This window comes from Moschus berezovskii, chromosome 1, assembly GCF_049115385.1.
Source record: "Moschus berezovskii isolate FMDL1 chromosome 1, NW_MosBer_1.0, whole genome shotgun sequence".
Classification (NCBI taxonomy): Eukaryota; Metazoa; Chordata; class Mammalia; order Artiodactyla; family Moschidae; genus Moschus; species Moschus berezovskii.
The window spans coordinates 145,668,101-145,740,189 of NC_142460.1; the positions used below are offsets into that span (position 1 = coordinate 145,668,101).

A 72,089-nucleotide genomic window follows, 5' to 3' on the forward strand; every position below is an offset into this window, starting at 1 on the left:
CTTCTTGATCTGAACCTGAAAGATAGAGAAATTTTGAGAAAAACTCCTGGTTTATAACTAGGTGGATTATGGTGCTACCAGTTAAGACTGGGAACATACAAGAAGGTGCCTAAGGTAAAATCAGTTTTGTTTTAAATCTGTTGAATTTGGGATGCCACTGTCATACCCAAATAAAAACATCCAATAGCTAACCAAGTTTGTGAATCTGTAGCTGAGGTCAGAGATCTCTGTAGGAACTAGAGTTTGGGGAATTTTGTATATGTGGGTAATCATTGAAAACATTTTTAAAGATGAGAATATCCATCTCATTTTAACAAATAATTTGCTACTATGGAACATGGGCATTTAAGTGTTGTGTGAGAAATGTAAAAGAGACAAACAACTGCAAAAGTGTAAGAACAAGAATGATTTGATGTCAGGGAACACAGAGCCAAAGAGGATCAGTAAATAAAGACAATCATTTTCAGTGAATTTGAAAATACAGAGGTCATTGGTAAACTATGAATCGTTTCCATAGAGAGTTGGCAAAACAAGGCAGATTGCAAGTAATTGAGAAATAAATGGAATAAGTAGTGACAACAGATTATTTTTGGATGGGAGGGATAAGCCTAAATTTTGGCTAAGGGAAAGAAAAGAAAGAAGGGAGGAAGAAATTGAAGACATAGGAGGCAGACATTTCAAAGGGATAGGAGTGGAAATTTTAGATGAATTGCCAGGACTGAAGAAAAGGAGATAGGAGGAAGACAGATGGTTCCTGATACATGTTATCAATCCAGAAAGGTACAGAGGTTGGCACAGTGTTGGTTAGTTAAGATGGATTTGGCTAGACAGTCTGCAATACCTAAATTTCACATATTCCCAGCTGGAATTGTTTGCTTTGCATTTAGTAAGCACAATCTTGAAATTAAGAATGAATTTAACTTTCTCTTCTATCCTGCACTTGTGTGGGGGTGTGTGTGTGTATGTTTGAGTATATGTTTCTTCTCTTCTGTATTGGTTGAATCTTCATAATACATATGGATCATTTTCACAACCAGAAAAATATTAAGAATGCTGCTATTAATATTGTGAACATAACAAGAGTCAATGGGTGAGAGAAGTTGAACAGAAATATCTGACTAAATTCAAAGAGAGGGCAATGGACAGAGTTCTTTCTTGTTGCATTAACTCAGAAGGCACTAGACCCACAGGTAACATACTTAATCAGAAAAAATATATACAAACATTGAAAGCAAACTAATTATATATATTCACTAGAAATTACTAGATTTTTTTTTTTTATTTCTTACTATTTGCTTTTAGAACCTATAAATAAATCCATTTCTGGTAGTCTGTGTCCCTAAGATTTAAAAATCACCACAGTATAATTATGGTAGGAAGCAATATACAATGAGGATTAAACAAGAATAGAAATAGATTGGCAAAACTTTTAATAATTGTAATATGTTTGTATGTGTGCGTTTAGTCATTCAGTCGTGTCTGACTCTTTGCAACCCTTTGGACTGTAACCCACCAGGCCCCTGTGTCCCTGGGATTTTTCAGGCAAGAAATACTGGAATGGGTTGTCATTTCCTTCTACAAATGAGTATTTATAGTTGAGTTGCTGACAAATCAGATTTGAAAGCTAGCGGACATAGTTGGCAAAATCATTTTTCATATTGAGTCATTGGTAAACATATTCAATGGCTCTGTTACTGTGAATTATTTACTGAATTACATTTCCAGTATTTTCCTTGTCTATTCATGAACATTTATATTTTCCTCTGTATACTGAAAGATCATTTTAGCCAGTTCTTTAAAAGTTTGAAATTGTTGTGCATTGTTAATATATCAATTTTAATGAGTTGATTTTTTAAAAATATTGATTCTTCTCATCCAAAATCATTGCTTATAGTTCCTATATTTTACATTGATTAAAATTTCAGTCTTTTTCATAAAAGTTCTATCAATTTTTTTATTAAATATATTCCTAAATTCCAAAATTGTCCCCACTGTGCATACTATTTTTTGTAACTCTTGCCTTTTCAAGGACTGATGGAGATGAAATTGCTTGAGATAGGTAGAAAACAAATGTAATAAATGCATTTATAGATATAAAATTTTTAAATAAGTATATTACATAGTACTTGAAAAAGACAGAGGGTACAGCAGTTACAAAGAACCTAGGATAAGAGTGTGACTCTGATATTCAAGAATCAGATTGATGTCATTGACTGCTGTAAAGTAAGAGTGAGAGCACAATGGGAGGTGATGTTCAAGTTGCCAGATCATGTAGTTCACTGGCTTTGACTGTGCGAAGACTGATAGAATAAAACCAAGCAAGTCAATAGTTCTTTAATGAGGTACCTGGAGAAAAACTCTTGATGATTCAGTGTACTACTAATCCCCTCTGCACAGAGCAGGAAAGATCTGCTCAGTTTCTTCTTGGCTTTTCTATGTGAACTCTGGCTTCCAGGAATTAATCCAGTCTGAGAGTGAATGGTTCTGCATCAGTTGTCCACACCATGGCCACCATGATACACACTGACCTCACCTACACACAGACACCTGCAGGCATCAGCATCTATTTGACTCAGGAGAAACAGACACATGGGAGTTGATGGTGGAGGAAAGCGAGCTTTCTTCCTGTCATCACCTTCACAGAATTCTTGCTCCACAAGCTAAAACTAAAATTTTCTTGACCAAATTCCACAGTATCTCTTCATTCTCACTTTCCTATATTGCAAAGAAAATAATATAAGAAATTAAAATGAAGCTATTTCTACATCCCAATAGATAGCATTTATTACAAGAATTAATATGATAGTTTACAATGAACTTTGTGTAACTGATGATATTTTTCAGAGAACAATACTTTATTATAGACAACTGACAAACCAACAATCTGAAAAAGCTGAATAACACAAAGCTGTCATTGGATTCTTCACAGAGCTATCTAAGACTACTAAGACTATGGAAACATACTTTTCTGAAATGAGTATGAATATAATCAAAACAACTAATATCTTTTCATCACTTATTATTTACTGTATATTATGTTAAATCCTTCAAACAACTTTGGATGGTAAGCTTTATTAATATTTCATTACTCCAGAGGAAGACATATATAGGAGCATCAAGTAGCAGAGCTGGTCTTGTCTGACTGCAAGTCCAGGGAACCTAACATCTACTCGCTGCTTATAAAACCACCCAAAAAAGTTCAAGTACCCAAATCTAAATGATATAGAACACTTGCAAAGATATAAAGCTTTATTACAAAACTCAATTCCAGTTGACCTGTTAGGACAGCAAAAGGAGAGTGTTTCAAGACTTATTTGGACTTCTCTGGTGGTCCAGTGGCTAAGACTCCATACTACCAATGCAGGGGGCCTAATATTGATCCCTGATCAGGGAACTAGATCCCATATGCCACAACTGAAAGATTCTGCATGCCTCAGTGAAAATAGAAGATTCTGTGTGCTTCAACTAAGACCCAGTGCAGCTAAAAAAACAAACAAACAAAAAAAAACAGCCTTGTTTCCAAGGACAGGAGCTTCTGTGAAGTAAGTACTCTAACACTTGAAGATATGAGGGACACACTTTTATCTTTCATTCAACCATCAATACAAAATGAAAGAAATTTTTCTGTCTGGAATATTTGTCACAAAACAAAGATCAAGACTATCAGATGGAACAATTAATGCATTGTGTTTTTAAAGTTCATTAAAAACTAATAACTTTCATATACCAGAAAATTGTGGCATTCTTTTTCAAATTTTAAGTGATTTCATTTGGCATTTATTTTGCTTTAAGGTTCCCTTCTTCTAAATGTTTTCTATATCTGGTATCTATATCAAATAGAGATCATTTTTACCTGTTAACTAAAATAATCCTGTCATGATATATTGGTTCATAATAAAAACAAACTATAAAAACACATTTTTTACTGAAAACAGCTGAAAATTTTAACATCATACCACCACAGAAATCACTATTATTATGGCCACATTATTTGAAAGCATGTAAATAGTGTTATGAAAATGTGGAATAATTTTTGATTTCAAGAATTTCTGAGAATTCCTGGAAATTCCAATCTGTCATCCCTGAATAATGAATGTTAATATCAGTTGGGGATTTGGAAACATTATTCTGGATCATCAGCTTTCACAGTTTTTAAAGCAGCAGATCCCTTTTATCAAACAAAATCTACCTTGAAAACTGAAGCAAAGATAAAAATGAGTCTCTGGCTATAGGAGATAGCAGAAAAAAGAGATGTGATTCTGATATGAACTTTGTGGCCAAATTGCTGAGTGACTTGAGATCATTGCTTTTATTCCTCTAAGCCTTGGTTTCCTCATCAGTAAACTACAGTTGATACAGCTCTTCTAGACCCCAGGCTTGTTGTGGGAGACAGTTGAGATGTGGCAGAAGAGCTTTGCAAACCAGGGATGCCATTAGGTGCAAAGCAGACAAAGGTCTTCTATACTTCTGATACAACCCTTACAACATGGGACTGATAGGAAAAGCACTGACTAGTGCCCCAGACTCCACACCATCCTGGCTGATTTCCAAGGTTTCTCCCTCTCTCTGCTTGTGCCTTTCTCTTTTAAGGGCTGGGGCTTCAGGATGTAAATGAGACCTTGAGTTTAGATTGGAGTCATTCTATATACACATGGCCAAGAGGAACATGAAAAGATGTTAATTATTGGGAAATGTAAATCAAAACTACAATGAAATATCACCTCAAACCAGTCCAAATTGGTATCATCAAAAAAATCCACAAACAATAAATGCTAGAGAGGGTATGGAGAGAAGGGAACGCTTACACTGCCAGTGGAATGTAAATTGGTACAGTCACTAAGGAGAACAGTTTGGAGCTTCCTTAAAAACTAAACATAGAGCTACCATATGACCCTGCAATCCCACTCCTGAGCATATATCTGGAGAAAAAACGTAATCTGAAAAAATACATGCACCCTAATGTTCCTTGCAGCATTGTTTATGATAGGCAAGACCAGGAAGTAACATAATTTTCCATTAACAGAAGAATGGATAAAGAAGATGTGGTACATATATACAATGGACTATTACTCAACCATTAGCAAGAATGAAATTAGGCCATTTGCAGCCACATAGATGGACCTGGAGGTTGTCATACTGAGTGAAGTAAGTCTGACAGAGAAGGAGAAATGTCACATGAAATACTTATATGTGGAATCTAAAAAAAAATGATACAAATGAACTTACAAAACAGACTTAGAAAATGAACTTATGGTTGCTGAGGGTAGGGATGGAGTGAAGAGATAGTTAGGGAATCTGGAATGGACATGTACACATTGCTATATTTAAAATGATAACCAACAAGTTCCTACTATATAGCAAAGGGAACTCTCTTCAGTGTTACATGGCAGCCTGTATGGGAGGAGAGTTTGGGGTAGAATGGATACATGTATATGTATGGCTGTCTCCCTTCCCTGTTCACCTGAAACTATCATAACATTGTTAATCGGCTATCTCTCTCTCTCTCTCTCAGTCGCTCAGTCGTGTCCGACTCTTTGCGACCCCATGAATCACAGTACACCAGGCCTCCCTGTCCATCACCAACTCCCGGAGTTCACTCAAACTCATGTCCATAGAGTCGGTGATGCCATCCAGCCATCTCATTCTCTGTCGTCCCCTTCTCCCGCCCCCAACCTTTCCCAGCATCAGAGTCTTTTCCAGTGAGTCAACTCTTCGCATGAGGTGGCCAAAGTATTGCGGTTTCAGCTTTAGCATCAGTCCTTCCAATGAACACTCAGGATTGATCTCCTTTAGAATGGATTGGTTGGATCTCCTTGCAGTCCAAGGGACTCTCAAGAGTCTTCTCTAGCACCACAGTTCAAAAGCATCAATTCTTTGGCGATCAGCTTTCTTCACAGTCCAACTCTCACATCCACTATACCCCAGGACAAAATGAAAAGCTTAAAAAAAGTAAAATGGAGTAATTCTATAATTAGTTCAAGTCAGGCAGTAAACCAGAAAATTATACCCCTCACCACCTAAAAGTTATAGATTATAAAATAGAGTGTTATTTATGAGGGATTCCACAGTTCACTGAAATGGGGGCCAGAAGGTTGTATTTCAGTCTGGAACTGCCATGAGATCCAGAGGAATGTGCCAGTTCCCCTCTTGACTTTGAAGGTCAGGAGGGCCTGGATGACTCCATTTTTCCACTCAGAGGATTCATGGCACCTCATTCCCTGGCTGAACTCACACAGAAAAAGGAATCAGTGGTGTTCATCTGTGTCTGCAGTGCTCTTGCTAAATGGAGCTCTGACATTGCTCAGGTCAGGGAGCTCTTTTTGCAAATAATAACTGTTTACTAAAAAGTAATCACCATGTTTATTTTCCATAACCTTGATACCAGTTTTTTTAAAAAATATTACTACATGTAAAAGCAAAAAATGCTTGTTAAAATAAACTTTAACAAAAGTATATAAAGATGAAGTTTATTCCACCCTCCAATCCTATCCCCCAGTATTTAATTATATACTTCCAAACTTTTCTCTATGTTTAATCAAATATACGTGTGTGTGTGTGTATAATTTTGGAGATTTTTTTTGTGTTTGTTTTCTTAGGGAGAAGGGGTGCTTGTTTATTTGCTTCCTATTTTTTCATGAGACCATTCTGTACTTTGCTGTTTTTTAAATATATATTTATAGTAGGCAGTTTCTCAGTCAGTACATTTTTATAATGACTGTCATATTTTGTGGATATACCAAAATTTGTTTCTACATTTCTGTATTGATGAATACTTGGATCTTTATACTGCTTTGCTATTAAAAATGATATGCAAGGACAAAACAACTCAATTTCAGTGAGCACCATACAGCTTTCAACAGAAAGATTTGCTCAGGAAAGGCTGTCTGCTCTAAACTCTGCCAGGATACTGCTGGCCAAGAATTAAACTTTTAGCTCCAGGGTACTCTCTCTCTTAAAGATGTATCTTCTAAGTTTAGGGCATTAACTAAGCCTCAGCTTTCCTGTTTGTCTCCTGAATGCCAAAGGATATTACTTTGAAAAGAGTGATAAAGAACAAGAGAATGATTGTAGTGCACTCAACTTTTCAAATGTGAAAACATATGATTGGTATAATTTACTGTCATGACGTCAACATTAACACTGTCATCATCTCATCAGTATTTATAGGCAAACTCTTTCCATGGTCAAAATATAAACTCTTGCACTAAGAGATGAGTCTCTCTATTCTCATCTCAAGTTAAACTGCTTGGGACTGGATGCAGGTCTGGAATCTTCTGTACAATGTATTTGACAGGTGCTCTTTGAAGCTTCTGGAGTGTAGTAAGAATTAGAAGGTGACTGAAAATACGTCATCCTCCCCTGAAAAGTCTAGTCCTTATTTTCAGCTCTAACACAATGAGATGCAAAATTACTTCTACATAGTTCAAATACTTTAAGATAACTGGGTGTCTTTTCCTTATTCCCAAATCTTTCTTCTGGACTAAACATCCTCTGCTTTTCAAACAAAGTCATATATCCAGACAAACTCTAAGATGACTCTTTAAGATGCTTTAAGTTCCACAAACCTATTTGAGATGAGGTCCCAGGAACTTAGTGATACTTCAACACGTTCTGAGCACTGTAGATTATAGTAAAACTAGGTGTCCTTCCTTGCTTGGACACTGGATATCTCCTAATGGAAACTGAGTTTATATCAAGACATATGAGACGGCTAAATCATACAGAGCATGGAGTCTTCTCAACTATTTAGATTTTTATTTATTTTGCATAAATGCTAAAAGCTTACCAATTAGGGTTTTATTTTTAATAGATATCAATTGATATAATAAAAAGGGCAGTGGACTTAAAGTAAAAATATCTGGATTAAATCCCTGCAAAAATATTCATAAAGCCATTAAACAACATAGAGCAAACTTATAAATTTATTATTTAAGTTTCTCAGTTTAAGTTTCCTCATGTTTAATTTGGGCTTGATAAAGATTAAAGATGAAGTGTTTCAAAAGTAATTTATAAAGAACTATGTGATCATTAAGTACTGCTTTTAAAAAAACTTAAATGAGAACATTCATTAATTCTTTTTAATTCCATCATGTGAGTTTTGCCCAGCTATTTTTTTACTAAGAAATATTTGATAAGAGATAAGAGTTAGCAATTATATTAAACATGCCTGTGTGCGTGCTGAGTTGCTTCTGCTGTGTCCATCTCTTTATGACCCAATGGGCTGTAGCCTGCCAGGTTCTTCTGACCATAGGATTCTCCAGTCATGAATACTGGAATCAGTTACCATGCCCTCCTCCAGGGGGTCTTCCCAACCCAGGGATTGAACCTGCATCTCTTACATCTCCTGTATTGGCAGGCAGGATTTTTACCACTAGCAACACCTGGGAAGCCATTTAAATATATGTAAACCAAAATTCCCCTTCATGGATCAGAGCCTTGTGGCGAAGGGGCTTGCATAACCCAATGAAGCTATGAGCCATGACATGCAGAGCCATCCAAGATGTACAGGTCATAGTGAAGAGTTCTGACAAAATATAGTCCACTGGAGGAGGGAATCGCAAACTACTCCAGTATTCTTGCCATTAGAACCCCATGAACAGTCAAAAAGATATGTCACCAGAATATGAGTCCTCCAGGTTGGAAGGTGTTCAATATGCTACTGGGGAAGAGCGGAGGACAGTTACTAATAGCTCCAGAATGAAGCGGCTGGGCCAAAGTGGAAATGCTCAGTTGTGGATGTGTCTGGTGGTGAAAGTAAAGTCTGATGCTGTAAAGAACAATATTGCATAGGAACCTGAAATGTTAGGTTCATGAATTAAGATAAATTGAAAGTGGTCAAGCAGGAGATGGCAAGAGTGAACATCAACATCTTAGGGATTAGTGAGTTAAAATGGACAGGGATGGGCGAATTTAAGTCAGATGACCATTATATCTACTACTGTGGGCAGGAATCCCTTAGAAGAAATGGAGTAGCCTCCATAGTCAAGAAGAGTCCAAAATGCAGTATTTGGGTATAATGTCAAAAATGACAGAATGATCTTGGTTTGTTTCCAAGGCAAGCCACTCAACATCACAGTAATCCAAGTCTATGCGCCAACCACAAATGCCAAAGAAGCTGAAGTCAAATGGTTCTGTGAAGACCTACAAGACCTTCTAGAACAAGTACCAAAAGAAGATGTCCTTTTCATCATACGGGATTGGAATGAAGAAGTAGGAAGTCAAGAGATAACTGGAGTAACAGGCAAGTTTGGCCATGGAGTACAAAATGAAGCAGGACAAAGCCTAACAGAATTTTGTCAAAAGAACACACTGGTCATAACAAACAACCTTTTCTAAGAACACAAGAGACAGTTCTACACATGGAGATCACCAGATGGTCGATACCAAAATCAAATTGATTATATTCTTTGCAACCAAAGATGGAGAAGCTCTACATAGTTAGCAAAAACAAGACCAGAAGCAGACTGTGGCTCAGATCATGAGCTCCTTCTTGCAAAATTCAAGCTTAAATTGAAGAAAGCAGGGAAAACCAGTAGGCCATTCAGCTATGACATAAATCAAATCCCTTATGATTATACAGGGAAAGTGATGAATAGATTCAAGGGATTAGATCTGGTAGAAAGAGTACCTAAAGAAATATGGAGGGAGGTTTGTAACACTGTGTGGAGATAGTGACCAAAACCATTCCAAAGAAAAAGAAATGCAAGAAGGCAACCTCAGTGGTTGTCTGAGGAAGTTTTACAAATAGCTGAGGAAAGAACAGAAGCAAAAGTCAAGGGGAAAAGGGAAAGATATACTGAATACAAGAATGCAAGGAATGCTAAAGGAAATTCCCCAGCTTGAAGAGAAGTAAAAACCAACAAAACACCTTATCAATAAGAAAAAAATGAAGAGCACATTATTGCGTATTTGTGAATAAATGTGACATCTTTATTTTTCACGTTAATAATTATAAATGACAACTGATTGCCTTAGAAAAACATAACATTAAATTCCATAGTTTATAATTTGTGTGCATGTTCATTGGAAGGACTTATGCTAAAGCTGAAACTCCAATATTTTGGCCACCTCATGCAACGAGTTGACTCACTGGAAAAGAGTCTGATGCTAGGGGGATTGGGGGTAGGAGGAGACGGGGATGACAGAGAATGAGATGGCTGGATGGCATCACCGACTCGATGGACATGAGTTTGGGTGAACTCCGGGAGTTGGTGATGGACAGGGAGGCCTGGCATGCTGTGGTTCATGGGGTCGCAGAGAGTCGGACACGACTGAGCGACTGAACTGAACTGAACTGAAAACACTATAGCCATGACATACAGGATTGAGGCACTGAAAAGTGCTTTGTAAACTTCTTAATTTTATGTAAATTTTAAGTCTAAGCAGACTGTGGTAATCTAATAAAAATAAAACAGTAAAAAGAATAATACAAAGAGATGTAGCTAAGGAGCACTGAAAGTAGGATTTAGGACTACATTAAAGCCTTTGACTGTGTGAATCACAATAAACTGTGGAAAATTCTTAAAGAGAAGGAAATACCAGACCACCTTACCTCCCTCCTGAGAAATCTATATGCAGGTCAGGAAGCAACAGTTTGAACCAGACATGGAACAAAGGACTGGTTCCAAATTGGGAAAGGAGTATGACAAGGCTGTATATTGTCACCTTGCTTATTTAATTCATATGCACTGTACATCATGCGAAATGTCAGGCTGGATGAAACACAAGCTGAATCAAGATTGCTCGGAGAAATATCTATAACCTCAGATATGCAGATGACACCACCCTTATGGTAGAAAGTAAAGAGGAGTTCAGTTCAGTTCAGTTCAGTCGCTCAGTCGTGTCCGACTCTCTGCGACCCCATGAATCACAGCACGCCAGGCCTTCCTGTCCATCATCAACTCCCGGAGTTCACTCAAACTTGAGGAGTTAAGAGGAGTTAAACAGCCTCTTGATGAGGGTGAAAGAGGAGAATGAAAAAGCTGGCTTAAAACTCAACATTCAAAAAACTAAGATCATAGCATCCAGTTCCATCACTTCATGGCAAACAGATGGGGAAACAACGGAAACAGTGAGAGACTTTATTTTCTTGGGCTCCAAAATCACTGCAGATGGTGACTGCAGCCATGAAATTAAAAGATTCTTGCTCCTTGGAAGAAAAACTATGATCAGCCTAGACAGCATATTGAAAAGCAGAGACACTACTTTACTGATAAAGGTGCATCTAGTCAAAACTATGGATTTTCCAGTAGTCATGTATGGATGTAAGAGTTGGACCATAAAGAAAGCTGAGCACAGAAGAATTTATGCTTTTGAACTGTGGTGTTGAAGATTCTTGAGAGTCCCTTGGACTGCAAGGAGATCAAACCAGTCAATCCTGAAGGAAATCAGTTTTGAATATTCATTGGAAGGACTGATGCTGAAGCTGAAACTCCAATACTTTGGTCACCTGGGGAGAAGGACTGACTCATTGGAAAAGACCCTGACACTGGGAAAGATTGATGGCAGGAGGAGAAGGGGACAACAAAGGATAAGATGGTTGGATGGCATCACCAACTTGATGGACATGAGTTTGAGCAACCTCTGGGAGTTACTGATGGACAGCAAAGCCTGGTGTGCTGCAGTTCATGAGGTTACAAGGAGTAGAAAGTGACTGAGCAACTGAACTGAACTGAACATAGGATTACTACAAAAAAATAGAGAATTTTTCATCCCCTGAAGGATTTGAGTTGGATCATCACCAGATCCGGAATTTCAGAAAGACATAGGTTTCATCATTACTCTTCCTCTCAAAACTTGGGATTTGGGGCATATGACTTACTTTTCATTGTTTCTTTATCCTTTCCCAAAGCAGTATGTTCCATGACACACCTTTCACTCTTCAATTACTGGGGTTCCTTCATGTGACCATCATGGATGTTTGCATTAATAAACTCCATTTCTGAATTCCTTGTGGCTCAGACGGTAAAGCGTCTGGCTACAATGCGTGAGGCCAGGGTTCAATCCCTGGGTCAGGAAGATACTCTGGAGAAGGACATGGCAACCCACTCCAGTACTCTTGTCTGGAAAATCCCATGGACAGAGGAGCAGAGTAGGCTCCTACAGTCCATGGGGTCGCAAAGAGTTGGATACGACTGAGCGACTTCAATCTCAGTCTCTCATGAATTCAAAACAAAACTAATAAGTAGTAGTATATTTAGCTGTAGTTTTTGGCACCACTCCGTTTTATGCTTTCAATCTAACATTATTTCAGTATGTCGCTAATGTTCCATGTAATTACTACTGAGAGATACAATACGAATTTTAAAAATCTACTTTGCACGCATGACTGCAAGTAGCATACATAAAAGAAAAATGGAAAATTCCAGTACTCCACTCCCATATGCTTTCCCCTAACTAAACTTCTCCCATAATGGGGGCACTGCCAAGCTCTCTTTAGAATTTAATCTAACTTGCTTTTGTCCAGTTCTGTTTCCTCACAGTGTCAGGGACCCCCAAATCCTGTCAGTGGATTGTTTTCCTCCCAGTGGACCACAGACTTGAACCTCTGTAGTTTGAAAACAATACTTGTGCCTAACAACAGTAATTAACAAATGCCATTTTTCCCTCAGAAAACATAGGCAACTCAGCTCCTCCATCTCTCTCTCCTGGCACCCCTTTCTCGCTCCCTCCAACATCAAACTGGCCTACTGCAACCATGTGGAAAGGAAAACAAATGCCTGGGCCCCGCGCCCCAGTGTTTCCAGCCAGGACTGCATCGCCAAAGCCAAGTCTCCAAGCCAAAGGGCTGGGGGGTGGGACAGATGCAAATTAACAGGGCTCTTACGAAAGACTGCTTTTTTCTTTTCCTTCCTGGATTCTGAAATCTCTGTCAGGAAGCCCTGCCCCACAGGTTCTAAAAAGTGCCTCTCGGATTACAGGCCGCCGTCGACTTGCTCTTATCCCTTTCCTCACCTCACAGGAGAGCTGTGACAACTAATTCTTCCTCACTTCCTGCGCCTGGTGTTTTCACTCGCTAGAACCTCCAAGCAGCGGCCGCGCCTCCAGGGACCGCTGGCCCCGGCGGCGGAGCTGCCAGCGCCGGGGCGGGGCGGGGAGGGCACTCCGGGAGGGTCCCTGCGCGGGACCCCGCCCCCGGCCCGCGCCCCTCCCCCGCGGGACTCTGGGTTTTCGTTTCAAAATCCTCTTCCTTTTCTCTTTTTCCGACCCGCCCCTCTGTCTTCCTTCCCAGATAAAATCAGACCCTGGGCCCGGCGTCCCGGATGCCGATCTGACGACCGGCCGGGCGGTGAGTGGGGCCGGGCGGGCGGAGAGCGGGGACGCGGGTGCCGAGAGCAGAGGTTCGAGGCCAGCGGACTCGAGGGCGCGCGGCGTCCTTCCCAGAGTTTTGGGGCGTTGGGAGGGAGCCGTCTCCGGCGCTGGGCGGGGTGGTCAGTGTCCACCCCCGGGTCTGAAGTCGGCGGCCGTGGCCTTGGGACAGAGGCTTTGTTGGGGAGACCGTCCCTCTTGCGCAGGAGCGGCCCCCGGAGACCGGCTGTGTTGCCCCGCCTCTCTGCGCCCCTTTCCCGCGTCTCCTTCGCGGGACTGGGCTCCACTGGGGTCTCGGGCTGGCCCTCCCTCCGCACAGCGCTGGGGACCCGGGTCAGGTCGACTCGCAGGTAAAACGGTTTGCAGTCATTTCTGGACGTGCTTTTCTGGCGGAGGGGCGGGAGAACCCATCACTTCTAGATACAGGTAAACTGGTAGAGAAGGCAATGGCAACCCACTCCAGTATTCTTGCCTAGAGAATCCTGTGGACGGAGGAACCTGGTGAGCTGCTGTCCGTAGGGTCGCACAGAGTCGGACACGACTGAAGCGACCTAGCAGGCATGCATGCATTGGAGAAGGAAATGGCAACCCATTCCAGTATTCTTGCCTGGAGAATCCCAGGGACTGAGGGCCTTGTGGGCTGCCGTCTGTGGGGTCGCACAGAGTCGGACACGACTGAACAGACTTAGCAGCAGCAGCCGCAGCAGCAGCAGGAAACTGGCAGGCTACAGTCCACGGGGTCGCAAAGAGTCAGGCAGCTGAGCATCTTCACTTCAAACTGGGGGGGAGGGGGCTTTCAAGGTTTCAGGGAGCAGTTGCTTTGTTTCTGTAGAATAAAACGTTTATATTTCAAGACTTAGAGTTTCATTTGTTTTTCTGGTCTTCTCTTAGGATCTGCAACTTAGTTTTTACTTTTTTGTTGCATGTTTAGTAGGTATCCACTCAAACTAGTACAAAGATAAAGATACTATGCAGTAAGGTTTTCCCACCTTCTTAAAAGGGTAAAGCTTTAGTATTTTTTACTGGGTGTGACTACATTAGGAGTAGAAGGATAACCTCCATCTATCTCAATAAACATGTGACTGGAAAACTTGGAACACTAGCATCATTTCCAGGAAATTTGGAAAAGCAAAGAATGGTCATCGTCATATCCTGTAACGTTGTTGTGTAGGCCAGTGAAGTAGGCAGGAGGACACATTAACATTCTGATTAGAAAAGAAGACACAAAATTAGCCCTTTTTACACATAATGCAATTGTGCACCTTGAAAACAACCTAAAATCTCATAAAAAAAAAGAATTTAATGAAGTGTCTAATTGCATCTAGCTGCAATTTTAAATTATCAGTAGATATTATATATCTAAACTAGAATATAGATTAAGACAAGCCATTTTGTTTGGCATGAAATAACTTGGAAAATGTATTTTTAAAGAGACATAAAGCTCTAGAGACATGGATGAAAATATGCTGTATGTGAGAGTGTATAGGTGAAAATATAGTAAAACACATTGTTCTAAAGATATAATTTCTCTGAAAGAACATATAAATTAAACAGCATTGTAACCAGTTTTTTTTGGCCGGGGTGGGTCAGGGGCGGGGGTGGGTGGCTGGGATTGATTTCAAAGCAGCTGTTCAACCCAAGTGGAAAAACAACTACATTCCAGGAAGATTTCAATTCAAAGGAAAGTGTGCATATGTATATGGGGATTTTTACTATCAAATAAAAGGTATTATAAAGCTATAATGATTTAAAGGCCATAGAATAGGGAATAGATCTACCAAACAAGGAAACTGAAGAGACATTTAAGAGTAAAAGGAAAGCTTACGTTTGATAAGCATACTTTTAAAGTCAGGGAATGGAGAAAAAATAACGTTTAATTGATCATGTAGGACAATTAGGTATTTATTTGGGTAACCTAATAATAAAGCTTGAAATTTCCCTCACTTATAACATACCAATGAAATGTAGATGATTTAAACAATTTAAGTCTTAAATATATGAAACCTAGAAAAGCTGAATGAGTATTTGTGAGTGTGGCATATGGGAAAGCATTTTTGAGACTGATAGAAAAACCTAAAGCCCATGTAGGGACATGATTCTTAACATTTGCAAGAAAAAAAAATACAAATGGCAATTGTTAATAGAAAAAGCTAATTTTCTAGAACTCTCATTAAGGACTGAGGATTATACAATCCAGTTTGAGAATGGAAAGTGTTACTTGCTCAGTGGTGTCCGACTCTTTGCGACCACATGGACTGTAGCCTACCAGGCTCCTCTGTCCGTGGAATTCTCCAGGCAAGAATACTGGAGTAGGTTGCCATGCCCTTCTCCAGAAGATCTTCCGGACCCACGGAAGGGACACAGGTTTCCCACATTGCAGGCAGATTCTTTACCATCTGAGAATAAAGAGTGTCAATTCAAAGTAAGAGAAACAAAAATGACAAGTGGTAGAAAGACCCTGGCCAGGTTAACTACCAGGAAAATGCAAAGTAAGATAGTGTTTGCCTGTGTCGCAGATTTTGAAAGTGTGATACTTCTCCGATAATGTGATGAGAGAAATATACTCTTAGTGGAAATGTATTGATAAAACTTTTTTATGCTGATAAAATTTTCAAATATTCACTCACTTACTGAAATTCATCATGCTCCTAAGTGTGCAAATAAATATATGTGTCAATGGTAGTCCCAGTAGGATTGCTTTTAATACAAAATTTGGGCATAGTTTTGTAACCATTGATTGGAATTTGGTTATATAATTTGTCCTACATCTACAGTGGATAATAATAGTTTAAAACATGTTAGTTCTAAGTGTTCTAAAGTGAAAATATGTCCAAAGTATATTATAAATTTAAATGTAAACAAACAGAAACAAAGAAACAAGTTGAAACACAGTATGTATAAATGTTTGTGTATGTCTGAATGTTCGTTATATATACGTGTGCTTTACCATGGTCTGGAATTGAACCTGCCATAGCTCTGAGGATGAGTATATTACTATGTATATTCATGTTCTGTTACATAGTTCTGTAACATATGCATGTTTATAAATGAAAAGTAATGTTATTATAATAGAAAAAATAAAATAATAGTAAGGATCTTGAGGGTATAAATGATAGTTTATGTATATAATTCCTTTATGGATGTGTTAGTTGTTATTCAGTGTAGAAGAAATATATTTTCTATCACAAAGATTTTCATTTTGTTTGTTCCATTTGCTTGCTCTTTGAATGTTCTCTTTCAGGTTCTTTCTTTGAAAATCCCTTCCTTTATCTGGTCCCTTAGTATTGATTGCTATGGTTTCCTATAGGCACACAATTGAAAAGTTGTAAAGTTTTGCCTGAGAGATTTCACAGCCTGTTAACATTTTTATAAACAGAAAACATAGTAATTTTCATACCCTTTTATATTGAAGTAGCATTGTCTTAAAATCACTTTTATAGTACTTGTTCTTTAGGAAGAGACACTGTCCTTTAAAAAGGAAAGTATTTAAAATTAGACTACATTTTTGTAGTAGTCTAATTCTTTTTGACTTTTTAGTCAAAAAGAATGTATGGCAAAATGTAATAAAAATTAATAATAAATTTGAGAAAATATTCTTAAAGTTTTAATATTATTCAGATAAATAACATGAAAAAACTAGCAAACAGTAAAATGGGCACATGACAAACAGGCAGTTCACAGAAATGTAACTGAAAGTGACTTTTAAGCATATAATAAAAACTGGTCAAGATATGGAAAATAAACGTGAAATATTTCACCTTTCAGTTTGTAGTGACAAAACTTTTGATAAAACATAGTGTTAGGAATGTAACACAAGTTTGTCTGGTTTGTGAGCTGATTCAGATTCATGGAGAAGAGTTTGACAGTAATATCAAAAACACTCAAAACTTTAGACAGGCAATTCTGCTTCCAAGGATTTAATACACAAATACACAGAGAAGTATATATAAATTTATTTTAGCATTGTTTGTAATGGCATACAATTGGGAACAGTTTATAAATTTTCATCAAATAGCCTATTGAACTGTGGTGTAGTCATTTAAAAAAAATAAGGTTATATGAACTGAAGTGTAATCAACATCAAAATATTTTAATAAATGAAAAACCAAAATAAAAAACAGTATATAGGAAACTGCCATTTGTATTAGAAGGTATCAGATGGTAGAAAGTCTGCCTGCAATGCAGGAGACTCAGGTTTGATCCCTGGGTCAGGAAGATCCATCCCTGGACAAGGAATGGCAACCTACTCCAATATTCTTGCCTGAAGAATTCCATGGACAGAGGAGCCTGGTAGGCTATAGTCCATGGAGTCACAAAGAGTCGGACACAATTGAGCAACTAAAGCACACACACAGACATATTTCTGTTTGCTTAAAAAACCTCTTGGAAGACACAGAATGAAATGAGAAATGGGGTATAGGTAGGAGGGATCCTTTTTGTGATATAAGTATATGTACTTTTGCTGATAATATTTTAAAATGGCTATTTTTGTACATGTAAGATTTCTTAGTATGATTTTATCGTAGGTCCTATGACATCCTGTCTTGTTACTGTTTTTGACACTAGAAGACTAACCATGACACAATAATATACTTTCTGGTAATCTTTCAGATATCATGATTGGCACGGTCATGTTTCCTAAAACATCATCATTATGTTAACTCTTCTGCTATTTCTTATACTCCAAGTAACAGAAACATGCCTCCTCTGAAAATTAAAATAAAGAAGCTTGGTATTCTCTTTTAAAAAGTGAAACTAATATGTTTGGTAAAAGTTATGTATCAACTGTGACTATCAGTTTGCTCCCATTTAATCAAATTCTTTTGTTTTAAAATAAAGCCACATAACCAACTTCTTCCTAAAATGAAGGAAATATCCTGTCATAGACTTGTTTGGAAGGAACCATGATGAAACTAAAATAAGAAAAATGTATAAAATATAAAAGCTTAATATACATTGATTAGATTTTTCCAACATTTTCATTTATTCATAATGAAAATAGCTGTTTACTATTGTATGACTGATTTCATGCAAATATATAGTTAAATATTTATTCCATGTTCTAGATTCCATGTATCTCTGGGACATTTAAATTGTGTATTTTATTCCAAAATAACAGACCTAAGTTTATCTTGTTAGTGCAGGCCTCTGTAATTGCTTTTTGAGTAAGATAGTTTCTTCATTCCAGTGCATGTAACAGCAACCTATTAAGTTGTCCAAATGTGGAATAGGAATGTCTGAATTCTTCACAATCACCAGACTTTATTCCTACTGAACCCACTCAACTATCCAGTCCCCTTGTAATCAAGAAACACATAAAACTAATCATCTCAGTACACTACAAGAGCCAAGACTCTGGTTTCAAATCTATAGAGTATTGTGCTTGAGAGTGTGTGTAAACTTTTCATCTTTGGTGAACCTGAGTTCTTTTTAGTTAAAATCACTTTAAGAGAGTAGATTGTCAGTTCTGTTTCTCTTTATTTGTTTTCATTTCAGATTATAAATTCTGTTATATATTTCTTATAGAAAAAAATTTTAAAGGAAATATGATTTGTATTTTAACATGTCTCTAGATCTTAAATACTTTTTAAGACAAAACAATCCATGTTATAATTATGCAGATTATTATAAGCATTTTAATTATTTTGCAAATTATTTCTGACCATATTTTTTAAAGAAATGTGACTTTATAATGTTTCACTGTAATGTATCTTCTTAACTATTGTGCTGGATATTTATGTAGTTTACAGTTACTACTGTTTGATTCTGCACTACTTTTGTGAGAATGAAAATCTATCACTTAAAATCCTACAACAATATTTTGGATTTCTCCTTACCTTTAGAGGAGATTTACTTGGGTTTGCAAATGAGGTTTGCAGAGAAAAAAATAGGTATTAGTAAACTGAAAGTTTAATTGAATTTATTAAGATAATGATTCTTTTAGAAGAGGGGTGTTTTTGAGTGAGGGATAGACACATATAGATCTGAATTTGAGGGGATGTGTGTCAGTGGGAGAGGGGGCAGTGAAGGATATGTCAAAACCACTTGGAAAATGGTTTCAAAACTCATAAACTTTGTGAAAAAGTCTTCTAAAATTAGTGATTCTCAGAGTGAACCAGCAGCATCAGCTGATCCTAAGTCATATTTGGAATAGTTCCAAATTTCTTTTATATAATTACCCACCTCCTCCTTGAAAATCATCATAGTTGATTGCTGAGCTGCAGGACTTTTGTGCATGAAGAAACTTTGGAAATCAATTTGTTCAAACTTTTATACAGGTATACTTACATTCTTGTCTGGTTATGTACTGTATGTCACAAGTTCTATGAAATATTTGCATAGTTTTTCTTCAATTTCGACATGATGAATATTTTGTAATTTTACACTCATGAGAACAAACTGTTATATTATTTGGGTAATATACGTAGCAAATTTGACTTTCTTAAATATTCTTGATAAGAGTGGAGTGTTTAAGACAAAGATATATCTACATTCATTTTGAAAGTAGTAACATCAAATGATGAGTTAATATTTGGAAAATCCTTGTAGAAACATTGCATATCCTCTTAATCCTTTTGAAAGTTTCTGCTAAGTACCCTTGAATAGTATTGTAACAAAAATTTTTAGAAAGACACTTGTTTTAATGTCATAATCTAAAAATATTTATTTATTTAAAAATATCTTTAACAACTTGATCCAATTTAAAAATCTACACAAAATATCCCCATTAGGTTTGTCTACAGAAGGTGTTAATTTTCATTTCAAATTTAATGTCTCAGTTGTTTTTGAGTTATTTTAATCTTGGAAGTTTATGTACTTATAAAGTTGTTGAAGTTTTCTCAGTGGAAAAGAAGTAAAACATCTGAACATTTCATCATGTCCCTGTTTCAGGGCATCATTTTCTTAGTTGTTTATAATAGGTACATAAATATATGTTCTGCACTTGAACAATTAAATATGCACAGTAGAAATGATATTTAATTCCTTTACTTAAAAATTGTATTTTCACCCCCAACATGAGGGAATAGAGAAAATGAGAAAATATTGGGGAATTCTGCAACTCTCACTGAGCTGTAGGGATTCCTCTTTCCTTCTGCTTTGCCAGGAAGGCAGGACTTCCCTGGACTCTGTCCACCTGGCAGCTGCTACTGTGTGTCAGGCTGCGTTGAAATAGTATCACATCAGGAATACCAGAGAAAAATTAGGAAACTGATTCTGGTTGGAGAGCGTTTCCCATTATGCTCTTCTTCTCCCAGGCTCTTGCTACTGTTTAATTTTCAGGACCCTTGAATGCCCAATCATTCTGTCTAAATTAAGTGCATTCGGTGGTGTATGTTACTGAATCTGACCCAGAACTGGAACATGTGACCTCTGAAGAATTTTTTTTCCTCTGGGTTCATGGATCATTTCTCTCCTAATTATATACATATTTCAAAAACCTTACAAAAGGGAAGTTGAAAGGGAGCTCAGTAGAGGAGCCTGTTTTCATTTTAGAGGATAGAGGAGGGTACAGTAATAGTAGTGGGGAGAGCTGGAGAGATCAGTGAGTTGCAGAAAGTAATTTTCAGTCCATTTAGAATACTAACCTGACCTCTGATGATGGTTTTGAACAACCCTTTGCCCAGTTTATAGAACTGTGACCTTAGTTGGATTATTTAAACTCATGGGCTTCTGTTTCCTTACCTATGTAATGAAAATTACAATCCATCTCAAGCAGTGTATGTAAAGTTCCTAAAATCTCATAGATAATTTGTAGTTGTTATCTAAAACTGAAACCCAATGACACTATTTTATGTATATTGTATTGTATCAGTTCCTTTGGGGAATTAATGAGCTCTCAATAGCATACTACTGCTGAAAAAATGCTTTAAATATTCTCTAAAAAATATTCAGAATTTTCACTTAAAAATCCGATTTTCTATTTGGCCTCCTTTGAGATATTTTTGCTTCCCTGCTGGCTCAGTTGGTAAAGACTCCACCTGCAATGCAGGAGACCTGGGTTTGATCCCTGGGTTGGGAAGATCCCCTGGAGATGGAAATGGCTACCCACCCCAGGAATCTTGCCTGGAGAATCCCCATGGACATAGAGTCCAGCAGGCTACAGTCCATGGCAAAGAGTCAGACATGACTGAGCAACTTAAGCACACATACAAGATATTTTTAAATTGAAGTGTAAAAACAGTTATCTGCTTGAGAATTTAGAAATATGACTTGTTTACCTAGGCTTCCCTGGGTACATATTTACATATATAAATATGTGTATAACAGGTAAACAATTTATATGTCATGTGTTTGGTATATAAAACACATATTTAGTATATATAAATAATTTAACATAGTTATCACTACATACGAGGTTGTAGAAATAGTATGTGGTCAAGAGAATTACATTTGTAATTTATATGATGATCACAAAAATATAATACTGTAGAAAATACAGAAGTGACAAAAATATAAAAATTTAGGGGAACTATCTCCATGTGAGTCAACTAACAATCTAAAAGCTTTTAAAGAAAGGAAATTTTAGAATATGCAACCTCCTTTTTCTTCCCCAGAGAAACTGATGTGTAAAGTGCATATATCCTGTAGTCCTTCATGATCCAGAATCTGCCTCTGCTCAGTCGTGTCCAACTCCTTGCAACACCATGGACTGTAGCCCACCAGGCTCATCTGTCCTTGGGATTTCCCAGGCAGAATACTGGAGCAGGTAGTCATTCCTTTCTCCAGGGAATCTTCCCAACCCAGGAATGGAACCTGCATCTCCAGCTTGGCAAGTGGATTCTTTACCCCTGCACCACCTGGGAAGCTCATCTTCTTCCTGAGCTCTATTTACATCGCAAGAAATCTTGCTGCAGAATTTTTCTGTAAAATGAATTCTTCACCTACTTCATTCCATTTACTAAAATACATAAATTGACTCAGTTTAAAATTTACAGCAAACATTTTTATTATCCATGGTAACATTACATATGAATTAGTCTCTATAATCCACAAAACTTTTGCTGAGCCAATAGAAATAGATTAACATAAATGTATCACCATTACTGTAAAAACATTTCAAAAGCCAGACCCACCCAATTAAAATGAATTTTATATTCAGAAAAGTAGCACATCTGAATTAGTTGTTTCTGCTTTATGATTTTATTGTCTGTCACCAGAATGCTGTGCCTTACAGAAACGAAAAGCTCATCAAATAGTACATACAGTTGACCCTTAAACAACACAGCAAGGATCCACTTACATGCAGAATTTTTTCACTAAATAAGAACTATAGTACTGCATGATTGGAAGTTAATTGAATCCGAGGACAAAAGTGAACCAGGGACAAAAGGACCAACTGTAAACTTATAGGTGGATTTTGGACTGCTGAGGGTCAGCACCTTGAGTCCTCATTGTTCAGAGTCAGCTGTATTGTTCTCCTTTCAGCTCTGTCCCACCTCAAAAATAAATATTGAAGAGTTTTGGTGTGGGCAGCTGCACTGGGTAAAAGAAAGGCTAGGGCAAAATAGTAACATGGTCCAGCCTCAGGGGAGCTGGCTTGCCAGTCTGATTCTGCCTGAACTTCTTACTAACTGTATAGTGTTGGAGAAAAGTGAAAGTGTTAGTCACTCAACTGTGTCCCACTCTTTATGACCCCATGGACTGTAGCCTACCAGGCTCCTCTATTCATGGAACTCTCCAGGCAAGAATATGGTCGTGGGTTGCCATTTTCTTCTCCAGGGGATCGTCCCAACCCAGAGATGGAACCCAGGTCGCCAAAGTTACGGGCAGACTCTTTACAGACTTGAGCCACCAGGGAAGACACAAAGAAGGAAAGTGAAAGGCTTGGTGAACACCCCTTTTAAAAGAAAAAGACGAAGTTTATTTGTTTATTTTTGGCTGTGCTGGGTCTTCGTTGCTTCATGGCTCTTCTTTAGTTTTGGGGAGTGGGACTATTTTCACTGTGGTCCATGGGCTTCTCATTGTAGTGACTTCTGTTGCAGAGCACGGGCCCATGGGCTCTAGGGCTCTCTGGCTTCAGTAGTTGCAGCACGTGGGCTCTGTAGTTTTGCCTCCTGGGCTCTAGAGCACAGGCTCAGAAGTTGTATCACATGTACTTAGTTGCTCTGTGGCATGTCGGATCTTCCTGGACCTGGGGTTGAACTCGTGTCTCCTGGATCAGTAGGTGATTCTTTACCACCGAGCGCCCAGGGAAGCCTGGAGAAGAGCCTTTTTAATAACTTCTCTGTGCCACAAGTTTTCACCACTATTTTAGTATCTCTTCTATAAAGCTTTCTATGAAAATAATATTTGTAAACTTCCTATGAAGATGTTTTTAAAGTATTTGTTTGAATACAAGTTAAAGATAGAAAGGGATCAACAGTAATGGGTGATCTGACTTGATACATTGGCTACAAAACTAATAATCAGTTTTTGGGCCTCCAGTCCTTTTCATCCATCAATGTAAAGTTAAGAAATGTAAAAAAAAGAGAAAGCAAAAGAACATATAGTACATCTAGTGAGTTTACTGCAAGAATCTAGTTAAACCCTGCTGCTGCTAAGTCACTTCAGTCGTGTCCGACTCTGTGTGACCCCATAGACGGAAGCCCACCAGGCTCCCCCATCCCTGGGATTCTCCAGGCAAGAAAATGTATATGATTTCCGGTGGATCAGAGGCCGTATTTCTGGATGCCTCTGTCAAGTATGATTTGAACCAATTTGTTTTCAGCAATGATTTCAAGGAGGCTACCCCTAAACGTTTGTTTAAATTTTCTTTCTTTCAAAAAAGTAGTTACCCAGCTATTACAGTATTCAATCCAGAATCCACAGGCAAGCTAAATCAGATACAATGCATCTGTTGCTTTTAAACCTCCAATATGGGGCTGTTTCTCTAGGCAGCCATCAAATTTACACTTGTCTTTATTTTGCTTTGTTTGAATAAATTAATAGAAGTTTAATATGATGTGGGGTCTTCCCCAGTGGCTCAGGAGCAGTAAGTATTTAAAGGGTCACTTATAAAAGGAAGCATCAACAATTCTTTTGAATATAAGTAAAAGTTCCTGAGTACCTACTATTTTGTAATACTTTTGTATTAGTGATTCTTTAAAATCTATTAAACCATCGTATCAGTTAAAGTGTCTCTTTCAAAGGAGCACATTACTATTTTTAATATTTAAGGAATTAAGAATTCTATTCATTGGGATGGTAATACAAAAGAAAATTTTCCGTAGTGTATGGGCAAAGTTTAAAGGAAGATAGTATTTAATGTTGAGATGGTCACTTAGATATGATTTAGGTTTAAACTGAAGAATACTTGTTAGAAATTAGCAAAATATTCCCTAAACTGTAAAAAAAAATTCACCTATAGAACATGAATCTTTCTTGCATTGTTTTATTGTTAGGGAATGGCCAGAGATAATGTACAAATATTTATGTAAATAGAAATTTTATAGCACTGATCATAATACCAAAAAAGCATAAACAGTAAAAATGGAATAATTTGAACAAATTAAGGTACAGTCATTGGTACCTAACATTTAAACAAATATCCACAGTATTTCTGAAATAAGTGACAAAGACGTGATATCTTTAATATAGTTTTAATTTTCTGCTCTTTTAAAAGTCTATTACTAAATAAATCCATTTATCTTAATAATATAATTAATGTCACTGACCTAAACTAGAAGCAAATCCTGCAGACACTTAAGCTGTGCTTTACTTGTTTGTCATTATTTTAGTGACAAATACAAAAAAGCTCTCCAGCAATGTCTCCACTTTCTTTCTCTTAGTTCTTTCCAATTTGAAACTCCTTACAAGCAATGCTCATGAAATCATATCCGGTAGAACGGCTACTGGCCCAGTTAACCTCTTGGACTGTTCAATCAATACAGGTTGATAATAGACCTGACAAGAAATTCAGGCAAGGTGTTATTGGGGTTTACGCTGCAGCACATGGAAGCGAGAACAGGACGCAGGTGACCTTGCTAGTTCCCCAAGGAGGGGGCAGGCTGGTTTCTTAAATGGGTTGAAGGCGGGGGCAGATCAGTGAGTGAAGAGGAGGTGTAGCTTAGGTGGTGTGCCCACCCCTTCCTTGGTGCTGAGTGCAGGAACCATGCACAGTACTCTTCTTTGGTCTAGGCACTTCAGAAATGGTGCTTGGTTTGTGGTCTTTTTGTATCTTATTGTTCATAACTGCCCCACTCTTCAGGAGTGTAGTTATTTTCAGTCCCTTATAGTTTGTTTGTATTCCATTGCTCAAGGACATGAGGGTTCCAGTTTCCAGCCTATCTCAAAACCCTAATCTCTGATGGTAGGAGATGGGAATTTTTGGTGTCAGTCTAAAACCCAGCATAAAGTCTTACACATGGATGCTGGGTAATACGTGATAAATGACTGAATGGCAGACAGCATTTTTTAAACTACATTTTAATACAGATATATATTCTTGGTCTCTTTATCAGTTAGTTAATTTTACCTAGTGAAGTGCATACTTGTCCACAGTTTGCTCTTTGCCAGGCACTGTGTTAAGTGCTATCCGAATGTAACCTTGGTTAGTCTTCACAACAGTTTGTAAGGTGGATCCAACTGTCATCATGTCCATGACACACAGGAGGACTGAGGAACAGAAAGTCACTCAAGGTTACGGAGATATCTGTCTGTCTAGGATTGATCTGTCCGAACCACTATCCATACTGTGTGAAATGTGCTGGCATACACAGTTTACCAGCTACCCAGGCTTCTACCCTCCTCCAGGTATCCTATCTTGTGTGCCAAGGATATCACCCCCTAAAGGTTGTATATTAAACCCAAACAGGGAACTGTTATGGCTTCCTAGGTATCTTAGCAGTAAAGAACCCACCTGCCTATGCAGGAGATACAGGTTCGATACCTGGGTAGGGAAGATCCCTTGGAGAAGGAAATGGCAACCCACTCCAGTATTCTTGCCTGGGAAATCCCATGGACAGAGGAGCCTAGCAGGTTACAGTCCATGAGATCACAGAGTCAGACATGACTTAGCGACTAAACAACAAGGGGACTGTGATAGATGGACTAGGACTTTGCAAGAACTAGCTGTATTTCCTGCCACAACTCAGAAATTGAATAGACAGGAATTTCAGACTACTCAGAAATTGTATAGACAGGGACCTCTTGCTTTCTTTTCTCTCTTCTCACAGTGGAAAGCACTGGAGGCAGGCATAACCCAAGGTTTTAGATTTCATATGCAGGTTTCGAAGTCTTGTGCCTAAACTGCAAGATTCTCATGTGCCCAGAGTCTCTCTTGCCAAGAGACTATAACAGATTCTAGTAAATTGTTGTTTAGTTGCTCAGTCATGTCCTACTCTGCGACTCCATAAATAGTAACCCGCCAGGCTCCTCTCTCCCTGAGATTCTCCAGTCAAGAATACTGGAATGGGTTGCCATTTCCTCTTCCAGGGGATCTTCCCACCCCAGGGATCAAACTGGTGTATCTTGCATTGGCAGGTGGATTCTTTATCCCTGTGCCACCTGGGAAGCCATTCTGATAAATATTCAACTGTGAAGAGCTGCTGGTCATTTTTCAGTTTTGTGATTGAAGTTTCAAATATCCCTGGTATGGCTCTAGGGCTTGTCTTTTATAGAACTTTGCTAGTATGCCACTGTTTACAAAGGTGAAATTGCAGAGTGAGCATATAAAACAGCTGCAGTGTTTGTTACAGCAAGCAGCGTTCAGGAAAATGCTCCTTGCTGTAAGATGCTGTTTAAGATATCAGGGCTTCCTTGCACAGCCGCAGACCAGCTTCCCAAACCTCATCCTACCATGTCCGTGTTTCTTTTCCCTCTTAATTACATTTCACTTGGCTTCAATTTCCCTGTAAGTAACCTCAGCCTTGAAAATGCCAGGGCCTCTACAATTAAGAGATCTGTGGACCGTGTAATGCTAGCCTATTATAGAGACACAGCTCAGTTTTCTGATTTCCATTTGATAGAAAGCCAAAAGTCAGCCTTTCCTCAACTTAATGGCACTTTTTGGCCTTGCTGAGTGAGAAATCTGAAACAATTCAGTAAATTTTAAGAGAAGATTAAGTTAGCAACATTCCTGATTTGTACCAGTTGGACATTATCCTGCCTTATATAACATTCTTGATAAAAACCATATTGTAAAGTTTACACGAAAGGGGAGAGAATTTAGAGTGGTGAAAAAAGAAACCAGTGGCTCAAAGGAGGGAGAAGGTAAATTCCATGAGTACCTACAGCTTGTGAGGCAATGTGTAGGTATACTTTACTTTAAATTCATTGATATCCATTATAAAAACATTTTTATAGACTTAAAATTTTTTCAAAATTGGTTTATTTTTTCAAGCTGCAACAACTTGAACATGCCTGGTCAAAGGTTTCACCTGCCTTGTGTTAAAAGTACAGATTTCCAGGCCTGGACTACAAGGGTTCTACCTTGCTTTTGGCGTCCAGAATTGCATATTTTTTTCCTCCAAGTTTTTTTTTACAAAGATGTTTTTATTTTATTCATTTTGGCTACACCACTCAACTTATGGGATCTTCCTTCCCTGGCCATATGCTTGGCCGTGAAAGCATGGAGTCCTAACCACTGGACCATCAGGGAATTTCCATCCTTTAAGTTCTTTTTGTAATAAAATTATTCAAATTTCTGTCTTCACTTAGCTTCAGCAGTTGTTAACATTTGCCATTTTGTACTATGCTATGTACTGTTTGCCACTATAGACGGATAGATGATAGATGGATGGATGGATGGATGGATGAATAGGCAGCTGGATAGGTAACTAGATAATTTAGCCCCCTTTCACTAAGGCAATCAATAATCTGTTCTAATTACTTTCTGTCACATATCTTTGACAGCAAGGCTTAATATAGAAAGGAACAACATATGTTTAGTTAGAAACTTACACTCAAGTTATACCTGTCACATGGTTCGTCACAATAAAAAAGAAGTACTTTTTATTGTGAACAATGTCATACATACAAATATGCAAATTTAAACATACATATACTCTTTAAAAACGAGTTATAACCCATCACCCCTGTTCATACCACCCTGTTAGAACTAGAACATTAGCAGGCAGTTCAGGCCCCTTGAGGATCAGAGCTGAACACTTGCCCCACATCACTTGTCCTCCATATGTAACCATTTTCCTGAATTTTGTGTTAATAATTCCCTAACTTTTCTTAAGTTTTCTCCCATACATGTATCAGAAAAAAGTTTTTCTTTCATTTTTCTGCTTTTGAATATTCTTAAATGGATTCATATGTGTTCTCCAATGACTTATTTTGTTTTTTTGTGTTGTAATTTTGAGATACATCTATTGATGGGTATGGCGGGGCTTCCCAGTTGGCTCAGTTGTAAAGAATCCACCTGTCAATTCAGGAGATGCAGGTTAGTTTCCTGGGTCACGAAAATCTCCTGGAGGAGGAAATGGCAATCCACTCCAGTATTTTTGCCTGGAAAATCTCACGGACAGAGGAGCCTGGTGGGCCACAGGTTAAAAGGGTTGAAACCAGTTGGACATGACTTAGTGGCTGAGTATGCACGCACACATGATGAGTATACCTGTACTTTGTTTTCTCTACAGTATAGTTATACTTTATGAATATACCAGATTTTATTTATCCAGTGTCCAATTGATGGAAATTGGAAATGTTTCCAGTTTCTTTTGATATGCAGTGTGTCAAGAACATTCTCATGTATACCTGTGTGTACGTGTGCAGTCACTTGAGGGTACAATCCTAGGAATGTCCAGAATTTAAGGTTCTAGAAAGGTATGGGCATTTTCCTAAACACCAGATATTACCATCATTAAAGGAATAGGACCAATTCCTGGAACTCTTGATTGGCCTGCCGTTGGGTCTGTATTTGCAGTGTGTACCAGGAAACAGTTTTTACTTTTGTTGTTGTTCAGTCACTAACTCATGTCCAGCTCTTTGTGACCCCATGGACTGCAGCATGCCAGACTTCCCTGTCCTTCGCTATATCCTGGAGTTTGCTCAGATTCACGTCCATTGAGTCGGTGATGCCATCCAACCATCTCATTCTCTGTTGCCCCCTTCTCCTCCTGCCCTCAATCTTTCCCAGCATCAGGGTCTTTTCCAATGAGTTGGCTCTTCTCATCAAGTGTCCAAAGTATTGAAACTTCAGCTTCAGCCCTTCCAATGAATATTCAGGGTTGATTTCCTTTAGGATTGACGGTTTTTATCTTTCCTTGCACTCCAGGGGACTCTCAAGACTCTTCTCTAGTACCACATTTCAAAAGCATCAATTCTTCGGCACTCAGCCTTCTTTATGGTTCAACTCTCACATGGTTCAACGCTCTTATGTGACTACTAGAAATATAATAGCTTCGACTAGATGGACCTTTGTCGGCAAAGTGATGTCTCTACTTTTCAGTACTGTGTCTAGGTTTGTCGTAGCTTTTCTTTCAAGGAGCAAGCATCTTTAATTTCATGGCTTCCCTAGTGGCTCAGACAGTAAAGGATCCACCTACGATGCAGGAGACATGGGTTCAGTCCCTGGGTTGGGAAGAATCTCTGGAGAAGGGAATGGCTGGCCACTCTAGTATTCTTGCCTAGAGAATTCCATGGACAGAAGAGCCTGGCCGACTACAGTCCATGAGGTCGTCAAGAGACAGACACTACTGAGTGACTAACACTTTCACTTTTACTTTTAAGACACAATAAACTCCAGCTCCAGAGAAGGAGTGGTACTGGGTCAAGACTGGTGGCCCTGGCTTGGCAAGAGCCTAGAATCTACATACTGGCTTATGCAGTGGTGACATTCACTGGGTCAACTCAGTATCCATATTGACCACTCACTCATATAGTGCTTCTTTGACATATCTCCTCTGTATCAGTAACTTTCTACTCTACTTGAACAACACAAATGACCACATTCTGTACTCTGATAAGCAAGATGATTCGTTGGAAAGAACTTGGAAAGTACTTAGAAGTATTTAAGTTTAGCAACATTTTCCATTTATGTATTAGATGGTTTTTGTTTGTTTCTTCCACTGTTACACTTTTATTCATTTTTTGTTTTCAATTTTTCTTTTATATTGGAGTATAGTTGATTAACAATGTTGTGTTAGTTTCAGATGTAGAGCAGAGTGATTTAGTTACACGTGTACCTGTATCTCGGAGAAGGCAATGGCAAGCCACTCCAGTACTCTTGCCTAGAAAATCCCATGGATGGAGGAGCCTGGTAAGCTTCAGTCTGTGGGGTCACTAAGGGTTGGACACGACTGAGTGACCTTTCACTTTTCACTTTCACACATTGGAGAAGGAAATGGCAACCCACTCCAGTGTTCTTGCCTGGAGAATCCCAAGGACGAGGGAGCCTGGTGGGCTTCCGTCTATGGAGTCACACAGAGTCGGACACGACTGAAATGACTTAGCAGCAGCAGCAGCAGTACCTGTATCTATTCTTTTTAAAATTCTTTTCTCATTTATGATACTACAGAAAAAACAGTTCTCTGTGCCTACCCAACAGTAGGTCTTTGATGATTAGCTGTTTTAAATATAGCAGTGTGTACATGTCAATTCCAAATGCCCAGTCCATTCCTCTTCCAGCCTTTCCCCTCTGGTTACCATAAGTTTGTTGGCTAAGTCTGTGACTCTGTTTCTGTTTTTTACATGGTTGTTATATTTTTAGAGTCCACATAAAAGTGATATCATATGATATTTGTCTTTCTCTGCCTGACTTCATTTAGTATAATCTCCAGATCCATCCGTGTTGCTGCAAAGGGCATTATTTCATTCTTTTTAATGACTGAATAATAGTCCATTGTGTGTATATATACACCACATCTTCTTTATCCATTCCACTGCTAATGGACATTTAGGCTTCTTCCATGTCTTGGCTATTGTAAACAGTGCTACAGTTAACATTGGGGTGCATGTATCCTTTTGAAGCATGTTTTTCTCCAGCTATATACTTAGGAGTGGGATTGCTGGATCATTTAGCAGCCCTATTTTTAGGTTTTTAAAGAGCCTCCAGACTGTTCTTTATAGTGGCTGCACCAATTTACATTTCCACCAATAGCATTGGAAGGCTCCCTTTTCTACACATCCTCTTCAGCATTTATTGTTTGTAGATTTTTTGATGATGGCCATTCTGACTGGTGTGAGGTGAGTCCTCATTGTAGTTTTGATTTGCATTTCTGTAAAAATTAGGGATGTTGAGCATCTTTTCATGTGCCTGTTGGCCATCTGTATGTATTCTCTGGAGAAATGTCTGTTTACATCTTCTGCCCAAGTTTTGATTGGGTTGTTTGTTTTTTTAATACTGAGCTGCACAAGCTGTTTATAAATTTTGAAGATTAACCTCTTATTGGTTGCACTGTTTGCAAATTTTCTCCCATTCTGTGGGTTGCCCTTTCATTTTGTTTATAGTTTCTTTGCTGTGCAAATTTGAGATGATATATGAAAAGTCCTCTGCCTTTTCCTGACATTTGATAGGCAGTCAGTATATTGTAGCTTTTGATGATGTTCTCTCTTTATTTGTCATCACACAGAACTAAGAAACCTGAAATATTGAAATTCCTTTTTCTAATAATAATCTTTTCCCCTTGACTGAATTAATGGCATCTCTCTCCTAACCCACCTCTTGTTTCAAATATTATCTCAACATTTTTACTTCTCTGAATTATTCTCATAATGTTCACCTACACATATTTTTTATTTAAATGTTTAACATGTTTTCTTTTAGCCTTATCTTAAACATAACATGTCTTGATTTAAACTTTTGATTCCTACCTTCCCCAGTACCCAATATTTTCCCACCATCTTCCTCTCTAGTTCAGTTACTGGCATCACCATCAACTTAGATACCCTGGGTTAAAAAGTGAGACTCATCCTTGACTCCTGTCTGTACTGAGCCCGTCAGCAACTCCTGTAGGTTCTGCTCCCAAATCTTTTTATGCCACATCTGACCCTCTCCATGTCACCTCCAGTCTAAACCAGCATCAGTTCTCACGTGGATTACTGCTGCCATCCCTCCCCCACTGCTTCCACTCCCGCACCCTCAAGATAAAGTTTAAATCGATCTGATCACTCCACTGATTAAAGTCTCCTAAAGACTACCCCACTGCAGTTACAACAGATTCCAAACATTTTGCCATGAGTTTTAAGTACGATCAGACCTCTGTCTCCACCTCTGACCTTGGTTCTCTTCTTTCCCTGTGTCACACCTAAATTCTTTCTCTCTCTTGAGTATCAAAAAGCTTACTGTTGTCTCAGGGCCTTCTCATTCAACTTTCCTGTCTTTCTGGAATTCTTCCCTGTGGTTCAGCTAGCTGAAAGGTCACCTCCTGAGAGAGGCTTTCTCTGACCCTCCGGGAGCTCCCACTCCATGTTTTTGCTACTTTAACTTTGTTTTCTTCATAACTGTACTATCTACATTTAATCTTAAATATTTGTTGACGTGTTCCACCCCACTAGAATATAATTTTTAGCAGAGTGCCCATCTGGTTTACTGCTGCATTTTCAACATCACGTAGAACATAGGTGCTAGGGAAATATTTGTTGAATTAATGAAGGAACGAATGAAAGGTAACTAGAGACTAAAAGAATCTCAGAAATTCTTACACGTATCACTAATAATAGTAACTGTAAATATATAAGGTAAAAATTGTTCATTTTTTTTGTTTTCAGGTTTAATTGGAGTTCTTCAAAATGTCAGGTAAGTTTTTGTGAATACATTTTAATATGCTGTATTTTCAATTGTGAATTGTGTGATTCCTTTCCTTAAAAAATTGGAGTCTCTTTCCTTTTGAAGTTATTTATTTGTGTTTAATATTTGAAGTATATATATACATTTATTTATTCATTTATATATATGAACATTCTTATTTATCTTTGGCAGAAAAGGATTAAAAGGGATTTAGAGTGGCATATAGGTAATGAAAAAAATCTCTGATTGTACATGGGGGCAAATTAGGTAAAGGAAAAATGCAGGTGGGAAGGTAAGTCTGCAAAGAGAGGTAATAGTTGAAAATATAGTTTGATATCTAATATACATACTGAGTTTCTTTTTTTAAGAAATGAGTATATTTAATATTGGTCATATTCATTGATGCATACCAACAGAAAAAATGAATATATTCTGTAATCGTATTATCATTCCCATTGTAAATCATGTACCACCTTTCTCACCCCTGAGATATAGTCCCCACAGCCCCTCAGAAATCTGCAGATGAAACGGAGACTCAAATAAAGTCACCTGATCCAAGGCCTGGTGCCCCTCCTGAGTACAGTTCCAGTTTTGTACCAGGTAGGTTAAATATTCGGAAAGAATCTTTCCCCTCTCCAAAAAACCATCCTCATAGTTAAGATTGCTTTTAAAATTAACTAGTTAATTGAATGATTCAATAATAAATATTTAATGCCTACAGGGGGCCAAGTAGTTTATTAGATGTTAATTAGAGTCATATTCCTGTCTTTGTAGGATTTATAGGCAACTAAGGAAGAAAATTATACAAACATTGATGGCACTCTTTTTGCTTAAGAATGAAAAGAATGTTGTAAATGCACAAAGGCAGTAACTACCTCTATGGGGGATTGGAGGGAAGCACTGAGGAAATCAAGTTTTACTGGCACAATGAGGAATTAATCAAAGGAAAGAACACTGTGTCCAAAAGCTCGTGGTCATGATGGTCTGGTCTGAGGCATTCATGGGATGAACGCCAGAAGTGCAGAACAGTGGAGGCAAATGGCTTCAAGTTCTGATTAAGGAGCTTGTTGTTCTGCAAATATTTTGTTAAGTCTGAAAACTCATACTGTATTCAGGGACTCAGGAAAATGGATGCTCATAAGTATGTGAGCAGTATGTAACTTTAAAAAAATTAAATAGTCTTTTGACTGAGGAAATAGTTTTAATCAGGATTATATTCAAATACATTTTAATGATTTAGAAAATGATAAAGTGTAGTGCTATTTCCTTAAATATGTATTTAAACATATGTTTTGAGATAGAAACAAGTGAGTTAGGCTGTGGAAGAGCAGAAGAAATCCCGGGATCTTGGCTCCAGACATACGATCCATGGAGCTCAGGTTGCCTTTGTCTTTGCAGTGCTTTCTGAAGTTAGGGCTTCCTTTTCCTCTTTCCCTCATGTGTATGTGTGTTATGTGAATCTGAGCATACAGCCCCTGTATAATTCCTAATTACTGCCTGCTACTGCTAAGTCACATCAGTCGTGTCCGACTCTGTGTGACCCCATAGACAGCAGTCCAACAGGCTCCTCTGTCCCTGGGATTCTCCAGGCAAGAATACTGGAGTGGGTTGCCATTTCCTTCTCCAGTGCATGAAAGTGAAAAGTGAAAGTGAAGTCGCTCAATCTTGTCCAACTTTTAGCGACCCCATGGACTATAGCCTACCAGGCTCCCCCGTCCCTGGGATTCTCCAGGCAAGAATGCCTGCTAAATCCAAATTTTTGACAACCCTGGGTCATAATTTCACTGTATCTGACCATTACTCTATATTTTACTTCAGTGGCTATCAAATTACCTACATAATCTATCTTATATTCACCAGTTGCTCTATATCCAAATACCTAGGTTATACTAGAACAGAAACTATACCATTTCTAAGAAGTACGTGTTGGCTATAAATCACGTTCTGTTCATCTGGGAAAGTGTCTGTCTGTCCCTTCTGTATCAAAAAATTAGCAAGAGAGCAGGATACAGCCTTCAAGTTAAACGAGTAGGTAAGTTGAAAAATACTATGATGAAGAACATACGACTAATGAATTTTCAGTAGAATCGGCAACAAAAATTTACTGTGATCACCATCTAGTGGCTGAACGATATACTTACTTATGGTGATGCAAATTGTGTCCCCTTAATTCGCATTAAGGAACTGAAAATACTATACTTGAAATACTTAGCTTTAATGAATTTCTTAAGGTTCAATTATATATTCCATTTGCATTATATTACTGGATATTTATTCCCACTGAAAATAATTTTAACCCAAATATATTTAAAAGAATAGTTAATAAAGAAACCTTTGTTATGTAGTCTATTGAAAGAGAAAGTGACATATATATTTTTAAAGTAAAAAAGGATAATGATAGTCAAAATGACTAAGAAAATACAAATTCCATAAAGCAGTATTTCTCACACTAGTAGTGGTAGGACAATGCTCTGTAACAAAGTTATACAAAGTTAAACATGTTTTATTGTGTTGTGTTTTCTTGCAGAACAATCAGCACTTTTAAGAGCAGTTTTAAAGCTTAACATATACCATTATATAATTATAACATTATAAAACATATACCATTTCCCACACATATTATGCTCTTCTCTTAACATCTCAGAATAATGCATTCTTATAACATAAATCATTTGATTATATACATTTTTATATAACTTTTTAGAAATATAGTCTCTATACTGAATAGCACCATAAGATTTTGTTCCGTGAGATACTTTTATCCTAAGATTACATGATTAATACCACAATAATTAATGATCAACTCATTAAAATGATATAGCAATTAGTATTTTTGAGATAGTTTGTATGATATTGTTGTTTTTTAATAATAGTTCTAAAGAGGAGAGAGATATCCAATATCTAGTCCAGTCTGGGTACTCTTGAACACAATTCTTAGAGAAATTAAAAGTATTTTGTTGGCAAAAAAATTTGTTCAGTTTTAAGTACAAATAAAAGGTATATTTTTCATTTTCACCAAGAACTTTATTGAACAATATATTCCCTAATTAAATTAACTTTTTGGCCAACCCAATATGTTCTTTACAACAAACTGAATTTTCTCCATTTTTTCTAAAGACATTAGCTCTTTTTTCTCACTTAGCTCTAATTTGACATTGTTTCTAGTTGCCATTATTTTCCTTTAGTCTCTCCTGAGTCTGTCTCTGTCAAGAGATCTGTGTAAACTACACTTAGAAACTGGTATTCCCAGAGGTCCTTGGTCTGATTCCCTGTCCAGCCCCTGGCTGCACCGGCCTGCCCCCTCTCTCATTTCTTCCATTTACCTGTCTTTTTACATTCTCTTTAGTAATCTTGGGAATATCCCGTGGTTTCATTTGCTTTTAACCACTTATGAATCCCTTTGTTGTTGTTTAGTTGCTAAGTTGTGTCTGACTCTTGTGACTCTGTAGCCCACCAGGCTCCTCTGTCCATGGGATTTTCTATCCAAGAATACTGGAGTGAGTTCCCATATCCTTTTTTCAGGGAATCTTCCCAGTCTAGGGATTGAACCCTTGTCTCCTGCATTGCTGACCGATTCTTTACCACTGGACCACCAGGGAAGCCCTAGGAATCCTTCAGCTCCCACCCAAAATCAGTCTCCCCTGCTCTAAACTTACATTTCCACCTGCCTGTAGACCACTTGCCCTTAGTGACCTGGGATCTCAAACTCAGTGATCCTCAATACATCTTTGGCATCTTGTTCCTAAACACATACCCTCTATTCTTTCTCTACACCGGACTCCTGCAGTCAGAAACTTGAGACCCTTTCCTCATATCATCTGTTACCAAGACAATATGTCTCTTTAATGTCGATCATTATTTTTCCAGTTTCTACTCCTTTCATCATAATTAAATTTCCTTACTTCCCATCTAGACTCCTTCAGGCACCTCCTGCCTCATCCAACCTTTCTATTCATAAAGGCTCTAAATGTAAAACTGGTCACTCCAGTTTGCGTGTTACCAGCATTAAGTCCTTTGCACAGAGTAGAGGTCTTTCATCATCATCCCTTCCTCCCCACCTTCCTTTCTGCTTTGTTTGCTAAATCTTCACACATGGCCTTTACCCGCATGGTACTGAGCGTTCCCTGTGCAGCTGCTCATTTTCTGCCTGTTCTGTCTGAAACCTTTCCCACTCATGAAGGTGCTAACTGGGTCTCCTATGTCAGCACTTACATCATAGGGTATCTACTCTGCCTCAGTTCCTTGCCCCTCCTGTTTAATCCCTTCACTCCACCTATGTGAGTGTTATAAACCTAGGTCCTCGGACTGTTTAATCAATAGAAATGGATAAGACGCCAGATGAGAAATTCAAACAGGGCTTACTGAGGCTCATGCTACAGCAGGAGGGAGTGAGAACAAGTAACATGCCAAGTAGGTGAGCTAGTTCCTTAAATGGAGTGAGGGAAGGGGAGAATCAGTGGGTTGGATGGGAAGCATAGCTTAGGTGGTCTGCCCACCCCTTCGGCTGTGCTGTGTGCAGAAATCATGGGCAGTATCCTGCTTTTGCATACATAAGGTCATGTTTCCTTATGGTATATTTTAGTTACTGTAAGGTTTTAGTAATGGCCCCATTTTCATTCCTGATTTTAATAATTTAGTCTATCTTTTCCCTTGGTCAGTGTGGCTTAAGGTTTCTCAATTTGTTGATCTTTTAAAAGAACCTACTTTTGGTTTTGTTGATTTTGTCTATTTTTATTTTTTCATTTCACTCTCTTCTATTTCAATCTTTATCATTTTCTCCTGATGGCTTTGAGTTTGGTTTATTTCTAAGGTGGAAAGTTGGGTTACTGGCTTGAGATCTTTCTTTCTTTTTGGCTACAAGGGTCTTTGTTGCTCCCCATGGGTTTTCTCTAGTTGCAGCAAGCGGGGACTTTTCTTTTTTGTGGTGTGTGGGCGTCTCGTTGTGGCGGTTTCTTTTAACGCAGAGCACAGGCTTTAGGGCACGTAGGCTTTCAATAATTGTGGCCCATGAGCTTAGCTGGGCATGTGGAATCTTCCTAGAGCAGAAAACAAACCCATTTCTCCTGCATTGTTCCTAACCACTGGACCACCAGGGAAGTCTGAGATATTTCTTTTTTAATGTATGTGTTTATATCTATAAATTGCCCTCTAAGCACATTGTAAGGTACATCCCTTAAGCTTTGGTATATTATGGGTTTTTTTTATTTTTATTGGAGGCTAATTATTTTACAATATTATATTGGTTGGTTTTGCCATATATTGACATGAATCCGCCCCAGGTGTACATGGGTTCCCCCTCCCGAACCCCCCTCCCACCTCCCTCCTCCCCTTATCCTCCCTCTGGTTTTATTTATCTCAAAGTATTTTCTAATTTCCCTCATTTTTTTTATCCCTTTGATAATTTAGGAGTACATTATTTTACTTCCTCATATTTGTGATTTCCCAAATTTCCTTTTGTTATTATTGATATCTGGTTTTACTCCATTGTAATAGAATATATTTTGTTTGGATTTCAGATGTCTTAAATTTATTGAGACTTGTTTTAATGGCCCAGCCAGTAGGTCTGTCTTTGAGAAGGTTCTATGTGCATTCGAGAAGAATGTTACAAAGTTTATTGTTGGGTAAAGTGTGCTATACATTCTGTTATGTCTAGTTTCATTTATAGTGTTGTTCACACTTCTGTTTCCTTTTTGATCTCCTGCTTATATATTCTACACATTATTGTGAATGGGGTATTGCAATCTCTAACTTTTGTTTGTTGAATTGCCTGTTTCACTTTATATTTGTCTGTTTTTGCTTGATATATTTTGAAGCTCTGTTTTTAGGTATATATAATTGTTATGTATTCTTGACAGAGTGCCACATCTGTTATTATAAAATATTTTACCTCTAGCAATAGTTTTCACCTTAAAATATATTTTATCTGACATGAGTATTGTTATTTCACTAATTTTTATTAATGAAGTACTAATACATGATACAACATTGATGAACCTTAAAAATATGCCACAAAAAGCAACCAGGTATGAAGGCTATGTGTTACATGATTTTATTTATATGAAATGTCCAGTTTAGGCAAATCTGTGGAGGTAGTAGTTTCCAGGGCCTGGGAGAAAGGTGGGGAATGATTGGTAATTGGTATAGGATTTTTTAGGGGGTGATGAAACTATTCTGGAGTTAATAGTCTTTAAAAGAACCCCTTTGAAATTAAGTAGATCTTACTATCTTTCTGACCTTAAACAATGTGTGTATGTGCTTAGTTGCTCAGTTGTGTGACTCTTTGCGACCCCATGGACTGCAGCCCACCAGGCTCCTCTGTCCATGGGGATTCTCCAGGCAAGAATACTGTAGTGGACTGCCATGCCTTCCTCCAGGGGATCTTCCCAACCCAGGGATTGAACCCAGGTCTCCCCCATTGCAGGCATATTCTTTACCATCTGAGCCACCAGAGAAGACCTTAAACAATAGTAGCAATAAACATAGTAGCAAAAAAATTTACCTTTCTAATTATATGCTAGGCCTTGCACTGATCTTCCTACAACCCAGTGAAATAAAAATATTATCATCTCCAAAGAAGGAAACCAATGCATAAAGGCTAACATGTTAACTTGATATTTCAACCTTTCTTCTATGCCTCTGAAATGGGAATGATTACTTCATAAGATTTAAAAGGATTATATGAGTTAAGGTATAAATCCCCTTAGTGCATTTCGGTACATTCTATATATTCATAAAATGGAACACCTTTTTTATTTTTAAATGGAGGTTGTGTGATCCACATCATTTCCGTGTAAAAAGTCATGCTGATACCACCATATATTGTAGCGTTCATAATGTATAATTCTTCCATTTGTTTTTGAATGCAGGGCCCCCTGGACCCGCTATCCCTCCACCTGCAGGCTACCCAGGAGGCTTGCCTATGGGATACTACGGTCCACATCAGCCCAGTACCTTCCCCTTGTACATGCAGACTGGAAGTATCCGCCCTATCCAGTACCAGCCTGGAAAATATCCTGCACCACAACTTTCTGCTCCAGTGGTATGGATGCCAGTGCCGACTCCCATACCACACTGTCCTCCGGGTCTGGAATGCCTAGCCCAGGTACTCCACACAAATCCAAATTATTTGCTTACAAAGTATGACTGGGGACCCAAGAAGAGGAGACTGGTTAGAGTACATGAAGGTAATGGGTCAATGATGACAGATGTTTAATTTGTGTGACTATAGAAATGGTGATGATAATTTCAGGAGTGGGAATGGGGAAAAAAGAAGATAGGGATTTTTTTGGTGGTACTAATATGACTTTCCTGAAGGGTGTATGCTGAATTTTAAGACATTCACGATGTCCTGTTGAACGCAGTTTAAAAAATAGGAATAGGGATAGTAGAAAGTCTGTGAAGATGTTAATTAGGTTGTCATTTGTTTAGAAGTAAAGGGCGAACAACAAGAAAGCAATGTTACAAAGAACAGAGGACAGTGAGTGAATCACTCAGTGCCTTAGACCTTTGCTTTTTCTCACTACCCATAGTTTTCATCAGCCAGTCCTGCCACCTCCCAAAACATACAATGTAAATAAAAATAGAAGCCATCCAAGAATATTGTCCATATGCTGGGAAAGATGAAGGCAAAAGGAGAAGGGATGGCAGAGGATGAGATGGTTTTATAGTATCACCAACTCAATGGACATGAATTTGAGCAAACTCTGGGAGATAATGGAGGACAAGGGAGCTTGGCATACTGCAGTCCATGGGGTCTCAAGGAGTTAGACACAACTTAGCAACTAAACAACAACCACAATAACAAGGATATTGTTTCAGGCCAAGTTCCAGAGAACCCCTTTTCACAACATAGAGACTCCCTAATTTTCATTTATATGGACATTTTAGGATCAGGACAACTATTTCAGAAACTGGAGCAATATGCCAACATGTTTGTATACTGAATGGTGGTGTTTAAAAACCCATGTCAGAAACAAAAATGTTGCTTAAAGAAAATAAGATAAACCTAGTATTGTAAATACCTTAGAAACTACTAAATTATGTTCACCTTTAGAAAAAGCAAGTGTTTAAATACCTTAAAAGCAAGGGACTTGCCCATTCAATATTTGTCTCCCTACATAGTCAACCAAATGTTCCTTGGCATGACATGTTTCTCTTTTTGACTTTATGTACTGACTGTTAATCCTGTGCATTGAAAACCATTATTACAAAGTTATAGTGTTGATCTTGAAAATAAACCGTTAGATCAGGAAAATTTGGATTTTACATAAACCAAAATCTTTATTAAATTATTGTTTGACAAAATATTGACGAAATACAGAGCCTTTAGGTAAAGTGCTAGAATATCCCCTATATTATTTTGGAAGCTTATAAAATGCTTATAAATTAATCAGGTTTAAAAAGTTTATTTTTTCATAAACTTTCATATTTTCTAAAAACAGAAAATTTCCTTAGAAATCTAATATCTGATGTCATTTCTTTTTAAAAATGTATAGCTTTAATTTTGTTCATTCAAATATTAACATTTTTTCTTAATTTCTTCTATTACTTTGAATGAAGTTAAATGAACATATTGTATGAATACCGTTTTCCCTTTTAGGAGTGTTTTTAGTTTTAAAAAATGTAAAAGAAACAAAACAGGATTACAGCCAGACAAACCTGGCTTTTTATTCTAGCTCTGCACCCTCATTCTACCTTGAGTAACTTTTCTAACCTCTTGGTGCTTGAATTTCATAATTTATAAAGTAGTACTAATGATACCTAGTACTTATGATACCTACCCAATTGGGTTGTTAGGAGAATTTTTAATGAGATAAAGTTTATAATATGCCTGATATTTCTGGCACAAGGACCCACCCAGTGGATGATAACCTGTGCAGATGTTATCACGTGAAACACCTTATATATATGCATGGAACACATAGAGCCAAGCATCTAGACATTTTCTTTTATCTAGTTTTCTTTCTCTCTCTCTTTTTTTTTTTTGCACCACTTAAAGGCATGTGGGATCTTAGTTTCCTGACTAGGGACTGAACCCATGCCCCCTGCAGTGGAAGCTTGGAGTCTTAACCACTGGACCTCCAGGGAAGTCCCTATCCTAGTTTTTTGCTATCTCATGTGCTAATTACATGAATCATTATTAGGACTATCCTGACACTTTAACATCCAGGGTATCAGGTTTTCAACATTATTTCTAGACACTGGATTGGCCAGTGACTCCACACTTGGTTAGTACTGCTTCTTAAAACTATAGCATCTTATTTGATAAACTCCATTCATATTAACAGGCATCATTTCTTTAGCATATTTTGCTCAGTAGTGGAAGTTCTTACCAAGCAGTGAATACTTTTACTTTTTAGTTATAGATATTAGAAAGCCCCTAGATTTTTTCAAAGGGACTGTAAAGCAACCCTGAGTGGCCACCTTTGATAATTTTATAAGACATGTTTAGACTCTAACCTGATTGAGTTTTTATAAAGAAAATTGTTTTAGTCAAATAAAGATTTTATCCTCTCTATACCCTCCTGTAGTTGATCATGCCACAAGACTTTCATGTCTGTTTACATTATTTTAAATTTTGCTTATTACCACATTAATGTGATGTTCATTAATTAGAGTATTCAACAAGTAGTTGGTGAAATATGGCATTTCAGGCAATGTTCTCGTCTCAAGGATTAGGAATGATCTGATTATCTAAGTGGGGGCGACGGAGGGTGAGATGGTTGGATGGCATCACTGATTCAATGGACCTGAGTTTGAGCAAACTTTGGGAGATAGTGAAGGACAGGGAAGCCTAGTATGCTTCTGTCCATTGGGTCGCAGAGTTGGACACAACTTAGTGACTGAACAGCAACAAGAGTTATCTAAGTTATCTAAAATTGCAGAGATATGATTAGTCTGTCTTTAAGGGAGTTTTGTTTTTCTGCTAGAATGTTCTCAGGTATAACAGATGATGGGCCAGTCAAACTGTTTATCTTTACAGTGACCCCTAAGTTAAGGAAGAAGTTGATCTGATGGTATGCCCAACCTCCATTTTCAAGGGATCGAATCCCTCAGTGTTTCCTCTCCTTTGCCCTATTCCTAATCACATACTTCCAACTCTTTGGGTCCTCCCCTGTTAAAGTATGCACTAGGGAAGCAGCAGCTCAAGAGAATGGAAGTTGGTGTATTAACCTCTTTCGGAGATACCTGTGAAGACTGGACATTCCTGTGGAAGATCCACCCTGCCTACTTCACTCCCTCTAAGCCAGTGAGAAAATTGGCTTCTCTATGGCTGGTCTATGTTAAACTGCCCTGAACTTTCTGACACCTCCAGTCTGTAGGTGACATGATGGATGCTAGGAGCAGTTGATGTCAACACAGCTTATTGTAGATGCTGTTACTGGAGCAGGAAAATGATTTTATAATATTTTAAACAAATGTTTCAATATTTTTTGGTGGAACTGAAGGAACGTGTTCTTTCTGGATAGCTCTGTTAATAACCCCCTGATCAGTTCAGTTCAGTTCAGTTCAGTCGCTCAGTCATGTCCGACTCTTTACGACCCCGTGAACCGCAACACACCAGGCCTCCCTGTCCATTACCAACTCCCGGAGTTCACCCAAACCCATGTCCATTGAGTCGGTGATGCCATCCAACTATCTCATCCTCTGTCGTCCCCTTCTCCTCTTGCCCTCAATCTTTCCCAGCATCAGGGTCTTCTCAAGTGAGTCAGCTCTTCGCATCAGGCAGCCCAAGTTTTGGAGTTTCAGCTTCAACATCAGTCCCACCAGTGAACACCCAGGACTGATCTCCTTTAGGATGAACTGGTCAGGTGCTGACCGGTCAGGCTTATTTCACTTTATATGTTTTTGATTCCATTCAGTTTCAAAAAGATGTTTTGTATCCATGGTTAGCCTCTGTCTCATTAGTTTTTTTTTCTAATATGGGTTTAATTTATGTCTATTATTTCTCTCTCTCCTGATTAATTGCTTTGTTCTGTCCCAACAGTTGGACAACATACACGTTCTTCAGCATTTTGAACCCCTGGAAAGTATGTATAATTTTGTAGTGTCCAGTAATATTTGAATCAGGTGAAAATTTGCATCATCCAACATCTAGTTCCTTATTTATATTGATCATTTTTAGTGTTTTAAAGAGAAAAGACTATTTTCTATTGCCCTATCTTCAAGAAAGTAACAAATGGACTTACTTGTGTATTCTGTCTATTTACACATCATACCTAAGACTTCAAAAGGATTTATTACATTTTATTTGGTTGAGCCTCCTATTCTTTATCCATCTCAACTCCTCTATATTCACTTTTCATGGACAAGGAAAGAAGACTCCAAGAGATTAGTTGAGGTAGCCAAGGGCACCCTAGTCAGCTAATCAGTGGAGGAGCTGGATAGTCTCAGTCTGCTGAGTTCTAAGTCCATGCTATGGAAGTAAGAAGAAATCAAGGTAAACACAATGCCTGTTCTCCCAAATTTCCTGACCCTCACTGTACAAGATAAATACATTCATTTCATTCACTTGACCACTACATGGAGCCTTTAACTTTTCTTGGTTGGTTTTCTTATTTGCAACTAGTGATGACCCGAATCATTTCAGTATATTTCATGAGCTGATTCATTCATTTATGGTCCAGTGGATAATTTCATTTAAATGGTTTTATAATTAAAGTTTTCTGAATTCAAATACTCCAGGAATATCATTTCCAGTGTTTGCTTCTATGCGGAAAAGTTTACACTGAACTTCTTAAAAGAAATGTTTCAAATTTTCAAAATAACTTATATACTTTTAGGACAGATGAATATTATTGGCATTCTAATCATTGCATATTTTTCATTAGAAATTTTTTAAAAAGCTGTTTTGTTTTAGGCCCCTGTCAAATACTACAGAAGGACTTCATGAGGCCCATTTTAACTGCTTCTAAAATAAAAAATCTCTCTCATTTTATTTTTAGTGATAACAGGTTTTGAAACTAATAATAGATATGATATTAAAAACAACACGGGCCAGATGGTTTACTTTGTGACTGAAGACACAGATGACTACACCAGGAATGCTTACCGGACATTGAGGCCCTTCGTGCTCCGGGTCACTGACTGTATGGGCCGAGAAGTCATGACAATGCAAAGACCTTTCAGATGCACCTGCTGCTGCTTCTGTTGCCCCTCCGCCAGGCAAGAGGTAAGAGGGCAGATGAGACAGAGGTCTCATCCATTGTTTTTAGCTGATCCAACTCTTCTCTGCACAGTTGTGCTCCTTCCAAAGCCACACAGGACGGGACTTTCACGGCACAGTCAGAATGGAAGCTAGTGGGGATGAAGGAAGCCAGATGCCAAATAATCCTACCTATGGGGAATCACAAAGGCAGTTTTCTAGTGGGTTCATGTCTTTGGGTGCTAATTAGGGGGATCAAGCACCAATTAAGGTTTTTTACGACTAAAGTGACTTAGCCCGCATGCAGTCAGTGTTCGAAATTCTATCAATTGTATCAACTGAATTAGAAATTAGCAATTCGACGGACTATAGCCTGGCAGGCTCCTCTGTCCATGGGATTCTCCAGGCTGTAATACTGAGGCGGGTTGCCATGCCCTCCTCCAGGGGAACTTCTTAACCCAGGGCTTGAACCCTCTCTTACATCTCCTTCCTGCATTAGCAGGTGGAAAGGCCGTTACCTACAACACATTTATCTAAATGTTCCTATGTATCCCCAAATAAGGTCACACTAAATATAGACACACTTTTAGAATCAGAAGGAACTTCAGACACTTTTACTCTACCCATTATATCTACACCTTGTTACAGATAAAGAAAGGGTGACTCATAAGAAGAATAATTTCTTTGGTGGTGTTAAAAAATTTTTTTTCTGAAGGATGGTGTTATGTTTGGTAGATGGTAGAACTAGAAAGCAAATGTGTCAAGTTGCACTTTCGTTGTTCTTCTATAATCCACGCTACCCTAGGAAAATTGTTTACTACATGGAAAAGAAAAGCAGTTTTAGAGAGCGATCCAAGAGAATTTGAATTTCAAATATGCCACTGACTTAAAACTGGGCAATTTACTTAACCCAGTGGTCTCCAAACATTTTGGCACCAGGGACTAGTTTCATGGAAGAGAGTTTTTCCATGGCCTGGGGCAGGGGGATGGTTTGGAGATAATTCTCATAAAGAGTTTAGATCCCTAGCATGCACAGTTCACAGTAGGGTTCACACTTCTGTGAGAATCTGATGCCGCCACTGATCTGACAGGAGGTAGAGCTCAGGCAGTAATTCAAATGATGGGAAGCGAGCAGCTATGAATACAGATACGCCTGCCACTCACTTCCTGCCCTGTGGCCCGGTTCCTAACAGGCAACAAACTGGTACTGGTCCATGGCCTGGGGTTTGGGGATCCCTGATTTAGCCTGTTTGAGCCTCAGTGTTCTTAATAGCTGAACTGGGCAGAACAATATCCCTTAGATTTATTGAGATTTTAATTATATGTTAAGTACCAGCCTTTGCAATAGAATTAACTTATAGCCCTTTCTGTGCCTTGATTTATTCACCTATAAAATGGATATATTAATAGTACTATCTCGTAGGATAATCGTTTTGAGGATCATGTAGTAAATAAATGTCAACTGTGTTACCACATATGTGTGGGCTTAGTCACTTCAGTTGTATCCGACTCTTTGCAACCCCAAGGGCTGTAACTTGCCAGGCTCCTCTGTCCATGGTATTCTCCAAGCAGGAATACTGGAGTGGGTTACCATACTCTCCTCCAGGGGATATTCTGACCCAGGGATTGAACCTGTGTCTTCTGCAGCTCATGCATTGCAGGCGGAGTCTTTACCACTGAGCCACGGGGAAGTCCTGTGCTAGCACAGTGCCTGGCAAATAGTGTAGCGCTCAGTGAATATTAGCAATTGTCAGATAGCTTACTCCTTTGTCGCAATTGTCTTTGTAAGAACTGTCATATTTGAGATGAATCTCCACCTCATCCTATACTTGTATGCACATTCTGTTGTCTTCACAGCATTTAATTTTCAGAATGCCTCCTTCCCTTAAGTTTTCTATTATAATTGTCATGTCTGAGAGGTCAGTATAAGAAGCTAGCATGTTACTTTTTTGTGGATTGTGCCACAAGACATGAGACCCCTAGGTCAGGGACAAAGAACTTTATTGCAGCCCAGTAAGCAGCATGAGGGGCTTCTCTGGTGCCTCAGATGGTAAAGAACCTGCCTGCCAATGCAGGAAATACGTGGTTGATCCCTGGGTTGGGGAGATCCCCAGGAGAAGGAAACAGCAATCCAATCCAGTATTTTTGTCTGGAAAATCCCACGGACAGAGGAGTCTGGCAGGCTACAGTGCATAGGGTTGCTAAGAGTCGGATAGGACTTAGCAACCAAACCATCAACACCAAGCAGCATGAGCTGTAGCACATGTGCATAGATTCCCTCCTCCCCACATTCTACAGAGATGACTCAGAGGATCCCAAGTTGATGCTCCATATACAGCTGAGGGACACAGAGCCTAAAGAACTGACCATTTTATAACTAGCAGTAATTTTGTCCTGAAGAGAACATGGCCTAATCTCTCAAGGCTGTTCTCTGACATACTACCCTAAGAAATAGCCCAGGGAAAATGGAAGACTCTATTATAACAATGACAGTTTCCCTAGTTCTGGAAAGAATTAAGAACACATCGTGTGAGTGTGTGTGTGTGTGTAGGCATATATTCACCCACCTCTGTCCCTGCTTCATTTGGCAGCTGGAGGTGCAGTGTCCTCCTGGCGTCACCATTGGCTTTGTAGCCGAACACTGGAACCTGTGCAGGGCAGTGTACAGCCTCCAAAATGAGAAGAAAGAAGATATGATGGGAGTGCTTGGGCCATGTTCCACCTATGGCTGTGGTTCAGATTCTGTTTTTGAGGTAAACAAATATAAACATGTTTCTACAATTTTTTTTCTACATGTACTAACAGGCCTCAGAATGATGTGACTTTAGATGATTTTTTTGTGTGTGTGAATGAATAGTGTGAGGAAAGAGTTAACTAACAGGTTGACATCAAGAAGTTTTCAGATTATTTTTAGGGGTTGCTTAAAGCTTTCCACAAATCTTTTTTATGATTTCCGTGTTGGATGAAAATAAGATGAAGCCATTTAAAATATTAAGAGTTGGACTGTGAAGAAAGCTGAGCGCCGAAGAATTGATGCTTTTGAACTGTGGTGCTGGAGAAGACTCTTGAGAGTCCCTTGGACTGCAAGGAAATCCAACCAGTCCATTCTAAAAGAGATCAATCCTGGGTGTTCATTGGAAGGACTTATGCTAAAGCTGAAACTCCAATACTTTGGCGACAAGTTGGCTCACTGGAAAAGAGTCTGATGCTAGAAGGGATTGGGGGTAGGAGGAGACGGGGACGGCAGAGAAGGAGATGGATGGATGGCATCACCGACTCGATGGACATGAGTTTGAGTGAACTCCGGGAGTTGGTGATGGACAGGGAGGCCTGGCGTGCTGTGGTTCATGGGGTCGCAAAGAGTCGGACACGAGTAAGCGTGAACTGAACTGAACTGAACTGAATGCATTCATTTTATTCTTGGCTGTTTTTCACTAACCATTTTACCAAGGATTTCCAATCAGAATATAGGTCCTGAGTAATGCAGAGGCCCCACTTATCATGGAACAAATAGAGCATCCCTGAGGTTGTGCAAGATAGAAGCCTGCTGCATCCTCAAAACACAATACAATGCTCATAAATTGCATAAAACTTATAGTGGATTATAACATTTTATGGAAAAAGAAAAATCCTTCTGTTTTGCCTTTATCTCAATGGCTACAGAATGGTATCTCTAAGGTGAAAGTCACTCAGTTGTGTCTGACTCTTTGTGACCCCATGGACTGTACAGTTCATGGAATTCTCCAGGCCAGAATACTGGAGTGGGTAGCCTTTCTCTTCTCCAGGGGATCTTCCCAAGCCAGGAATTGAACCCCAGTCTCCTGCATTGCAGGTGGATTCTTTATCAGCTGAGCCCTGAGGGAGTAGAATGATATCTTACTACCCTACCGTTCTAACAAAGGAGATTCCTGGGCTCCTTAAAGTGTAGTTCCTAATGCTTTGGAATTCAACAAGACTCATAATCTAAAATTGCTCATTCAAATATTTTCTATGACACCCAATAAAATTCCCTTGTTCTTGTTTTATGTAACCGTATTGTCAACCATTACTTATTTATTAAAAGACCATTGTAGATAGGAAGAAAACGAAAATAAGCCAGATTTTGAGGGCAGGGTGTTTGGATCATTCGAATCACCAAAAAGTGGTATTTGTGTGTTTTCCTTGTGGCAAGTGCCAGAATCTCCCTTTTAGAAGCTGAAGCCCTTTGAGATTCTGAGACTCTTTAAGAAGACAGGACTGGGACTTCCCTGGTGGTCCAGTGGTTAAGATTATCTGCCTTGCAGTGCAGGGGATTAGAGTTTGATCCCTGGTCAGGAAACTAAGATCCCACATACTACAGAGCAACTAAGCCCATGCACCACAACTGCTGAGCCCATAGGCTACAACTAGAGTCCATGCACTGCAACAAAAGATCCCATGTGTCACAACTAAATAAGTAAATAAATATTTTAAAGAAGAACACAGCACCCACAGAAGCCTGAGTGATTACATGAATTCTATAAAGTGCAATAAAGCAGACCACCTTGGACTGTAGCCCACCAGGCTCTTCTGTTCAAAGAATTCTGTAGGCAAGAATGCTGGAGTGGATTGCCAGTCCCTCCTCAGGGGCTCTTTCTGACCCAGCGATCAAACCCGGGTCTCCTGCAAGGTGGGAAGATTCTTTACCAGCTGAGCCACCAGGGAAGCCCAAAATAAATAAATAAATACTAGAAAAAAGAAGAAGAGCACAGGACCCATAGAAGCCTAAGTGATTACATGGATTTTGTGAAGTACAATAAAGCAGATCATCTTGCTTTTGTTAGCATATTTCCCTCCAGTGGAGAGACTCCCTCACAATCCGTAATTCTCACCCTTTACTTTAGGGAAAGAATTTCAAAATCAGTTTAAATCATACTTCCACTGAAAAGCTTTCCTAATAACTCAGTGGAGGATGAAGAAAAAACACGGGGCCTGAGAATTGTAAGATATTCCCTGGTTTGGTCGCTAACCAGTTGCAAGGCACTTAACTCTTCCTGGCCATAATTCCCTAATTTTTATTATTAAATTTTATTTATTACTATAAATTTTATTATTTAATCCTAAATTTTATTATTACTATATTCATTTCCTGCCCTATACTTGTATTGAAAAGTAGTGAAAGTGACCTCAGGGTGAACTGCTTATAAACAGGAGAATAAAGCATGTGTTTTAACACCTTTTAATTATCCTAAAGTCATATTCTTGTCTTTGTAGATCCTGTCCCTGGATGGTGTTTCTGTTATTGGCAGTATCACTCGGAAGTGGAATGGTGTGTTATCCTCAATGAGCGATGCTGACCACTTTGAAATTCACTTCCCATTAGACCTGGATGTGACCATGAAAGCCATGATTTTTGGAGCTTGCTTCCTCATTGTAAGCCTTTTGCTGTTGAGCTATTCTAAGAGAATTATTCTTTCTGATGAGAAGTAGCATATGTAATAGAAAGGCAATAAGGTTTGAAACTGACTCTGCCACTTATTGATTATGCCTTGTTGTTCAGTCGCTAAGTCATGGCCGACTGTTTGTGAGTTGTATGTCTTGCAAAGTGTTTAACACTTGCAAGCCTCAGTTTCCTCATTTGTAAAATGGAAATGAAACATGTATATATATATATATATATTCCAGGGTTATAAATATTAGCTATTATATTAGTAAGGGAGCCAGGACCATCCTTGAAAGATACTAAGCATCCACTCAATGTAATTGTCATCGTTACATGTTACTTATTATTCTCACTAAAGATGCCTGTCCTTTGATTTCTTAGTGAAATAAAATAAATCTAAAGCTGATGTTCTTTCTCTTCACCTATTACCTCTTTGTCAATGTTCTCCTTGGTGTTGTACCATCCTATATTTATTAGGTACAATTTCTTTGCTGTATTTCTATCTGATTAATGGCTAATATTATTAAGTAAAGCATAGAAATAAAATTGGTAGCATTCACCTTAAAATATCTATTTAACATATTGAAATTGATATATTTAACTTGTTTAATCCTTTTTAAAACATGTTTAATATAGATTATCAAGTTTTTCCTCATTTCAACAATGAAAATTGAGTTAATTCATACCCCAAGTGGAAAGTTTATTGACTGCCCACAGTTTCAAATTTGCAATTGCTGTTCTTCCTATTAGGTTCTCTTCATGAAGATTTCACTAAAGATTTTATGATTTATTCTTACCTGGAATGAGATTACCTGTTAAGTTATAAAGAGTAACATGTTGTGTGTTGCACTTAATTACTTATGTACTGTTTTATTTGTATAATTATTTATCTATCTAATTTGATATTATACATATAATTATTTTTCTAATTTCAGGACTTCATGTATTTTGAAAGCTCTCCACCACAGCGTTCAAGCATTCATCATGATTGATGGAACCACACATCAGCAACGATGATTAATTAAAGAAAAATTTAGAAAAGTTGCCTGCGCTCATAGTCAGCCCTCAACTGTTCACAGATATATTTATTTGTTCTTGCAGATTAATGTTGTTGGATGTTAGCATTGACAGGTAGGCTGAGAGTGTAAGTGGAAGAACACATCTAAATGTGTTTCAGTTGCGTATCTGTCTACTTGGTAGACATGAAGTTTACCATGAAAAAACTATAACTCATTAACTGAGTGAATACATATATATATATATATATATATATATATGGTGAACTTGGTAACACTTTAAACATGAGATAAGAAAAAATGAATCCCAAAGCTCTTACACTAATTGATAGTAAAATGATGGTCTTTTAAGAGCAATCTTTGTTGAGATAGAGTCATATAGGCTCTATCTCTAACCCTTTCCTCTCCATCATGTCCAGTTGCTGAAGACAAATTTGATTCCAGGTGAAAAGAATGAACACTTCATTACTAAAAACAAAAAGGAAGGCAGACAGAAATATTATGTTTTATTGCACAAGGAAAATTTTACTTGTGCAAATGTATCAGAAACTTGTTTTGCAAACTTATGAAAATATCCACGGAAATTTTTATTTTATTATAAAATAAAACATGTTTTTCATATCATCAGGTTATATTTCCCATGCTTCATTTACTTACATGCACAATCAGGAGCTATCTTCCTATGAAGATAGGGTCAGCCTATCAGGAAAAGAGGTGACCAGGGCCATGACCAATCTGGATCTCTGAGCAATTTAGAGACATCAGTGCCCTTATGAGAAGCTTTCATTTGATACATTTAACCTCTCTTGGCTATAGATGCCTTACATATAAAATAGTTTTGGTCAAATCTCTAGGACTGCCTGTTAAACCTTTATATCTCATTTGTTGTGACACAGAAAAGATGATTTATTTTTCTTTTAAAAGAAGATCACTGATTCAAACCAGACTATTCAAATTGCAAGAGTTGGAGTTTCACTTTTAAATTTTTAAATGTGACATTCTATGTAGCGTTTTGTAAATGCAAAAACTGCAAAAGCAGATACTGTGTAATATTGCTTTGCTATTTTTTATTTAAATGACAGATAAATCTGTATCTAGGAAAAGAAAATGATAAAAGAGCAAACATGATACTTCTCTGGGATCTATAGCGTATCAGTAAAGGTTATTTGGACTAACATAGTAAATGTAAAAATTGTACTTGTTTGTATTAGCTAAAAGCACAGTGTATTAGTGAATACACTCTGATAAATCAGCTTGCCTCTACTGCACTTTAGTTTCCTATTTGGACATGAACTGTGTTCTTTCAACACACCCAGTATATAGAGTGGAATGTATTCTGCTGCTGCTTATTAAAAGAAGCAAGACTTAAGTATGAGATGAAAGCCTTTGCCCATTGAATTTCCTATTGAAGTTTGTATTGAAGCGAAAGAAAGGTGCCTCATTTTTAAATTATACTCATGTTTTCATGATAAATGTTGTTTTATCCAGTTTCTTGTAGTGTTCATTTTTATATGCTACTGCTAGCTTTCTAAAAAACAATGTAAAATCTGCTGCTTTCTAAGATAATAATTTTATTTGGAAAGGTACTTGTAGTCTTAAATAGACAGATATATTATTTCTTGTAATGATGTATGACATTTGATATAACAAGTGAGACAATAGTATTCAGAAAGTTTACTGTATAAATTTTTCATTTTTATTTGCTACATCCCTACATTCTAAGACCTGATGCATAATACTAGGAAAAAATTAGTTTTAGCATGACTTTAGCATGACATTTAAAATTTCTATTTAAAGTTTTTGCAGTAGTAACACGTTTCTTACAGTTTCCTTCTTTAAAATAATATTGTTTCTTATGTTTTTATACTACAGTTTATATTATAACTTTTATATTTCTTATATAAAGATAAGAAATACATAAAAATACATAATATTTCATTGTGTAAAACTGATCAGACTGATTAACAAAACAAGCTGTTTTCTGAAATGTGTGTGTTTTCATGTTTCATCATGTTGTTTTTGGCTTCTAAATAAACATAATATGGTTTATAGTAAGATACGGTTTTATTTTTGACTTGTGATTGAGTCTTTGCAATAGACTGTTTGTATCCTTCCTCAACAAAATTTATGGGTTCCTGAGTGTGATGGTGTTTGGAGTGGAGCCTTCAGGAGGTGAAAAGTCATACAGGTGAAGCCCTCATGAATGGGATTAGTGCCCTTATAATCTGCCAACCTGATCTTGAACTTCCCACCCTTCAGAGCCATCAGAAATCAATGCATTTTTTAAGCCACTCAGTCTACAATATTTGTGTAATAGCAGCCCAAACAGACTAAGAAAGAAATTGGTACTGAGAAGTGACAATGGTGCATAACAAATGTGTAAAAGTGTGGTACTGCGTGAGGAATAGAGGCTAGAATTTTGAAGTGCATACTGAAAAAAACATAGATTGCCATGAACAGAATTTTAAAGATAATTCTGATGAGAGCTCAGAAAGAGGAACACTGTAGAAAACACCTTAATCTTCTTAAAGAATACCTATCTAACCATAGGATGTTGATAAAAATATGGACAATGAAGACCAGGATGGAAATGAGGAACTGATTACTGAAAACTGTAAGAGATGCAATCCTTATTGTAAAGTAGCAAAAAAAAAAAAAACAACAACAACGCTGAATTGTGTTTCTGTTTAGTCTTTGGTGAAAGGTAGAACTTGCAAGTGGTGAAACAATACCTACCTGAAACAATTTCTAAGCAAAACGTTGAACTGCAGCTTGGCTCTTCCTGACTGCTGACAGTAAAATTCAGACTGAGAGACTGGACTTAGAAGATGGGATTGTTAAACAACAAGGAAGCAGAATTTAAGATTAGGAAAATCCTCAGCCTACCCATCTTGCAAAAAATGAGACCACTGAGGGTGTGGCGAAGGAGGTTAGTATGGATCTGATCAGAAGCCAGGTGCTACTCTCCAAGACAATGAAGAATGATCCCCAAAGGGGATTCAGAGAGAACCAAGCTGCCACTCTCAGAACCGAGCTGCCACTCCCATCACAGGCCCTGAGTGTAAAGGCCTGGGGAGCAGTGGTTCAAAGAAGGGCCCACCAGTACCTGTGGGACCTTGGTGCCAGCTGTTTGGTGCCACCTTTGGTGGGCTCTGGTCTCTGTAGTCTGGGGCCACACCCCAACACCTCAGACATGCTCAGGTATTGGGTTGGCCAAAAAGTTCGTTTGAGTTTTCTTATACCATGGAAAATCAATGAACGTTTTGGCCAGCTCACTAGCCCGCAGCACAGCACAAGTCTCAGGGGTTGCCCTTCCAGAGAGCACAGACAGCAAACTTTGGTGATGACCATTCAACCTGTCTCCACTGGCACAAGCCTGGCAGAGGGAGAGGGAGAGGCATGACTGCCTCCACCTGGATTTCAGAGGATGGGCCATCTGAGAGAGTCGTGGGCCAAGGACCCCAGACCCAGAGAGCCAAGGAGCCCAGACAGGGAGTGGCTACAGGCCTTCCTGTGGAGCCCAGGGGTGATACTGCCATCCCAATGGGTCTAGAAGACAGAGCATTGAGTCAAAGGAGATTATTCTTGAGCCTTAAGGTTTAATGTTGTTTGTGCTCTTCTATTTTGGATGTACTTGGGACCTGTCCTCCTTTATTTTCTGTTCTACCCTTTGGGATTGGAAATGTCTATCCTATGCCTGGCCCACCATTGTATTTTGGAAGCATACGTTGTTTGATTTCACGGGTTAACAGCTGGAGAGCAGTTTGCCTCAGGTTGAATCTTACCTTGCATCTCATCCATATTTGAGTTGAATAATACACAGAAAAGACTTCAGAATTCATAGGACTAACTAGCTTTCCGATATAACCAAGATATTTATGAATACTTATTTCAAATCCACTTATTTAAGACAAATTTAAATTTTAAGTATGATTTCAATGCCAGTATATCATGTAGAAAAGTTGCTAGAAATTGTAACTGTCATTTAAGACGTTTTTTCCTTAATGACAGATTTCCCAGAAATGTTACCAAAAATATGGCTACTGGACTAATTTACTAGCTGAATTTTCCAACCAACTAGATGCTAAATTAAGCTCAAGTATAGCATAAGCAGTGATTCCAGGGAATCGCATCCTGACTCTGATGGAACTGCTGGCTACTTTTCAGTCCTTTCTCCTCCCAGTTCAAGGTTTAATGTAATTTATATTGAAAGATGAAAGTTTGGGAAAAGTATGCTGCTGCTGCTAAGTCACTTCAGTCGTGTCCGACTCTGTGTGACCCCATAGACGGAAGCCCACCAGGCTCCCCCGTCCCTGGGATTCTCCAGGCAAGAACACTGGAGTGGGTTGCCAAAAGTATAGGCCTGCATTTAATAAACAAACACCAAATTCAGATTTTTGGCTAGAAATGGCTAATATTTAAAATGGATCTACTACCGTAAGTTGGTTGACCATCACAGTGCATTTCTCATTAGCCTCTAGGTCTCCTAAATTGTAAAACAAACTCAGAAGAGAGAAAAAATAACACATTCCGAAGGTAGTCAGAGTGAAGCAACATAGCTTGCTACATGATTACACATACGTGGTTAACAATAGCACGTGGTAGGCATTCATTCAGTAGACGTTCACCTCTGCCTATTGAATGACAATAAAGTCAGTGGATATATTTTTGCAATATTTGTTATGTTGTTGTTTAGTCACTAAGCTGTGTCTGACTCTTTTCTCCATGGACTATGGCCTGCCAGACACCTCTGTGCATGGGATTTCCCAAGCAAGTATACTAGGTTGCCATTTCCTTCTCTAGGGGATCTTTCTGACCCAGGGGTTGAGCCAACATCTTCTGCATTGACAGGCAGATTCTTTACCACCGAGCCACCAGGGAAGTCCAATATTTGTTATAGTAGCCAGTAAAAAGTTTTAACATGCTCTCTACCGTTTCACTCTATCAATCATTACTTTATTAACCATCTACTCCATTCAGACACAGGGATACTTGTGAGTCAGAAGGAAGCACAAATGTGAAAAGGACATAATTATTAGCTCGCAAGCTAGTATGTGAGACATACTTCTAAGCAGAACCAGCATGGACATGTGTTCAAAGGGATGTTGGCACATTCAATAGAGACCGTGACACTAACATCATCTCAAGTGCTGGGTGATGTATCTCTGTCCCATTTACTCAGATAGTACAGGCTGGCTGGTTGTGTCATACGCTCAGGTAAATTTCTTGTCACTGCTGGAGATGAATAAGATGAATTCTACAGCGTGTTGGAAAACTGAATACATGGTAAATATAACTGAAATGATCAATTTGACAAATTTTTATCAAAGTAGGTTTATTACAGTAAATATAGAGCCCAGGACAGTGATGCATTTAAGATGCTCAACAAACATTTTGTTATCTCAAAAGCATTTATTTATATATAATTGACACATAATGTTATATTGGTTTCAGGTATGTAGCATAATTATTTGATAATTGTAAATACTTCAACATGATCACCACACTAAGTCTACAGGCATACCTGGCAGATATTGCAGGTTCAGTTCCAAACCAACACAATAAAGCAAATATTGCAATTAAGTGATTCACACAAATATTTTTTGTTTTTCAGTGCACATAAATGTTATGTGAATACCATGCTGTAGTCTATTAAGAGTTAAATAACATTTATGTCTAAAAAATAATTTTAAAATAGTTTACAGCTAAAAAATGCTGTCATTTGAGTTTTTAGCAAGTTGTAGTAACATTAGACATTACTGATCACAGATTACTGTACAAAATATAACAGTGATGAAAAAGTTTGATATATTGCAAAATCACCCTAAAATATGACACAGAGACATGAAGCGAGCAAATGCTATCGGAAAAATGGCACTGAAAGACCTGCTCTATGCAGTTCAGTTCAGTCGCTCAGTCGTGTCTGACTATGTGACTCCGTGGACTGCAGCATGCCAGCCTCCCTGTCCATCACCAACTCCCAGAGTTTACCCAAACTCATGTCCATTGAATTGATGATGCCTTCCAACCATCTCATCCTCTGCTGTCCCCTTTTCCTCCTGCCCTCAATTGTTCCCAGCATCAGGGTCTTTTCCAATGAGTCAGCTCTTTGCATGAGGTGGCCAAAGTACTGGAGTTTCAGCTTCACCATCAGTCCTTCCAATGAACACTCAGGACTGATCTCCTTTAAGATGGACTGGTTGGATCTCCTTGCAGTCCAGGAGACTCTCAAGAGTCTTCTCCAGCACCACAGTTCAAAAGCATCAATTCTTCAGTGCTCAGCTTTCTTTACAGTGCAACTCTCACATCCATACATGACCACTGGAAAAACCATAGCCTTGACTAGATGGAACTTTGTTGGCAAAGTAATGTCTCTGCTTTTTAATATGCTGTCTAGGTTGGTCATAACTTCCCTTCCAAGGATTAAGTGTCTTTTAATTTCATGGCTGCAGTCACCATCTGCAGTGATTTTATAGCCCCCCAAAATAAAATCTGCCACTGTTTCCACTGTTTCCCCATCTACACAAGGTTGCCATAAACCTTCAATTTGTAAAAACGTAGTATCTGCAAAGCACAATAAAGTGAAGTAAAATGAGATATGTTTGTAGTTTGTATCTGTCATCATACAAAATTAACTTTTAAGATTTACTCTCTTGGCAACTTTCAAGGATTCCCTGCAGTACAGTGTTACAGACTATAGTTACCATGCTGCACATTTCATGCCCATGACTTATTTATTTCATAAGTGAAAGTTTGTGCATCTTGACACCCTTCACCTATTTTGCCCACTACTTCCCTCTCCCCTCTGGAAACCACCATTCTGTTCCCTTTACCTATGATTTTTGTTTTGTTTTTTGTTGTTCAGTCAGTAGTGTACGACTCTTTGGAACTTCATGGACTACAGCACACCAGTCTCCCCTGTCCTTCACTATCTCCCGAGTTTGCTCAAATTCATGTCCGTTGAGTTGGTGATGCTATCTAACCAGCGCATCCTCTGCCACTCCCTTCTCCTTTTGCCTTCAATATTACCAGCATCAGGGGCTTTTCCAGTTAGTCGGTTCTTTGCATCAGGTGGCTGAAGTACTGGAGCTTCAGCTTCAGCATCAGTCCTTCCAATGAATATTCAAGACCAATTTCCTTTAGGATTGACTGGTTTGATCTCCTTGCAGTCCAAGGGACTCTCAAGAGTCTTCTTCAGCACCACAATTCAAAAACATTAGTTCTTCGGCACTCAGCCTTCTTTATGGTCCAACTGTCACATCCATACATGACTACTGGAAAAACCATTGCTTTGACTAGACAGAACTTTGTCAGCAATGTGATTTGTTTTATAGATTCTGTATATAAAGGAAATCATTCAATAGTTATCTTTCTCTGTCTGACTAATTTCTGTAGCATAATTACCTAATGTCCATCCATATTTTCATAAATGGCAAGATTTCATTCTGTTTATGACCGAGTAGTATTCCATTGTGTATGTGTGCATAGGTGGATAGAGATATATACCTATATGAAGATACAGATATACCACAATTTCTTTATCCCTTCATCTTTCAGTGGATGCTTAGGTTGTTTCCATAGGACTTGACTATTTATTGAAAGCAATGCTGCAATGAACATGGGGGTGCATGTGCCTTTTTTGAATTAATGTTTTTGTTTTTGTTGGGTAAATACCAAGAAGTAGAATTGCTGGGTTATATATTAGTTCTATTTTTACCTTTCTGAGGAACTTCCACAATATTCTCCATAGGAACTTCACCAATTTACATTCCCACCAACTGTACACAAGGGATCACTTTCATCCACATCCTCTCCAACACTTGTTATTTTTTGTCTTTTTATTGATCACCATTCTGACAGGTGTGAGGTGATGTCTCATTGTGGTTTTGATTCACATTTCTTGATGATTAGTGATACTGAATATTTTTTCATGTGCCCGTTGACCATCTGCATATCTTCTTTGGAAAAATATCTATTCATATTCTCTGCCCATAGTTTTGCTTTTTGCTATTGAGTTTTATGAATTCTTTTTGTATCTTAGATATATGCTTTGCAAAGATTCTCTAGCATTCAGTAGGCTGTCTCTTCCTTTTGTTGATGGTTTCCTTTGCTGTGCAGAAGCTCTGATGTAGTGCCACTTATTTATTTTTGTTCAGTTGCTTTACTTTCTGAGTCACATCACACTGCCAGCAAGGCCATGGGAAAAACACCTTGACACAGTCATGCAGCAACAGAGAGGCTTTTGTGTGGGCGACCGCAAATTTTAGCAAAAGAGTGGGAGAATGGTGTGATGACTCATGGTCATGGGTCCACTGATCCAAGACAGGGAGCAGGGGGTGCTGCAGCTTCTTACCCCGCCAGCTTTAGTGAGGCAGCAAGAGGGTGTCACATCCACATATGCCCTGCTGTGCTATCCGGGTAGAGAGGGAGTATGAAATCCACTATCACCTATTTCTCTGGAGAGAGTCCCAACACCCCACTGCCTCTCCAGCAGCACTCAATTTGTTTAGTGTTCCTGATACTTTGGTTAGGTAACAAATGATTCATTTAAAATGGTGCCAGCTTTAATGAAAAAAAAAAACCTGAAAAGTATTTATATGGCTATATAGATTATATATACACATATATTTATATAAATATATGTAGCTGAATCACTTTGCTGTATACCTGAAACTAACACAGAATTGTCAGTCGACTATTTCAATGAAAATGCTTTAAAAACCAGGTACAATAAAAGTATGATATTTAAAAGCAAAAATAAAAAAATGGTGCCAGTTCTTCTGTAATTCAGGCTCAGATAAATTTATTTGGGGAAATTTCAGGAACGTTCTTTTTTCCTTGAACAGTTTTAAGAAAACATGTTGCTCAAATTGTCTTAGCTAACAAGCATTAAATATGATTTTAAGTTTTAATTTTTCTTATAACATAAAAACAGAGTTAGAAATTAGTTTACAAAAAAAAAAAAAAAAACTTGGTTTTGCAGCAATCAACACATAAAGGGTACCAGAGAATGCAGTTAGAATGATAAAACCTATTTATCTAGTTTTACAGAACACCCTTTTCAGTCCACTCTAGGGGGCAGCACCAGCTCATGGATTTCTTTTGTCAACTCTGCTCAATTTTTCATCTGAGTACTAATCTGTATCAGTACTAATCTGTAACCTTTAGAATCTGAGGACTTTAGAAGATCACTAAGGACTATCTGCCCTATATTCTAATATATAAGCAAAGAAAGTGAGAAAATCCTTGGTCATGTAGTCAAAGTCACACCAGCAATTTGCATTAATACTAAAACCAGAAGTAAAAACTATCACCTTTCTCTCTCTCTGTCTTACTTTTATGCTGTACCACAAGGCTTGTGAGACCTTAGTTCCCCAACAAGGGATTGATCCCAGGGCCACAGCAATGAAAGCACTGAATCCTAATCACTAGACCCCTAGGGAGTTCCCGGATCTCCATTCTTTATTCCAATTTCCTTCTACCACACCAGAAATTTAGCAAAGATTGAAAACATTTTAATGCAACATTTTTCATAGCACTGTACTTTTAAGCAATAAAAAATTAAAACCCAGTTTAAAGATTTTCTAATGTTCTACATCATTTTTAAGCACAGGCTTACTGAGTCTACAGTACTTCATTACACCATACTAATTTCATATAGGTCATCTAACTACAAAGGAGAAACTAAATTACAATGTTACAAAACCAACAACTTTTAAAAACATTTAAAATGTTTATGTCTTGAGTAACATGCTGCTGCTACTGCTGCTAAGTCGTTTCAGTCGTGTCCGACTCTGTGCGACCCCATAGACGGCAGCCCTCCAGGCTCCGCCGTCCCTGGGATTCTCCAGGCAAGAACACTGGAGTGGGTTGCCATTTCCTTCTCCAATGTGTGAAAGTGAAAAGTGAAAGTGAAGTCGCTCAGTCGTGTCCGACTAGTAGCGACCCCATGGACTGCAACCTACCAGGCTCCTCTGTCCATGCGATTTTCTAGGCAAGAGTACATAGAGGTTTACTTATTTATCCATTTATCCACTGATACTTTGATATCTTCTATAGTCACCACTCAGATCTGAGTTCAATTTCCTTATTAAAATATGTCTTTTTTAAGTAAAAGTCTATTCATTATTTGAAAAGTTTTCCTGCTTTGTTGAAATATAATTTTGGGTTCAAAGTGGAACATCAGTTATGCAAAGACAATCTCACCCTTATCCTAGGTAGGGAAAAGGAAATGCAGACATATGGGCAATTGAATGCAATTCTTGCCCAGATGTGTCCTGATCTGCCTGCTGGCCCAACAGATGACATGTAACAGATGATGTGGCTGGGGATCTCAGAATATTTTATTCGGGGATCTGGTGAATGGAGTGACAGCAAAGAGGATTATTCCTGGCAATGCTCAGCATCTATTTTACCCCCTTAATTTGTCATCATTATTTTTTCTACTAGTTAGACCATTTTTTATTTTTCTCTGTGTTTTCTGTGTTTGTATATCTCTCTCCATATGGTTTTGGATATTCCTATTTACATGTTCATGGCACTTGTTTGAGACACTCCCACAGGACTTGCCTGGACATGGAAATCAGGGAGAGCTTATGCCGTTGTCATCACTGATAGCTCTATAACTTTCAAAGAGAAACTATATTTATATTGCTAATGTTTTGAAAGATTTATCTTGTGAATGAAATTCACTGTGAGGTAGACAAGGGAGGGAAGCAGAAATTCTTTTTATCTTGATAAGGCTGTTTTAAGGATATGTGGAGTTCTCTGGCACACAGGTTTAGAGTGGTGTAGAATCAGTTGGAGCTTCCCAGATGGTTCAGTGGTAAAGAATCCGCCTGCTAATGCAGGAGACGCAAGTTCGATCCCTGGGCCAGGAAGATCCCCTGGAGAAGGAAACGGCAACCCACTCCAACATCCTTGCCTGAGAAATCCCATTGACAGAGGAGCCTGCCAGGCTACAGACCATGGGATCACAAACAGTCGGACATGACTGAGCATGTACGCGCTACAGTCAGTTCGGCTCCCTGCCTCAGGCAGAGCTGGTAAACAGGAAGGGTCCCTGGTGGAAACTTGACCTACAAAACTTACCTCGTAGAAGAGGTGAAAATGTGTGCTCCCTACAGACAGGCTGCCTCCCCAAAGAGAGGCAGAAACAAGCAACTGCTTATGTCCAGTTCCTTCTTTCAAACTCACTAGCTGATAAATCATTCCACTCCCTGAGGCGAGTGAATGAGGGGACAGAGAATGGCCAGGAGCGTTCTTCAGTGCCAGCACCATCACATGGGACATCAGGAGTGGAGGGTGATTGGAGTAGAGGGTGTTCTATCCTCCAAATCTCTTCTCACCTTCTTCCCTTCTGATTTCACTGATTCACAGGGAAGCCTTGAATAACCTTAATATTTTCTTAACGTGGTGATGTGACAAAGTTCTGGTCCATTGCATGTGAAGTCTGGCCACTTCTTTAGAAGATGAAAGACCCATATCACTTGCCTCTAGTTGCTTCCTCCTTCCTTGAGGCTGGAAAAACAGATCAAGGTTTTAATAGTTTATTCCTCTGGGAATTAGAATTGGGAAAGTTCATCTTTATTTTTACTATTATTATTACTTTTAATTTATTTGTCTGTGCCGGGTCTTAACTGTGGCATGTGGGATCTAGTTCCCTGACCAGGGATTGAACCTGGGCTCCCTGCATTGAGACCACCAGAGAAGTCCCTCATATTTATTTTAGATGCTCTTTTATTGCTTGGATTTATCATAATAAATCATTATAATTTTACATAATTTTAAAAATGAAAGATAAACTTTAAAAGTTTCCTATAGCTGGCTGTCTCTAGGATGCCATATTTTGGCTTCCTAATTCTGAAGGAGCATTGAAATTTACTGGGAGCTTTTCCTTAACTGCAATGGGCTAAGGGGCTGTCCCCTTAGACAGTGATTTAATTGCTCTGGGGTAGGATCTGGGCATGGAGAAGGCAATGGCAAGCCACTCCAGTACTATTGCCTAGAAAATCCCACGGATGGAGGAGCCTGGTAGGCTGCAGTCCGTGGGGTCGCTAAGGGTCCGACATGACTGAGCGACTTCACTTTCACTTTTCACTTTCACACATTGGAGAAGGAAATGTCAACCCACTCCAGTGTTCTTGCCTGGAGAATCCCAGGGAAGGGAGAGCCTGGTGGCCTTCCGTCTATGGGGTCACACAGAGTCGGACATGACTGAAGTGACTTAGCAGCAGCGGCAGCAGGATCTGGGCATAAATGTTTTCAACAAATCCCTTAGATTTCTGTGTTGTACAGCACAGGATGAGACTCACTGGGCATCAGTCATTAGCTCCTTGTTGTTCCAGTGTCACCTGGAATGCTTTGAAAAAAATCTCCTGCCTGCTGAATCTCAGAGCAACTGCACCAGAATCTGGTGTTCCTTGGGTAATTCTAACGTGTGCAGCCAAGCTTGGCAACAGCTGCTACTGCCTCCAAGCCTCCAGGAAACTCCCCTCCAATTTGCATACAAGTGGATAAAGTAAACTAACTTGTTTCCATGTTTTAGCTAAACGAATAGGGTTCCTAGATAAAATACAAGATACTCATTAGTTAAATTCGAATTGCAAATATCAATTTTTAGTAAAAGATTATCCCATGTAATATTTGATACTCACACATACAATATTATTCAGTGTTTACAAGATACTTGCGTTTAACTGGGATTTTTGTATTTTCACTTGTGATATCTGGCAGTCCTACAAACAAAGCAAATGCTATTCCAAAGCTCACAGAACGGTAATATAAACCTTCATATGTAAAGGAGCTTTAAGAAGGTAGAATTCTTGAGGAGGAAGCAAAGAGAGATCACATTACTAATGTCCAGAAAAACAACCTAAGAGTCTTCTTCATTCATTCCTCCAACCCAATAGTCCTAGGTTTTATAACAACTGGCTCAGTTTCTTTGCTGGATTCTCCACCCAATTCAATAAATAAGCCTAATACTCCCCAAACTCTGCTCCTGTCACTCCCACCACAACCTCAATCTGTCCTCCTTCCAGCCAACTAAATCAACCTACTTTCAGATGTTGCTCATTTTTTTCTGAACCACATAGAATATGTACTAAACCAAGAAAAATCACTGATGGGTTGGCCTGTGTGTGTGTGTGCTCATGTGTGTGTGTGCAGAACCATTAGACGTTTTTCTGTAGGTGTTATCCTGCTTTTAAAATTCAAGTGGAAACGTCAGCTTCAGGAGACATAGCCTGTCAGTGTTCAACTAGGAATTTGGGTAAATTTATCTCCTAACTACTTCTTCCAGCATCAGTTTCAAATGAAGGTCACAGACTCACCTTCAGTCAACCGTCTATTGAAGAGAAAGACGCGCTATTGTCTCTGCCAGCTTGTCAATTTCATTGTCTAGAATTTTTCATTAACCACACAAATCACCTCTATAGATAACAAATACACAATAAGAAAACAGGAATACTTAAATTGTATACAACATCTAATATTCAGTTAGGTGTGGGGAAGCTTGTATCAGGTATGTATTGGGTGTTTTCTGTAGAGATATGTGCTGTATCAGAAGAATGAACTAGACTTTGTGGGATCCAGCTTTCACTCTGAGCACCTTGCTAACTTATTAACAAGTGACCTGCAGCTAGAAATAAAAGTCCTGTACTCCTCCATTTCCACATCTGTAAAATTGAAACCACAATTCCTGATTTGTTTTGATAGCATTGTTAATATGAGAATTTCAATGAGATGATTTATATGCAGAAGACTGGACTATTTCAAGCATCAACATTTTTACTAAGTACAAGATAAGGGGGAACAGGAATACAACACACGAGTCACAGAAGCATCAACCAAATACTTTCTAACCCAATCAACAGCTTCAATATTACTAATATTACGGCTTGCTTTGCTGTATGTATACAAGGAAACTTAGCCACTCTCTTTTGTAGTCTGTTTTGAGATAGCAAAGCAAACTGGTCCAGAAATACAAGGGATGAAAGAAATGTTAGTTAGTAGGCCAACTGTAATCATTGATTTTTTTTTTTTCTAAAAAAAAAAAAAAAAAAAGATGACAAGTGCCAAGCCACAAGATTCATTTCTTTAGAGGCTCCTGGCATCCTAACTGGGGATCGCGGATTTGTTAAATGATCATGTTCCCTTCCCTTGGTTAGGTGGAAGCATTAAGTCATCTGAACCAAGGATGAGTCACAAACTTACGGGAAGATCCCCAAAGTCTGAGTGGTAAAGTCTATGAAATGGAAAAAAATGCATATGGATGCCATGTCTCTTTATGTTTATAGATTGGCTAGTTTAAGTCTCCCTAATGAACCAGAACCACTTCTGTTTTTAGAGTTCAAGGAAACTGCATTACATTTGGCTCCTTTAAATTGGAATATGTGATCATTTGGATAAGCTCTGGAGGCAAGTATACTATAAAAGTTGTCATGAAGACTAAAAATAAAATTGAAGGGCATATTTGTTTTGTTGTTGTTGTTGTTTAGTCTCTAAGTTGTGTCTGACTTTGCGACCCAATGGCCTATAGCCAGCTAGGCTCCTCTGTACTTGGGGATTTCCAGATAAGAATACTGGAATGAGTTGCCATTTCCTTCTCCAGGATATATTTCCCACCCAGGGATTGAACCTGTTTCTCCTGCCTTGGTAAGTTGGCAAGTGGATTCTTTACCACTGAGCCACCAGGGAAGCCTGGGGCATTTTCAAAACTTCCCAAAAGAAAAGAAAAGCAATGAAAGTAACCATATTATCTAGTTACATACAATTTATATGTTCAATTCCTTACACTAAATACTTTACAAGCATGTCTGCCCTTGTTAAATATTATATATTTATATATCTCTTTAACAGTGGTGTCCATCTACTTCCACTGTATTTATACAGTGTATCTCACAGAGGACTTCTGTGGTCTTGGTCACTAAGACGGTTTTGAAAATCATCTTTTAAAAATGACTTCCTAAACCACAAAACTCAGTTTGTACCATAAACTCTATGATTCCACTGAATCACGCATGACATTTACTCACTTATCTCAAATCTACTCATGACATTCAGTCACTTATCTCAAATCTTCTCTTAAAGATTATCCAAATTAAGAAACTGCCTTCTGAAAACCCTGCAGTAGCTTTCCATTTATCCATAAGTCAAAGCAAACTATGTTTCCTCTCTGGGCCATTCTTCCAAGATCTTAAGTTTATTTTCCCCTTCTCAACACAGTTTACTTCTTCAGAAAGGCACACCCTAACCCCCCTATCTAAAATATTCCCCTATCTAAAATATTCCTCTCATTGTCAGTACCAAGTACCATCAAAAATATTTGTTTGTTTATAACAATTACTGCGCAGGCAGGGATTTTGTATGTCATGTTTACCACTATAACCTTATTGCCTACAACAGTGACCAATAAGAAGCAGAGACTAATGAATGTTGAATAAATGCCAATGAATATAGATAAAATAATACATTAGCCTCTGTGAAGATCATTTCAAAAAAAGGAATTTAAGAGGATATGAATTAGCACAGCATCATTAGAATAATTATATAGCCATGCTGGCAACTTTGAATGAGACACACTACTCATTTGGAAATATTCATTAGCCATATAAAACTTTTTTTTGTTAAAAAATACATTATACAGTTGATCGTTGATCAGTGCAGAAGGTTGAGACACCAACCCTGCACAGAGTGGAAAATCCAAGTATAACTTTACAGTGGACCCTCCTTAGCCTGAGTTGCACATCTTTTAGATTCAACCAACCAGAGAGTGTAGTACTGTAGCACATTATTTAGCTGGGGAAAAAAAAAAAAAACAACTCATGTAGAGTGGCTTCCCTGGTGGTTCAGATAGTAAAGAATCTGCCTAAAATGCAGGAGACCTGGGTTCAATCCCTGGGTTGGGAAGATCCCCTGTAGGAGGGCTTGGCACCCCACTCCAGTATTCTTGCCTGGAGAATCCCCATGGACAAAGGAGCCTGGGCTACAGTTCTTGGGGTTGCAAACGGTTGGACATGACTAAGCGACTAAGCACAGCACAGTACGTACAGCACAGAGTGGATCCATGCAGTTCACATCTGTGTTGCTCAAGAGTCAGCTATACATATTCAGCTAGACTCTCTGCTCTTATGTTCTTTTAAACCTTTTGGCAAGAGATACCGTAAGTCCTCTACATATGAATCTTCAGGCTGTGAACTCTCAAGGATGTGAACATGTATCTCTTTCCAGAAAGGAACCAGAACCTGTGTCATCAGCATCAGGCATGAATGAAATTGGAGCTTGCCCTCCACTCCTATTACTGATGATGCTTCAGCTCTACCATTTCCCATCTCCTCTCCCTCCTCCAATCAATAACTCTTCTTGCCTGTTCACTTGCTGTCAGCCCCTGTATGCCAGCTGTTACAAGGTATTACTGTACTTTTCATGGCACTATACTATAGGATTAAAAATGTTTTATTTTTCATGTTTATTTTTTTATTTATTATAAAACTATTACAGTATACTACTACTATATAACCAATTGTGTTAGTTGGGTACCTATGCTAACTTCACTGAACTTAAAAACAAATTGGACTTACGTTCTCTCGGAACAAAACTCATTCATACAGAGGGCTCTTACTATATGTAACTTCTGGCTATAGCTTTTCTCCTGTGACACAAGTCTCAGGATAATTTTCTCCTTACCAGTTTGCTCTGCATAAATCTTTTCTGCCTAGGCTCTCTCTGATGACTGGGATTAGGAATCGAACAGATGTCTCAGAAGTAGGCACAAGAGCTTAGGAAATGTTAGTTGGACTCTTTTTCATCTCAGAACAATGGATTGCTGGTAGATGAAGCTACCGGTTGAGGAGATAGGAGTTAATTGTTTTGGACATTTTACAAGGGGAAAATAAGGAGACTTTTTAGGGCTTGAAATAGTGAACCTGGGGCAATGTCAATAGTTTCTGGAAGGGAGGAGTGATGTTTGCAACTTTTTCTTGTCTTCTTTGTTGCTATATCAGAAATGGCACATCAATTACGATGGCAGGGTCTGGCAAAGTGTTTGTATTTGAGTCTGAAGTTCGTGGAAAGGAATAATTAGTGACTTTGTTCATGTCTATGTTGGGAAGACTTATTCAAATTGGTAAATACTTAACAACTAATGGGCTTCCTTTGTAGCTCAGTTGGTAAAGAATCTGCCTATAATGCAGGAGACCTGGGTTTGATTCCTGGGTTGAGAAGATCCCCTGGAGAAGGAAATGGCAACCCACTGCAGTATTCTTGCCTGGAGAATCCCATGGACTATAGCCTGCCAGGCTCCTTTGTCGTTGGGGTGGCAAGAGTCTGTCACGACTTAGCGACTAAGCCACCTAACAACAATAACAACTTAGCAGGCTATTGACTCTGGGCACAGAAACAGAAACTTAGGCACAAGAGAACTCTATCAAGATTAATTTAGCTAATTTAGCAGAAGTAAACAAAGCTAAAATATAAATATGTTCAGAGCGAGATGCCAGTGAGAAGTAAATCAACTCTTGGGTTAAAGACAAGACACAAAACTGATTATATGATATGATCACAAGGTTGGTTGACATGTATGCTCCCACACACATAGGCATGAGCACACATTCAAACTCGCATAGCTCATAAACATTCTCACTCACATACATGCAGACACAATGCTGAAACAAACACATCAGAATGTAAACTTTGGTCACTTCTTCTGAGTGATTGAATTATGAAGGATTTTCTTTTGTTTCTACTTTATTTTTCCATTTTCCTTGCCAAACTTTCTCATTTATCTCTTCAAATGCAGCTCGGCTACCAGAGAACCCTAATCCTTCTACAGCCCAGTCCAGCCAGGTCTCCAGCTGTCCAGCTCTCCATCTTACACCCTGGGCTCTGAAGCCTTTTGTTGCATCTCTTGTTTATTCTTCATCCCCGGGTCCAAGTTCACAGGGTTAGACTGTTCTTTACCTTACACTCCAGAGAATAATTTCCATTGTCTGGAACCCAGGCAGTTTTAAAACATTGTCACAAAATTCTTTGGCACTAATCCTGTTGAGGGGTGGGGGTCTATGTCCTGTCCACCTGAATACAGGCAGTCTTGTGATGGACTGTTTCAACCAGTCCAATGTGGTGGGAGTGATACTGCGTGATTTGTGAAACTGTGCCATGAAAGGCATTGCAGCTTCTAACTTGTTTTCTGGAATCCTTGCCCTGAGTCCCTGTGCCAAGCCTGACCACCTTGATCTTGCCATATTGTGAGAGCCTCAGACCCATGGAAACACCAAGCATAGGTGCTAAAACCCAACAATGAGAGTAAATGAGCCCTTAGCTGATTCCAGCTCCGTAGGGTTCCTCCCAGTCTTCAAATCTTTCCAGCTGGGGTCCAGACATGGAGAAGCAGAGTCAAGCTGTTTATACTGTGCCCTGTCTGAATTCTTGACAGGAGAATCTTTGAGCTTAATGAAATGGCTGTTTTAAAGTGCCCTGCCAATTTTGAGGGTGATCTGTTACACAGCAATAGCAGCTAAAACAGGAAACTTGAACCCAATTTGAGTCAGATTTCTGACAAAGAGCTGAAATCAGGTTTTGTTTGTTTTTTATGGCTCAGGAGCCAAACACAAGCAATTTCATCAGGTTGATATAATGCTTTTCTCAAGTGATTCATCAAACCAAGGAGCCTGAATGAGAAACTCTGCTTCCTATTACACAGATGCCCAAGGACACCCTAGGAAAAGCTAGAGATGTCTCAGACTATGTTACATACTTTCCTTAATAAGAAAATACCCTTAATAAGTCATTCCTTTCTCAGTGAAACTTTTGCATCCTTGGAAGTTTAAGACTCATTTTCTTTGCTTTCCAAGTTTTATAAATCTTCTCATTTCCTAAAAAGCATGTAATCTCTTGCCTCTTGGCCTTCCATTTTGGATTTAGCTGAAGATTTTCATCTTTGAAAATTTTCTCCAGGTTTGACCTAAGGTCACATGTACCTCTAATGTCAGAGATCAGAAGAGGAGAAGAGGTAAAAGTAAAGACCAAGAATAGAAATTGAAAATGCAGAAGGCCTTCCCTGGTGACACAGTGGATAAGAATCCACCTGCCAATGCAGGGGATGTAGGTTTGATCCCTGGTCCAGGAGGGTTCCACATACTGCGGAGCAACTAAACCCATGTGCCTCAACTACTGAAGTCTGCACGCCTAGAGCCTACGCTTGGCAACAAGAGAAGCCACCACTATGAGAAGCCTGTGCACTTCAACGAAGAGTAGCCCCTGCTCATCTCAACTAGAGAGAAGCCTATGCAGCAATGAAGACTCAGCACAGCCAAAAATAAAATAAATAAATGTATAAAATGTAAAGAAAACACAGAAGACATTTAGAAACTAAAAGAATGTCAAAAGAATGATCATTCTTGGTTATTTACAGTGCGTCAGTGTGCTCCATGTATTATTTTATTTCAACATAACAGCAGTCTTAGTGATGAAGTTATTTTTATTATTCCCACAGTAAATGTATGTACAGATTTTTCCCAGGGTGGCAGGGGTGATAGTCATATCCAAGAATCTGATATGAGAGCCTGCCATTTTAACCACAAGACTATACAGATGACAAATAGCCAAAACTATTTTCATAATAATACTAAAATTTCACTCATTATCTAAAGAATATGCTGGGGGGGGGGGTTCCACTATATATTGGAAACAGCTGCATAACTCAAACAACCAATGTATTTCAAATTTCCAATGCACAATGTTATAATATATATGGATCAAAGATGCACTCAGAGTGAAAATAGACAAGTGGATTTTAATGGTTGCCAAAAGTCCACTGACATGGTTTCAGATTTCACTTTGCACCTAATTTTTCAGAAAGTACTACTTTTCAAATTTTGATTTGGCATCAAAGAGGAATATGAAAAGTCAATTATAGTAATCTTGTCTTTTTAGACTATGCATTTGTGTGAGACTAGATATCCTCCATATAATTTAACCAAAAAGCAAAAAACACTACTACAAGTTGAATGTAGAAAAAGTTATAAAAACCTAGCTGTTTTCTATTAAGTTACATATTAAAAACACTTACCATTCTTCGTACTAAACTTTTTGCCATGGAAAATAGTTTTTTTTTCATAAAATATGATATTGATGTTATGTATAATGAGTTTTTCATTGGTACTTTAAAATGAACAAATAAATATTGTTAAAAAGTCTGTTTTAATTTTGCATGTGGTAAACATCAGTGAATAAATAACCAAAGGTCTTTGGGAGTTGCCTTAGGCGATTTGAGCTGCTACAACAAACTATCTTGGACTGAGGAGCTTACACAGTAAATAATTATTCTCTCAGTTTTGAAGGCTTAATCCAAGAACAAGGTGTCAACAAAATCCATGTTTGGCAAGCACCTCTGCCTGATTTGCAAATGGCTACCTTTTTCCTCTATCCTCACATGGCAGAGGATAAGAGAGATCTTTTTAAATGGGCACTAATCAAACTTCCCTGAGCTTCCAGGTGGAAGAATCACCTGCCAATGCAGGAGACACAGGAGACAGGGGTTCAAACCCTGGATTGTGGAAGATCCCC

At 38.4% G+C, this 72,089-nt stretch overlaps 1 protein-coding gene across 2 annotated transcripts; it reads left to right on the forward strand.

The window, feature by feature from the left end:
* Positions 1 to 12,883: 12,883 nt before the first annotated feature.
* On the forward strand, positions 12,884 to 52,984 carry PLSCR4 (phospholipid scramblase 4). Of its 2 annotated transcripts, none has more exons than XM_055412197.2 (9): positions 12,884 to 13,288; positions 32,944 to 32,971; positions 33,452 to 33,562; positions 39,829 to 40,064; positions 43,950 to 43,992; positions 44,908 to 45,134; positions 47,699 to 47,860; positions 50,340 to 50,498; positions 51,444 to 52,984. In XM_055412197.2, the coding sequence occupies exons 2-9, from the start codon at positions 32,965 to 32,967 to the stop codon at positions 51,498 to 51,500; spliced, it is 1,002 nt and encodes a 333-aa protein (XP_055268172.2). In that variant the 5' UTR covers positions 12,884 to 13,288; positions 32,944 to 32,964; the 3' UTR covers positions 51,501 to 52,984. The 2 variants fall into 2 exon arrangements, with proteins under 2 accessions (XP_055268172.2, XP_055268180.2); XM_055412205.2 differs by having other exon boundaries at positions 12,885 to 13,288; positions 33,458 to 33,562.
* The last annotated feature ends 19,105 nt before the right edge of the window (positions 52,985 to 72,089 follow it).

Bases quoted from the DNA above. Each gene is read 5' to 3' on its own strand.
- PLSCR4 (XM_055412197.2), top strand. The intron at 40,065-43,949 runs GTACTCCACACA...CTGTCCCAACAG, and splicing joins GTCTGGAATGCCTAGCCCAG to TTGGACAACATACACGTTCT. The intron at 43,993-44,907 runs GTATGTATAATT...TTTTATTTTTAG, and splicing joins GCATTTTGAACCCCTGGAAA to TGATAACAGGTTTTGAAACT.